The sequence below is a fragment of the Daphnia pulicaria genome, chromosome 1 (genome assembly GCF_021234035.1).
Source record: "Daphnia pulicaria isolate SC F1-1A chromosome 1, SC_F0-13Bv2, whole genome shotgun sequence".
Taxonomy (NCBI): Eukaryota; Metazoa; Arthropoda; class Branchiopoda; order Diplostraca; family Daphniidae; genus Daphnia; species Daphnia pulicaria.
Window position 1 is genome coordinate 1,871,846 of NC_060913.1, and position 70,355 is coordinate 1,942,200.

The window sequence follows — 70,355 nt, forward strand, 5'->3', positions numbered from 1 at the left end:
CAGTGATAATTTGTTTCTGGTACTCCTTTAACTTATAAATTATGTAGGTTTTTTTGAGTTCAAAAACTGTTTTGGCACGTCACAAAAAGAAGACTCAGTAAAAAAAACAGAAAACAAAATATGATAGCTACAAAGATTTGGCTCAGCGTTGTGACTCGGTTACTTATGTCCATAATATTCCATATAATATACATTGAAAACCAATAGAAATAAAAACGGGAAATAACAAATTTATAACAAAACATTTCTACATCATAATAAAAAAATTCTTATATGGTTGACTCATAGTTCCGCACGAGTTTAAGTCTGGTTACGAGGCAATATGTACTAAGTAGTACGTAATCACGGCGATCCTTTTCCCAGCATTCTGATTGGCTCTCACCATACAGTGTTGCCAAAAAGATGTAAATCAACGCGTAAAAAAATATATATTCTCACTTGGCAACGTTGCCAATGCAGCCCGGGCTCCGCTCTTTAGCCGCTCGGATCTCCAGCACTCCTCTCGCGGGCTCGAGTCATGCTGGAGGTATCCTCGTTGCATCCGCTACGCAGCGTATATTATCTATTGAATTATACATCAAGAATAATGCCTCTGGCTCGCATATTTCATCATTCAGCTTGTCTTCATGCAGTTGGCTAAACTGCTGAATCCTTTAAAAAAATAATAAAAGATACCGGAAAGCAAGAGTAGGGAATTTAACCAACAATTCACAAGCGTTGAAGTGTCTACATTATTTAAAGATTCACCAGCTCGAGCTTTTTACCAAATTTGAAGAAGCATCATTAATGCAGCATTGCACTGTGCATTCTTGATTGTATTCCCATGGCCTAGAACTGTTAGTTGTTACGGTTGCAAAGTTTTCCGAAGATTGCCCATCATCCCGGGCGTTGCAGAGATACTGGGTGTCGCCCACAGGTTGTGAGAGGAGTGCAGGCCAAGACAAGCCAACGTGGCCGGTGACGGTGATCTCTTCTGGCAAAAGTGGGTCTAAGTCTAACATTAAAGGAAACAATGAAATGGATTACTTCAGCCGTTGATTTGGCAGCTGAACAAAACAAACAAAAATTTAACAAACCTGTCTCGTCGGGTATTGGGTAACAAATTTGACCCACGTGCATTTTACCGTAAAGGAAACCCTCATCTTCGCCCTCTCTCCCAACTTTTCAAAGAAACGCAAAACATTTAAGAGAACACATTAATCTAGATTTATTTATTGACATGGACTGCAAAGTCAGCGATAGCGGCGTGCAAATATTGCGACAAAAATTTAGCGACCAAGTTGGATTTCAGTTACTTCAAACGCCATTACATTTTTCCATGCCACTCGAAATGTCCGCTTCCGACGCGGTTGGGAAGATTTTCTGTCTGCCAGATGGGAATTCAGATGTTACCTTTCCCAGTAAATTACGGAGCAAGGTTGTCCTTTGACGCAGGTGCAGATCGTTCGCGGTCAGCGTGATGACTTACCGGGCGCTGGCCGCCAGCAGCAGATTCAGAATCGGGGCGCATTTCGTCTTGCTGTTGGCGCGCAGCAGCCTTTTTTTTTTTTTTTTTTGCTTTCCGGTTGACACATTTCCATACTCAACAAGGTATCTGTGGAATTAAAAAAATTACAAAACGTAAAATTAAAAAAAAAACGTTAGCACAAACAAACAAGACTAGGCTATGTTGAAAGACGATTAAAATATTGTAAACATTACCGGGTGACAATTGCCCCTCCATTAATTGGCGACTCCAATTCATGTTATCGAAAAAACTAAGGTTTTCCGCGAGAGACTTGTAACGCCGCTTGTACTCTTCGCCACAGTTCTCGTTGTAGAGAGAATATAGTTATTTCTCTATTTTTTCCGCAACCCGGACACAGTCTACTTCCGTCACCGAAAATTTCCCGGCCACACAGCCATTCATCAGAGCTTTACCTAGTCTTTCTATCGCGTGCGACCTTTTTTTCTTCAACCTCGGGGGGGGGGGGGTTGGCTTTCGAAACTTTAGCGGGAGGGCTTTTAGTGACATTCCTCTCCGACACTCTCTTTCGACATGTCTTGTCGTCGTCCACCTTGGGCAATTTTGGTTCATAGGGAACACTCTTATCTTTTGTTCCATGTTTACGTTTTCCGCCGGGTATTTTGTGTTCTTTCCCTTCCCCAGTTAATGACCGAGTAAGGGTTTTCTCTGCTAATGTCGTCGATGGTGCCTTTTCGCTGGCAGAACCAGATTGCTGTAAAGCTGCTGCGAAGCTCACCGCACCCGGCGTTTGCTCCGCTTTGCTGGAAGACCTAGTGCTGACGGTAGAGGAATTCTTTTTCAGGACGCCAACACGTGATGTAGAGCCGCAGCCAGAGCCGGAAGGAGGTAGAGGTCTGACCTCCGGCATCACAATTTCTGATGACGGCACCGATAAACGCGAAGTTGCAACAAACTCACGTGTAGGTTTGTCGTTTTTCACTTTGGCGGATAAGGCTTAAGGCAGGACGGCCACTACCACTTTTGTGGGTTTTTCACCTGTTTTGGGCCGAGTTTTTGGGTGCACTGCATCAGTGGGAGATTGCCGAAGATCTTCTCCGAAGCTTTTCTCACCCAAAGTTCCCTTACTTGGCTGAAAGACGTACGGGTGACGGTAGAGGACTTCAGTTTGTGGTCGTTGACCGATGGAGTAGATCCCCCGACAGGGCCGGAAGGGGGTGGAGTTCCAACCTCCGGCACTGCAGTTTTAGCTTTCATTCCCCCTGCAGGCGGAGCCGCAACGTAACCCGGTGGAATACTTTCGTGATCTTCTACTTTTGTTATTTTAGAATTCTCAATTGCAGCCTTTTCTACATCGGCATTGGCAAAGTCTTCGTTGCTGTGGCAGGTGGTGGTTGTCGTTAACGCAGCCAGTCCTGGAAGTCGCTGGTTTCTGGTGCTCGAACGCGTTATTCACCCACTAGCTGTGACACTTTCCAATTCCTGTTTTTTTGGTATTTGCGTTGTAGACTTTATTTTCTTTTTTCTTTTGAACAGTCTGACTTCTTTTGGAAAAATCAGCGGAGCGCAAAGCTGTTGCACGACGAGGAACTTCTTCCGTAGGTACAATGTTTTCCCCTGCCGTTTGGCTAACATCGATCGCTTTCAATTGTCCCGCCGAATCGTCGAGCGACAAGTTTCGAAATTTGTCAAACAGCGGGTTGTGGACTACCGCAACAGCCATCAAGTAATCTGCATTCCGATCTTTGTGAAACGCTGTAAAGTGAGGCAAAATAAAAAACAAGTCGCATTTAATATTAAATCGAAATAAATAAGTATACCCGTTTCAATTTACTACTACCATTCGAAAACAAATTTAAAAATTAACTTACGCCGTTTCACGTAATTTTTCAGACAACACGGAATAAGCTTATTTATGCCCAGAGGAAAGACACATAAAGTATGGAATAGCGGCGGCAGGCACTGGTGTTGGTGGTTGTGAATAATGCCAAACGTGGATAATTCATTCAAAGAGTCGTATACCCGTTTATAGGCAGGTATGTCATTAGCAGTATCGGGCGTGATTTGAAACACGATGATGCGATGACCAATCGAGCTGGGGGCTGACTGCAAGTAAGCAGCATAAGTGTCCGGGTAAACTATATTCATGATTCGCAAAGATGTTGGCATATTTGATTTACAGAGAAATTGATTGATAGAGTCCTACAGACAATTGCAAGTATGGTTAATGCGTATCAAATATTTGCAGCATCTTAAAAAACTAACCGTCACACAGTTGAAGCCAACCTCAACGTCCGTAACTCCTAGACGCATTATTCCATTCCAAAAAGTTTTCTTCAAGTTGGAAAACGTTAGTATAGATTTTCGTTTCTTTAGTACACTGCCACACAACCTTTGGCAAGGAATTCCTGCTGACCCGACACTGTGTGAAGATTGTCGGGTAGTGTGCAACGAATTGCCTTTAGTCCCTTCCCGTTCAACTGCAATGCCAATATCAGGGTCGCGACCACCACCGCACCGTCCATCGGGTGGAATTGTCGGAATTTTACCACTCTGAGAAGACTGGCTGATGCTCTGTGAATTCAATGCAAGAAATTTCAAAATATAGTGCAAGAAAACAATGCGATGATGGTTACATTAACGGACAATCAAAGTGACCGTTTTTGGGGAAAATGCTGTGGTCTTTTTTTCTCATCATCTATAAATAAAAACAATGTAACTTACGTTTTAATTTACTAACGTGATTGAGAGTTACTTACCCGAGTTCCAATGCAGCAATAACTCGTCGACAAGATCATTCATTTTTTCTTTAGCCTTTGTGGCCAGAGCCTTTTTTTTCTTTAATTGCAATTTCCTCTTTTGTTAATTGCTGGGACCAGCAATTGCTACTTCCTCTTGTTCTTTTGCTTCTTCTTTTGATTCCTCCTCCTCCTTCAAAAACACCCTTGGAAATGAAAGAAAATGATAAATTAGTGAAGTAGCTGCAAAGTATGAAAGTAACACCCTTGAACTAAATGTACAAAGCTACACCCACCCAAAAGATTGGGTATATCTCCTAACAGACTTGAAGGACGGTAAAAAAAGGCAAAGGTAAAACATGACAGTCACAGTTAAGAATTTCTGCGACAAATCCCTTACAGCCCACGAGGGCAATCGCACTATGGGCGTGAAACAAACAAAAAAAAATTATGTTTGATACATCCATAGGTATTGTATCTCAGCGTTTCCTGACTGCAACAAACTAGCATGTAGGCCTAACCTCAACCCCTTATCAATCTTCTGTCGCTCATTCTTCAGACTCGGGTCAACCTATTTTATTTATAATATTTGTGTTTTTTTACATGGAATACTGTATCTTGATGATGGATTAGGTTGTGTGTTAAGTCCATTCTCGTAATTGTATAATTATTGTCTCCATCCATTGGTTATTTAGATAAAAGTGACAGCCAAGAGGCTCAAGCCCTTTTTAACGACGTGTGGCCAGTAGCTGAATTAATAAGTCATGAATATGTTCGCCTGAATACTGTGAAATTCAAACTACCTTCACGTTATGGTTTTGTAATTGACGAAAAGATCAAGTAGTCGAAAAATTTTGATAAAGAGGATCACGATGCCATATGTAGAACAAAAACCATCGCCATAGAATAATTCACGATTCATCCTATTTCAATTCGTTTTGTAGCTGTGCAATTAATCGCTAAATATCTTTTCATTTTTATTGACGAGGAGAAAAAACATCAACGATCGTAAGTGAATATTCATCGTAAAAAAGGTTTATGTTAATTTAAAAATTGGATGTACTTCTGGTTGCTGCTCAAAAACAACTGGCGGAAAATTGAGTTATTATCGGTTGCTATTTAATTTAAATTCACTTTTATTTTATTTTTTTCATTTGCAAAGTAGCACCATAATTTTTTGGCACTATTCGCTCTCTTGAACGTCTCTTCTCGCTACTAACTGGCTGATGTCGTTTCATTTGCTGCTGGATCACGTTTTCTGTTTGCCGTAGGAACGTTTCCTCAAATGGACAACGATCATTGTGAAGGTGTCTGATCGTGTGATGTTGCAGGAGAAAGTGGCCAGTAGCAGAGTCCCTGCGACAAACTGCAACTATCTACATCACTCCGCCTCTATCTCTCTCTTTTTCCTTCGACCTTTTTTTAAATGTTTACCGGACTAACTTCATCCCCCCCCCCATTTCCAAATGTGTTTAAGATGGCGTATTTTCCGATGTTGCAATCGACCGGCAGCAAACACCTGACACGAATTCTGGACCCGCTCATCCGTCAGATGTAAAGGTTCGCAAATATTTTAAGTAAAGTTTTGCTCGTAGTCTCTCTTGCAGCATGGTCTATTAACTGAAGGTCTACGAACTGTAGTCTGCTAGGCTTTTCGTCTGCTATTTCTGCGGGACGACTCCTTGACAGGAACTTATTTTGGGCCAATAATTGCAGCGCCAGATGACCGTTCCACATTTAAGCTAGGAGAAGAACCCGGCCTCTAAGGCCAAAAGGAAACTCCTGAGGAAACTCTTCCGCACAGCCCGTTTCCACCGTCAACATATCATAGATAGAGAAATCGGTTTTCCATGAAATCATGGAAATCGACGCCATGCTAAAAGCCTTTAGTAGTTACTGTATGAGGAGGTGTTGCGACAGCCCCAAAACCGGTTCACTGTTTCCCTTGACTTAAAAAAAAATTGGGAAGCTCATTGAAGATGAGTACCTTAAGAAAACTTCAGAAGATCAATAAAGCTATATGCCATAAAGTTCAATCGCAATATATTATGGGCAATACCATTCTAATGTAATGCATTGACACCCGTGTGAAATTTTCGAACATGTTCCAAGGAACAACGTTGAGTTGGTAAAGATTTTTTTACCCGTGAAATATTGTACTTGAGTTAATTTTTATTTTGTTTCTTTTCATGTGTTTGTTTCTGCTGTGTGCACGCGTAAAAATCTTACTACGAGAATTACAATTGCCTGTGCGGCAAGACTCCGGCAAGAACAACAACATTTTTCACAAACACACAGACAAAAAAGAAAAAGTCAAAATTGTTCGGCCGTCACGTGACCTCCGGCGGCCCATAACATGACGGGCAATATGCATCGTATAATAATCCCAGGCTACGTTAACCCCGTTCGAAAGAAACAAATAACAGTACCGAAAAAATTGGATTTTCTTTTCTTTGACCCCATTTGACACCCTTTGACCCCATTTGATCCCATTTACTCGAACACAGCCACTGTAACATACGAACAACGATTTTATTGGACCCTTTCTCCTTTCTTCTTTAGGATTCGTCATGTTATAATAGTCGTTGACTTCTTCACAAAGTAAGTAATCGCCAAGGGTTTCCCTAAGGCTGCAACGGTAAAAAAAATGGAGCACCCCTTGCTGTTATTTTTTATGACGCCATTTGTTTACGTTTGTTACTTTTACCAATCGACGTGGCTCTAGGAAATAACCCCAACCCTTCTGTACCAAACGATTCTTTCCTACTACATCAAGTTCCATATCTCCGTGAACAAGTCAAACGTAAGCTTCTAATGGTCCAACAGCGACAAAAACAACGATATGATTCCCATCGTAAAGAAAAGTCTTATAATGTCGGAAATTCAGAGACCAACGTTTTCACAGATGAATCTTCTTCTTGCATTTCCCGCATCTATAGTTTCTTATTAGTCTCTTCCCTTTATTGTTTTTACTTCTATTTCCTTTTTTGGAATAGGAAGAAACATCAACACCCACTGCCATCTCTTTATCTCTTTATCTCTTTCATCTCGCGCTTCTGCAAAAAAACTCCATCTTTATCTGCACTTCCATTTTTTCCTTCAAGATTTACATCGTTCCCATCTTCCTCAGCCTGACCTAATCCTTCCCTATCCAAATCTTCCTCTAATCCATAAACTGTCCCTTTCTCTACCACTAATGAACCTACATCTTCCACTAACATTTCTGCCCCTTTTTTTACTTCCCTATCATTATTATCTACCTGACCTAATCCTAATCCATCATCCAATCTTGCCACACCTAATCCTTCCCCATTCAAATCTACCTCTACTATATCAACTTCCTCTCTCTCTGCCATTGCAAAACCTGCCTCATTCACTACCATTTGTGCCACAATTTCTTCTCCTTCAACCATTACACTTGATCCCCTTTCTCTTCTGGATTCCTCTTTCTTAGCGTTCTTTGAAACTTTCTTTCCCACCGACAACTTCCTCTTCCTCTTTGTTGGTCTTTTCCCGTACTAATGGTTTCTAGCTTGATAATACAGAAATAAGTAAATAACAGTGAAACTAGAGTAAAAGAGTGAAACCTTTTGCAGTAATGAGCAATTAGTTTAACACAGTCAGTGTTGGAGCAATGCTCCCATGTTTTCTGATCTTCATTTAAATCTTTCCATTTTAGAAGAAAGTACATCCCATCTTCTCGTTCTCTGTTCCATACAAAATTGGAAAATATTAGAGAAATTGTTTCCCTAATTTAAAAGCATACATATATATTATTATTATTTGGATTTCATTTCTATTGTCTTATGTAAAGTAAGCACTACATATCTACACGCCAGATCGAGTGCCAGATTGAATTCCTATGTAATATGCACAGCTGCTGTGCATAACTATACGAAACTCTCTCGACTTTTTCGTTCGGTGTAGACTCGTTTGGTTCATACATTCATAAAAAGGTGAAAGAACTCTTTCAAATAAAAACGACGTCTTCAAACAGAAACAAATCAAACAATCGGTTGACATTTTCTCGCTCGATGGAACACAGAGTCCAAACCTGAAATAATAAGGAATTGTTTCAAACCGGATAAGACCACCCAATTACGCATTTAAATGACCATAAACTGTCCTATCCCGCAAACAAGAGCACAGGGCCATTTTTTATTCGGACTTGTGTTAAATTTGGTGGGTGATGTCACACCGACACACACACTACTAGTCGACGCTTATTCGAGCAGAAACATGTCGGACCCGCTTGATCCCCTTAACTGGCCAGCAATGCGATCCGTTCGTTTGTATAGAATGAGAAGGAGAAAAAGAAGAAGAAATAATCCGGGGATAGAAGTAAAATCAAACTAAAATGGAAAATAAAAGAGAATGCTAAAGGATTTTGACTCGATCTCGTCAAGTATATGAAAGGAGCTGGAATACGTACCCTCTTGTACCAATTCTCTTTTCCAACTACTGCCCTTTTTGCCTTGTGTTTTTCGCTCGTTTTTCCCCAAACGTCCGGGCACCGGAAGGACGGAAAAGGTTCATTGTTGTTTATTTTTTCCGGTGAATAAATATATATAAAGGTAAGTACTAAACTTCATTTTTTGTGTTAATTTTTGTAATGTTTTATAATGCAAATACTTCCAATTTAAATGTTTTCTTTAATTTTTATTCGTTTAGAGAAAAATCAACAGAGAATACCGAGAGAAGAAGAGGGAGAAGAGAAAAGTATGATCAACATGGAATCAGGCAACGCGTTGGACCCTTTTCCCGACTTTGACGCCAAGATCAGTTAAACTTGGTCTCCGTGGACTAGGCCAACGCTTTGGCTCTCCAGTTCGCAGAATATTCGTTCTTTTATTTTTTCGTTCGTAAAATACTCGTCCAGTTTCCGTAAAATATTCTTGACTTACTTACAACTAAAATAAAAAATTGAATTTGTTTTCATTTGACTTATGTACTTATCTGTATTGTGCAATAAATGCCATCAAGTTCATTCCAAAAATATTCTTATCAAACGTTTTTTCTGCGATTTGCCAAGTGCCAATTTTCGATCTGTAGTGGTTGCAAAGGTAACAAGAACCGTTTGTGGCAGATCCATTTATCTTTCACCTTGATGTTCGATCATGCCCCAGTCGTCATCCAACTACACGTTCTATCTATTATTATGAAGGAAATGCAGCAGTAGTCTAACCCTATAATGATAATTTGTTAGTTTACTTTTAATAAAAGCAAAACCAAATGAAATAAAATTTTGCTTACCAATATACACCAGTTGGGTTCATTCAAATTTCTGAATGCAGAACATTAATTATTTGTTTTATACGAAGGCACGTTCAATCATGCAACGAGTTGTTGTGCAACATAAACATAACCAGTATATTTCAGAAAGATGAAAGTTTAGGTACAATACAATTTATTTTACAATTTTATCACCGGCAATAATAATACCGTAATAATTAGTTTGAGATGGGGAAAAGGAACAAACATGTAAACGGCGTATGGGCATTGCCACTTTCTCGCAAAAAAACACTATTTCCAAATTCGATGGCTTCACATTTATCTCCTCTTGGTCTAAGTATAAGATGTAAAGCATGTAGCCAAATAATCTTAGTATTTTACCCCCAAGAGATTTTCTGGTAAGAAGGTATGTTTCTTTTATTTGACGCTCAACGCAGCAGACATAACTGACACCGATCTTGTCACTTTTGATTGGCTGACACGTAGAACATTGCAAACTAAGGTTTGGAAGCAACCCTTTGCATACAACTGTAAAGTAAGAAGCACCATGTCCAGTCGAGTGAGATTGCGCATAGCCTTATTCCGGTAACCTATTCCGGTACAAAAAAAAATTAAATCTAAATGAAAAAATCGCGAGATTACTTCACTTCTTGTATTCTTAATCACATTAAATAACCTATAGAATATCACCTGTCATGAAGTAGATTGACTCACGGTCAAATAAAAATTAAATGCGTAAGACCTTGTCATCGGGGAAATGAGTTAGAACGTCCTTTAGAAGTTAATAAAGTAAAACTTATTGCAGCTAATTTTCTTTATTTTCATTGAAATGCTCCTCGCCATCACTATCTGATGATAAATCATCGAAACTATCGTTTAACTACAACAAATCATCAAGAAACTCAATCCACCCGCCCCTATCATTCCCCATATTGGTAAACTAACTATTTTAGAATAAGTGCAGTCAAATAAAATTTTTAGCGATTAAGTGAAGAAAAAGACAATCCAGTACGTAATTTCAAGCGCAAGGTAGGTACAGTATTCTGTACACAGAAACTAAGACAGCGATATTTCTGGCCTAATTTACCTAGTGGCTGGTCAGATAAATTTAAGTCTTTGTTTCTAGAAACATTGTAGGCTGAAGAAACTGATGCATTTTCCAGACCAAGAAAATATGAAACTTGGTGAACATTGGAAAAAACGCCTTTTTCAGCAGTCCAGACTACATAGTTTCAAAGTTTGATTTAGCCAGCGTTCTTACGATGCGTAATATTCCATTTTTTCACCAAAATTACTTTTTTGCTCTCGTGCATTTTCTTTTTTTGTTCGTCTTCAATAAACCATAAGAAATCTTTAATACAAAATTACTATTCAAACCGATTACGATTTTCCACCTATTCTACAAAAAAAGATGGTCATAACAAATAAACAAAATCTTAATTGTAACTCTGTATCCGTCATTGATATTCGGTGCCACTTTCAAATGTTGAAGAACATGTTGATAGACTGTCAGGAACAATAAGACTTTTGTAAACTAAAAATTACTCGAAAGCTGTCAATCATAATTCCAAATTAATTAATTACAGTGTAGACAACGTACACGTAATTTTACATTGCCAAAAAGAATCTTTACGCATTCAAATCGAAGAATAGAAAAGATTACAATACAAGGAAACAACCTGAACATTCTCTCAAATGAAAACAATACGGTAAATTAAACAAAGATAATGGAGAGTGGAACAAGACAACAAATGCAACACCTGACAAACAAAACTATAATATAAAACATTGGTGAGTTGGAAATCCGTACTTATGGATATGGATATAATGGCAAAACGATAAAAAAACGCTCTGCAAGATTTTATCAGTGGTATTTCATCAGTCACGTTGAAAATAAATATGGCAACTCCAAGAAAACGTTGCGAGATAGATAAAATCTTAATTGTGAGAAAAAAAATTGGCTAAAAAATGAATGTGCGATTGATGCATTTCGTAGCGGGGAGATGCCATCAAAGCTGCTTTTGATAAAAATAAATTAGCAACAACGTTTCAAAGAGAGCTTTAAAAACATTTTTCCTGAGGAAATAAAAAATGATGACAATGAAATAAAGAAAGGGATAGTTTGGAAAATGGTGGAAGTATTAATTATTAAGATGGTTATTCAATGGATTTTGGAATACCACCAGCAACTTTGGCCCGAAATTACGAAGAATGCAAAGATAAAGAACACAAGCATATACATCACAAGAAGAAATATATATTTGAAAGAAGAGCAACTTTCTTTTATAATTCCGAAGCACAGTAAACTTATTGGATCTATATTGGATCACCCTAAAAATATGCCACGGGTATAGGGACAAGCCATGCGATAAATTTTTGGGTGATCCAATATTTATGAACGATGAATTTAAATACAGAACATTAACACTTTTTTAAAATTAAAAATCAGAAAGATGAAGAATATTTCTTTATCTTTCTGTAAAAAGTATTTTTAAAAAAATCTCGCGCGAGACACCGTTAGGCCTATCTCGCGCGGATTAAAACGCCTGTTTTTGACCGGATTGATCCAATACCTGTGGTGGGTACTGTATCTTTTGTGAATTTATAATTCACTCCAGTAACTTTTGGCTAGTGAACTTTAAAAAATTCCAAAATGTTTCTAACATTTAACGATTAAATTCAAAATACTACAATTTCTGCTTATGTACATTCAACAGATGGGATAGCATCGAAAACTTGAGTTTCGTGTCTGCCATCTTTAGCCACTTGTTTTCCTTCTTCAGTGAGATCCCAGAGCTCTGAAGAACAGCTACAATTACCTGAGAACCAAATGAATTTAGAAATTGTTGTTCTTTCTACGAAATTACACAAAAATAGTAATTGAAGAACGGAAAGTGACTCTAACCCAGTAATATTGCATCAACTCAGTAATCCATCCATTATGGCATTATGTGAAATATGGTAGTCGATATGAATTTGGAATATTAAATTCCTACTCTTGTTATCTTGAAGATGTCAACAAAATATTTGGTAGAAAATTTTTGAAACCTGATATTCAAAGGCATAATTTGACATGCTAAACTGGCATTGGCGAAAGAGAAATGATTGTATGTTTGGCTATTTTGTTATATAATACTTAATTATGAATGTTTGGGACAAATAAAACATTTTTGTTGTCATTTATCAGGAAGCATTTTAAACTTTTCACCATTAACAAGCTCACCATTACGTTTACACTAGAAGATGATAATAGAGGCAACTGTTCATCTTTCATGGTAAGTGACAGCTTAAGTTTTTCTACCTCACCTTTGTTTGTTTACTTCCTTTCTTATATCTGTAGTGCTAGACGCTACCGTTATAAGCTCGTGTTGTTTGTTAGCTGGAAAAAACGTGGAAAAGTTGTTGGGTTAAAAAATTTTCTAAGGTTTTTCTATAGATCACAAATTTATCATCTTGCAGTCTTAGTTAAAAATGTTCCGTTGCAAAAATTATGAAAAATGTGGGAAAGCATTCCAGAAAAACTACCAGTTCAATTATCATTATAAAAATTGCTTGATCGACAGAGTCTGTCCCATCTGCCTTACACGACCTGTATTCAAACCCGAATCGGGGTTTAAGAGCCATGCAAAAATTCATAAGGTATGATTTTTTATTGTTTACTTTTATTTTTAGTTCTAATTACTTTTGAGGAATTTGACAGTATTAATGTACATTTCTGTTAAATATGGGGGGTTAATAATGTAAGAAAATGTTTTTTCCTGAAATAATTCATTGCGGACAAGAAATTGAGTTGCCGGCGGAACAGATTCTATTCAATACGAATGATGTTGTTTCTGAAGTTGTTGCTCTTGTTGCCGGTGTTGCGGTTGCAGATGCGGCCATTGTTTGCCATGAAGAGGCAGTCAACGAAGTTGATTGCGAAGTTGGTGTTAGGGATCTTTGCGATAGATCTTTGCGATGTTTACTTACAAAAATGAACCTTATTGTATCTAATTTACCTTATTAATTTACGTTTCAATAAATTGCTTCATCAAGAGCAGCGAAGTTCAAGATGGGGAGGTGTATTTGGCAAAGGTGTCCGACGGAGAATGCGAAAGAAGACCAAATAGAAAAACACTACCGAAATATAGAGGATGGCTACGTTAATCTTGTAAGTAATTTATGGGTGGGTTATTTTTTTTGTGTTTTTGGGTTATTATATTCAATGTTGTGTTTTTATAGGTTTCGAATTACGAGAAATTTGTGGAGAGCACTACCAAGGTCAAGAACAAATTTTGTCAACAAGAAGAGCGTTTTGTGGAACTAAACCAACATCTTGGGGAAATTTTAATCTTTATCGAATTTTAATCTTGATCAACGTCAAGACCTAAGTGATCAGTATTTTATGATAAAACGTTTTTTATTAACCTTGGAGGGTTGTGATGCTTTACACAAATTTATGGTCGCAAATTATCATTGTCTACGAGCTGATGATTTGTCTGAAGACAATGAATATGTACTGGACTTGGACTTCAGTGTTTCGTCTATAAGTCAGTCTAATAGATAGAATTTGTATGAAGTGTTCAACGAAACTGGTATTCAAAAGTGAATGTGGCTTCGGTAAATGCACAATGTATATCATTTATGTTTTCTTTCATTTTATTATTTTTTACTTGAACAACGTTTCTTATTGTTAACAATTTAGGAATGTACATATCCTCAAATTTTTCACTACGGAATAGGTGATCCTGTTTATATTCCATATGAAAGAACTACTTTTGAACCTCCTGTACTTCTACCTGTATCTGCACTAGAAACTATGCCTGTTGGAAATTTCAAGGGAGCAGAGGAAGAAGTTTCTTGTATGGATGTTGAAGATGTGGACGATGGCATAGGGGAAGTAGCTGAAATTGAAGAAGAAGACGTCGTCACCAGTCAACAATTGGAGAATGGCATGGCCAAATTGGTATTTTTTTTATTGTTTTTTACTGTGTAATGTCATTATTTCTAATATTAAATTTTTTTAGGTCAACATGTACAATGCTTTTTTCGAACAATCGAGAAAAATGAGTAAGCAGTTCCGCTAAAAGAATGATGACATTCAAAAACTTAAACAGTCTCTTGAAGCGGAAAAGCAAAGGTAATCGTGATTAATTTTTTCGCAATTTTAATTTCCTAATAATTCCGTTTTTTCTTTAGATTCATGCAGTGAATGGATGACGAGGAGTGGGAGGTAAAGGCTGTCCTGGACGACGAACAACATGACGGAGTCGAGTATTTTAAAATATGTGTAAGGTGCAAAGCTAAATAGCAGTTGCCATTGAAAAATGGTAAACTTGGAAATCTAGCCGCTGCGCTTTCTTTTTGAGGTGTTGGTAAAGTGCAGGGTGCAGGTGCAGGTTAGACGGTGGGTAAAGTGCGGAACCCGGAGTGCAGGGTGCGGCGTGCAGGTAGGTGGGTAAAATGCAGGCCCAAATGCTGCTCACAGAAAGTGCAGGTTAGGTTGGTTGAGTGGAGGTTTAGATGTGGCATGAAGTTATTATTTTGACCACTAGGTGGCTGCCATTTTTATATTGAACTTTTTTGGAGTTTTGTATTGAACTTTTTTTGGGTTTTATATTGACTTTTTTTGGTTTTTATATTAACTTTTTGTTTTTTATATTACTCTTTTTGGTTTTTATGTAATACTTTTTACCAGTTTTTATATTGAATTTTTTTATTTTTATATTCTTTTCTGTTTTATGTATTGATATTTTGAAAAAAATTTTGTATTGAAAAAGTGGCGGTTTTGGGCCCTCATAATTCAGCGCGCAACAGAGTGTAGACAATAAATAAAAAGTACACGCAAATGGATAATAACTGACTAAAGGCAGTCAAACATAAAATTTCGCTGCACATTGCACTTTTCCTAACCTGCATTTTAGTGTAGAATTCTAAACCTGCATTTTACCAAGGGAGCCGCTCGGTTGGGGAAAGTGCAGGGCCCCTGCACTCCGGGTTCCGCACTTTACCCACCGTTCAACCTGCACATGCACTTTACCGACACCCTTCTTTTTTTACAGTTAAAGTAAAAGGGAAAAGATGTTGTTGTTTCTTTTTCCTTGAAAATAATATTATACAATTACGTCAGGTGTTGTGTGACCTAGAAATGGACATTTAACAAGCAATTTTACCACTCAAGCGCACAAAATCCATGGCCCCCCTTTTTTCCCATTCCGCTATGGGACCAAAAAATCTGAAATAATTCAGGCATATCCAGTTTTCTACTCCGGATTCACCTTCCGTATTTTATTTTAAACAGGTTACTAGTAATAATTTTAAAAAAGTTTCCGCATATCGTTGAAAATGTTATTTGCGTTTTGTTGTAAATAGACAAGCAAACATTTAAAGTTATAGTTGTTAACTTGACCGTTAGATGGCGTTGCGGCTTTTATTTTTTTTTTTTCGGTGACGCTGGTTGTGCTCCATACTTATTCTGAATTCCCAGAAAAAAATTACAACGTAAAATTCTTCCGTCCTGACTCTAGAGAATCATTTCATGTTCAATCCCTCTCAATATAGGCAACGTTGTCGAATAAGGATATATTAAATATCATTTTTTGATAATCACATTCAGTAACATCGGCGTTGCTGTATATTACGCCTGATACCTGTATCTTAGTTAATGAAGCGACAGCGTCGTCAGTAGATAGCTCTGTTAAAAGATAAAATTAAAGACATAAGAAAAAATTTCATTCTGTCGAATTTTCTCGTCATTAGGGGAGGTGAGGTGAACATAAACTGAAGTGTACTTTTTTTTACTGCGTATCAAATTTTTATTCTTCAATACATTTAAAAAGTGTTCAAAACTGAGATTGATTTTCACAATTTATATGGTGGGGTAGATATTCAAAAACTCGCGTTTATATATTGCAAAAACATCGCCCTGCAACAAGATTTATGACCCACATTTTATTAATATTTTTTACGAATTCGTTTAGTTATTATAAGTTTCTATAGGTTACCAATGGCGTCCCAGTCCCCCTCTTCCTGTGGTGGTTTTCCAACGTAACAAGAGTTTTAAATGTTTCCTCACAATGTTCACAGATGTATGAATTGGGGTGGAATGCTTGATTAGCATATTAAAGTCATGCTTGGTTTCGAATGTTGGGCGTTTAGGCGGCAATCCCACAGGGTCGCATGTTGTGCATATAAATTGCACGTCTTTTTGTGGTGTGTGCATACGATTGACATGGCGTGTCACATCACTTTTTTGCTCATTACAAAATGGGCAAACACCCCCTTTTCCCTTTGAGCTAGGTGTCACATTTTTCGGCACAGGTGTCGTCGGCCTAATTAGCGGTTTAAGTACATTTTCTTTGTCTTTCAAGATGGTTTTAGCCTTTAAGAGTTTTAGTTCTAATTCTGACGTGCGGTCAGAGTACTCTATACATTTTTTTTCCAGAAAAATAATTTGCCTTTGCAAGTGTTTCTTCGAAAATTCTTTCTCTAGGACTTCCTGAATACAAGAAGCCTCGTCAAACATAGTTGCCAGTTGCAACTTTTTTGTTTTGAGATCTACAGAAGCTTTTCCCATAAGAGCTTTAAGACTGTGAATTTCCATTGTTAAATAATCTTTATCCATTTCAAAATCAATCAAATCCTGTGGACTCCATTCCGGATCGTCATCTGAACTGCTCGATGACATGCTCGAGATATGTGCTGCTGCTGAATTGCAAGAAGGTCCTAGGAAATGGCGAAAATTCGGTAGAGACTCTCCTCTGCAGCTGGAACGTGGTTGAAGTTCAATTCACGGTTTGTGGCTCCATGTAGACACGGCACCAACTCACGGGCGTGGAATCAGCAAGACACGGCACCAACTCACGGGCGTGGAATCAGCAAGACACGACACCAACTCACGGGCGTGGAATCAGCAAGACACGGCACCAACTCACGGGCGTGGAATCAGCAAGACACGACACCAACTCACGGGCGTGGAATCAGCAAGACACGACACCAACTCACGGGCGTGTAATCAGCAAGACACGGCACCAACTCACGGGCGTGGAATCAGCAAGACACGGCACCAACTCACGGGCGTGGAATCAGCAAGACACGACACCAACTCACGGGCGTGGAATCAGCAAGACACGACACCAACTCACGGGCGTGGAATCAGCAAGACACGGCACCAACTCACGGGCGTGGAATCAGCAAGACACGACACCAACTCACGGGCGTGTAATCAGCAAGACACGGCACCAACTCACGGGCGTGGAATCAGAAAGACACGGCACCAACTCACGGGCGTGGAATCAGCAAGACACGGCATCAACTCAACGTGTCTTGCTGATTCCTGTGCAAAAACATCGCCCTGTAACTAGATTTATGACCCACATTTTATTAATTTTTTTTTCCGTATTCGTTTAGTTATTATAAGTTTCTATAGGTTTCCAATGGCGTACAAGAAATAATCCATAGTAGGAGTATTTACAGTGATATAAAAAAAATAAGAATTTAATAGCTCACCAGGTTTGGTAACAAAACAATTTATGAACAACAAATCTGGATTTACAAATTCAAGACAAATTTGTATGGTCTCGTCTAACTAAAATAGACTATGACTATTTTTAAACATAACGTAAATATAAATTTGATAAATAGCTCTAAAATATGAAATCCTTTTGTATGATGTAGTAATGATTGCATGATAAAGTATGATTGCAGCTTGTAATCAACCCCAAAAGATAGTTTGGAAATGACCGACATTTCGGACGGTGGCCAAGTATAAGCAGTAGCTATATATATCCGATGTCAATAACTTCCTAAAGTATTTGAGAAAATAAGCTGTTCCTGTTTGCTTGGAAGAAGATAATTTAACATCACAGGCATTTGAAACAGCATTGGGGAAGATAAAGCTCACCAAAAAGCAATTTGAAAGTTTTTAGTGATCATCAGACAGGAGCCATCTTCATTCAGCGTAGCTCTACCAAAGGCAAGTCCATTATGCCTAACATTTCTCATTGTTCATAGAGTTGACATATTTTTTTATTATTATTCTATATTTAAAACTTTTCTTGAAATATTAGTTGAGGATGCTGTTGCAGGAGACCAAAGTGGTGAGAGTTAGGATGATAAAGAGCTTACAAGTAACTTTTCACATCTCTACTAATGTACAATTCACTTGTTCGAAAATGACCAGGTACATTCAATTTATCATACTCTATGTAAATCATATTAATATAGTCTCATTTGATTTCTTTTGCAGTATTGTATGTATTAAACGCGAAGTAGTCCTTGAAGCAGACCAGCAAATTGTATCGCAGATTCAGTTAGTCGACTTTAATGAAGGCTATCCATATGAGAACCTACATTCATTTGTTAGTGGTGCTATGGCCACATACTTCAAATCTTACATCAAATAATCTGGATGAGCAGATACTCTTGATGGTGATAAGATGGCTCATCAGTTGAGAAGAAGATCTCTGGGCTAGAAATGGATTTGTTGTACACTCACTTCCATAAATAACGATACAGGGGAAAGCGCAAAACAACGCATCTATATAAAAATAATGGGCATTCCTTCTTTTTGTCGATATGTAAAGGCTGCAATAATTTTGTTATTAGATTACTACTTTTATTATTACTTTTTTACTTATTACTTATGTGGCTTCCACTAGTCGATAGTCGCCTTCGGGTTCTCTCCCATTGCCGCCAAGAGCACCTGAGCCCGCAAATCACGCCCCGTCTACAAAGGATCCCCTACCTTCTAAGAAGAATGGACGACACCCTGACGGGCACGACAACGCCCCGATCGTTGAACCCAGAACTGTCTCGGACGAAAATAACCCGGCCTGCCCCTTCTCTTCCCCTCTCCTCAACAAACCAGGTCGCTCCAACTTCCTTGGATCTATGTCTGGCACACAAACGCTGACGGATGCACTGAAGCAGTCTTCGGACGCGCCAAAAAATGCAACACCTGTAAAATCAAGAATAAAAAACCAAGCCACCCAGACCAAAAAGATGTCAACTCTAAACGGAAAGCATCTCCCTCTCTCAACAACTCTCAACCGAAAAAATCGAAATCTTTTCTTGAAAAAATCTTTCGTTTCGCTTGCTTCAGACATTGATAGCCAAGACTGGGAAGAACTTCGTGATCGCCTCCTCGAAGCCATAGATTTAATCAAAGTCGTCGACCAAGAGTGTAACTCGCTCAAAGGTGAGCTCGCCTCCACCAAATCCTCCTTCGACCAATACAGAATTGCCTTCGCAGATAAGATGTTCACCTCCATCTCGACTCATCCCATCATCCAACATGCTCCTGGTCAGGTCAGCCAGAATCAACCCAATCACGCCTCAACATTAATAATAAGCACTAGTGACAATGCGACAGATATGGAACTCAAAGAGCTCGACGCTATCCTCGGCTCGGCAGAAAAGGGACCAGTTACAGAAACTTTCTCAAAAAAAGGTAACATCGTCTATGCATCATATAAAAGTGCGCTTGAGAGCGGCAGAGCCAAAGCGATCCTTGAGGCAAAGCCTAATCTTGTGCGCACGATCCATACGAAGGATATATTTTACCCGGCTATCGCTCTCAATATTAATGTCTCCGATCTTCCCACTTTACACAAGGAACTTGTACTAAGGAATGACTTTATCGGCTCCAGTCTCAAAAAAATAATCCCCATTTTTAAATCAAAAGTAAACCCTGAGGTCGGACACGTCAAGCTTCTTTTCGATTCGGCTTCCACTAGGAAGAGAATCATCGAACGCCAAAATGTATCTGCTTTCGGAAGAAAATTCCACGCGGTCGAACTTGACTGGAACAGGGAGGTTCGTTGCTGTTTAAACTGCCAACATTACGGTCATGTCACCAAAACGTGCACCGCTTCAGCCGCAAGGTGTGGTTGGTGCGCTTCAGATCACGACACCAGATCCTGCATTAGTCAAGACCCACCTTCCTGCTGCCACTGCAAAGGGAAACATTGCGCCGGTGACCCACTCTGCGCCGAACAAATTAAGGCAGTAAAAAGGCTACGTTCTAGGACTGAACAATGATGCACAAGTATCCAGGTATCACGAGTCAATTAAAAATAATCCAAATAAATCTTCAACACAGAAAATTAGCCTCAGCATCGCTAGCCCAACTTCTGTTCGACAAAAAAATTGATGCTGCAATCATACAAGAACCTTACGTCTCCGTGCAGCGTATGGAAAAAAAATTCTCTACCCGATGTCCCACCTGCTTTCTCTTGTTTCCACAATATCACAAGCGACTACATGTTTGGCACAGCAATCATCGCTAAATCTTGTCTCAATGGCACGCTAATCACCTCACTCTCTCACAACTGCATAACAGCAATCACCCTTCCAACCCCCAAGGCCCTTTCCGTCTAATAGCCATGTATGCTCGCCCATCAGTCCCCTCGCCGTTCAGCGCGTTATCTCTTTTACTACTGAACCACCCGTACCTCTTTCCAAATATCATCATCGGCCTCGACAGCAATGCTAAGCACCCTTTATGGAACAGCAGATTCGAAGACAAGAAGGGACAAGAGCTGACCAACATTCTTTCTCGCCTTCCTCTGAGCGTCGCCAACAGACCAATCTCCGAGCTTTCATTCATCCCATCTAACATCACCTTTATCGACATCACTCTCACCGGCGACAATATATCCTGCTCTCAATGGTCCTTCCTGGGCTACCAAAGTCTATCAGACCACCCGTACATCACCTACACGATCTCACACAGCTCCTCCCCATTACCGAATTATCCCAAACTTAATCTCTCCTCTTGCAAGTCTCTCCCTAAACTAGCCAACATTAATCTCTAAACTCTCGCGTCTTATCTATCGGCCACGCCCACCATCAACTTCCCGCAGACAACTTGTGAAACGAATTTCGACACCACCACCTGTTCGCTCACAGATCACCTCCAATCTGCCGTATGCTCTGCTGCCATCAAACCACAAAAAAAAACTCTCGAAAGAAAGATGCCCTGGTGGTCACCGAAACTCTGGGCTCTTAGGCATCAGCTTAGAAGAAGCCAAAGCAACTTCTCCGATTCCCGCACCGCACTCAACAAAGCCATTTTTCGCGAAGCGAAAGCAACATATCAGAGAGAAATAAGAAAGGCAAAGAAAGAACACTAGATCCGCTTTCTTCAAATCATGAATAACGACCATCAAGCGGCATTAAAAGAAATCACCAAGAAAGACGCTACTGTGCACCTGCCAACGTCCGCAATAATAAACGGCATCACTGTAAATGATCAGATGGAGATTCTTAAACACTGCTCCTCGCTGTTTTTTTCCGGGAGACCCACCAACGTCTCCACCCCAGTTTTCATGTCTGGAACGATCGAACAAGTTTATCTCACAGCCCCTTCTTTCCTCACCGGAACCCATAACATCCAACGAACTAGCATTGGCAACGTCTTCTTTAAAAATCTCGTCTGCCGCAGGCCCTGATGGTCTTTACGCCGAACTCATAATCAAATGTCTCCCGTTCATCTCTACGGAGCTCCTAGCTCTACTAAATCTCTGTATCGAGTCCTGCTACTTCCCAGCTAGCTGGAGAAACGCAAAGGTTCATATAATTTCGAAGCAAAACAAAAGCGACTATTCCAACCTCAGCAATTTCCGCCCAATAAGTGTAGTAAACATTCTTGCTAAATTCTTTAAAAAAATCATCCTCAGCAGACTCAAATGGCACGCCAATCAGTGCAACTGGTTCCACGACAATCAGCATTGGTTTCACCCCTGGGAGATCGGAAACGGCAAATCCGGAAACCGCAGTTCATCAGCTGACAGATCACATCGAGTCAGGTTTTATGACAAAATCAGTCACGGCAGTTGCCTTTTTAGACATTAAATCTGCTTTTGATACCGCTTGGCACCCAGCGATAATAGACACTCTCGCGTCAAAAGACTGCCCCCCTATCTCGTTAAACTCATCCACAGTTTCCTATCAAATCGGAAAGCAACCCTCACCTCCAACTCCTCTGAAATCACAATCAACATCTCTACTGCCTGCCCGCAAGGATCCGTTCTCTCTGCTTTTCTCTGGATCGTTCTCATCGACGATCGCCCCAGACAGACCTTTCCATTTCCTGTCCTCATCAGCGCATATGCTGACGATATCAATACAGCTGTCTCTCACCCAGATCCAAAAATTGCCATCTCCCGTCTCCAATCTGTCTGCAATGCTATCCTAAAGTGGTGTGAATCAGTGAAACTCGTAATCAACGCATCGAAAACAAACTTTATGCTCTTCTCACGCAGAAAAACCCCACCCGCCGACATCCCTTTCATTCAGATAGGAGACACCAAAGTCCCAGCATCCAGCACCAGCCTCTTTTTATGCCTCACTCTAGACTCGAAATTGTCCTGGCATCAACATATCGAAAAGAAAAACCTTTCTATTCGCCGCCTATGCTTTCTTATTCACAGATTTGCCAGGAACAACTGGGGCCTCTCCCCTGCCAGAATGAAAGCAATCTATAAGGCCCTCATAATTCCGAAATGGCTCTACTGCTGCTCCGTTTGGGCTTCGTCAACCAACAGAAGCGTTATTTGCCGAAAACTACGTAGTCTCCAGCGCACCTTTGCCTCTTTCATGACCAGATGCCCCTGCTCCACCTCAACTGAAGCGCTTCTAGCAATCGCCGGACTCCAACCAATCGACTACACCATCCGCCAAATATGTGCTTTCAGATACAGTCTATCCATACCCCACCATATCTTCTCTCCTTCGTCCAAAAATATCGTCCAGCCCATTTTTCACAACCCTCTTATCTCTCTCCCGGCTGATACGACCACGCCTTACGTCTCGACCCCGTGGCCTTCTCCACCTTGCTTAACAATCCTGCCAAAGCAGTCCCCAGCTCTGCCGGGTTTCGCCCCTTCGCCACAAACCCTTTGTTCACCAACGGCTCCAAACTCAACGACAAAGTAGGCTATGGTGTCGCAATCTTTGACAAGCAAGCCCTTCTCAACACCTGCAAAGGGTGACTCCCCAACCATGCCTCCGTTTATCAAGCAGAATCCTCCGCCATCCTTATCGCTCTCCTTTTTATATTTAAAAACTACCCGGACATTAAAAAAATCGAACTCCTATCAGACTCGCTAGCTGCACTGTCATCCATCGTCTCAACCGGCAAGATCACTTCCACAACATTCAAAATAAAAAAAATTCTTGAGTTGCACTCCAACATCTCGGTGGAGTTCTTTTGGATTCCCAGCCACCAAGGACACAGCGGTAATGAATTTGCAGATGAGCTGGCCAAAGATGCCACAAACTTTCCTTTTATCACGGACTCAACACCCCCACCCCCCTCCTGCATCAAACAACTCATAGAGGCCCACACCACTGCAGCATGGAACAAAGAATGGTCCCTCTGTAAGAAAAGCGCTATCACTCACGACTTCCTTCCTTCCGTCACCCTCCAGAAACCTCTTGTGTCTCTGTACAAACCATTTCTAATATGAAAAATAATCTCCGGCCATGCACCACTCAACTACCATCTCCACCGCATCGGAAATACCCAATCTCCCATGTGCAGCTGCAATCTGGCAGAGGAATCAACTTGGCACTTCATTTTCGACTGCCCCAACCACAACGTCCCCAGATCAGCTTTTAAATCAACAGTTTTATTAATCACCGGGAAGTGGCCCTTCCATCTATAATACAAATCCCGCAGATCCTTGGCACCTTTCAAAATGTTCTAGAACTGTCGTTTCGTCTCCAGCGCCACACTCTCTAACTCTTTTTTGTTTTTCTTTTTGCATGTCAATATATGTAATTAATAATCCTAACTGTACATACTCTCCCTCCACTTCAATCACTCGTTTTTTTTCTATGTGCTTGTACAGCCACTACTCTGTTTATCTTGTATTGGGTAACGCTCGCCCGCGAGGATATGCCCTGAATAAAAAATAAAAAAAAAATAGTAAATAAGGTATGGTATACTTGACATTTTGACGTTTGGCGCACAAATTTGATCTGTCATGAAAGTTACGCGTGAAGTAAGCAGACGATAGAGGAAATGGGATTCCATACGTAATTGGAAATGTCTCTACCAGATGGCTCTGATAAACAAAAAAACTAAAACGAGAAATGTAAATTTTCGATTGTTGAGTTATATAACGTTTGAACATTGTGTAAACTACTCGAAAACTGGTTATCAAAACTTTTTCGATACAAAATAAGCAAATTTTATTTGATTCCTTATTTTTGCTTATTTGAAGTCAACACTCCGGCAACATAGAGCATACCTAGTTTATTTAGACGGATTTTTATAAAGCCCCTTGGGCGCCTTCGGAATTTAGAGTTAGTTAAATTTCAGTTGTAAGTTTGTAATTTAAGATGTGGGTGGGATTGACCTAACGTTAAAAAAGGCCACTCTATTTTAACCAATTCTTAATATGGCTTTTTGAGGGGTTTGATATTTACTTAAAGAAGCGCCATCTGTTATCTATGGCACGCCGAAACCGACAAAAAAAAATGTAAAAAAAAAAAAAAGTTTTGCCGCAACGCCATCTAGCGGTCAAATATGGAACTACGCGCAAAAATTCCCTTTTCTTGCCCCAAAACGCGCAAATTTTCTTCGCTTATTCGTCAGTACGTGAGAAGAGAACTCAGACCACTCAAACTGAAACAAAACCGCATGTAACCTGTTATAGTAATACGAAAACAACTTATTTCAGTACGTAGGCTACGCTTATAATTTTCAATTTTCAATTTTCGATCCGTCTCATTCCGGGCGAACACGCGTCTTCAACGGCCGGCGCACTATAAGTCTAAGGCCGACATGTTCGCATTTGTCGACGCTGAAGATCTGTGGGTGTATGTTTTCCTGCTGCTGAACCGGCTGGACGAGGCGGAATGAGACGGATTGGTCAAACCGTAAGGAGGCGGCCGCCGCCGACTCTCTAGAACAAATGCGTCCAGAATTTGGACATTTGACCGGCGTCGCCAGCTCCGCTCCGCTCGCCTGAATAATTGTCTGTGAAGTTCAGCATCTACATAGGTGGATCTTACCATAAACTGCGTCAACTGACACTCACGGACGGCGTGAACTGACACTCTCATGAACGGCGTGAACAGAGTCAACAGTCGTCTTTCCACAATCCATAATTCCACGGCATTTCCACCATTTCGCTTGTGGAAACGACTATCAATCGATATGAATGCGTACAATCGGGAAAAATCGATACAATTCGTCCGCCGATTGAAACCGCTAGATGGCGCCACGCAGTTGTATATTATTCAAGGGATTTCTAAAATAAATAGCCCTAGTCGAGTGCTATTATTTTGGGGGTAATTTGGCGTTCCATAGCCATCAACAAACAAATTGTTAAGAGTTTCAATTTTTCGAGACTTCGAGTTTCGCGCACTTTTTGGCCGGTCTATTTGTGTGTTGACCATGAATATGGAATACCTTAAATGCAATAGGTGTTTTAAATTAAAAGATTGGTATAAAAAAATTAATGGAACTTTTCGTTTTCATGTATCAATGAGATAACATTCTTAATTTTAAGGAAAGTTTTAGCTGATTAAATTTTAGCTTGATTTGGAACATGGGAGCTTTGATTTTTAGCTTAATTTAAGGCACTCATGCTGTAATGCCCGATTTTTCTTTGTGCACGTAGCCTACTAGTTGATTTAAATAATTTAATGTAATGTATAGTAATCTTTGTGCCATTATCTAATATATTATTATTTGCAAATATCACCATACCGTGCTGCTCTATGTCTTTCATTAGTTTAATCGTAAAATGCGCATTAAAACATAACAGGGGTAGTGGCCGAAGAAATCGAATTTGATTGCCCCCCTTCCTCCTTTAATGCCTCATCATAGCGGGAGACAATGAAAAATGGCGGCAATCTCCGTCAATTTGGACCTCCGTGGGAAAAAAGAAAAATTTTTGTTTCGCAAGATGTTTCGCTCTTTATGCCCACCGGCATTTGGTCCCGCGAAACGGTCCCAAAATTTTGGTCCGTTTCGCACAGCTTTTCCGCATTTTAGGCGTTTCGCGTTTCGCTTTCGCAGTTTAGGGACGCCCCATTTTTTTTTTTGTCGGTTTCGGCGTGCCATAAAACCAGGGCGTATCAAGTAAGTTATCCGAGCAATCGCGATTCCATAAGCATACACGGAAAAATCCCTCTACCGGGAATCAGTTCGAACTAAATTTTCCGTGTATGCTTATGGAATCGCGATTACTCGGATAACTTACTTGATACGCCCCCAGTCAAACATAAAATGTCACTGCACAAATTCCTAACCTGCATTTTAGTGTAGAATTCTAAACCTGCATTTTACCAAGGGAGCCGCTCGGTTGGGGAAAGTGCAGGGCCCCTGCACTCCGGGTTCCGCTTTTTACCCACCGTCCAACCTGCACGTGCACCCTGCACTTTACCGACACCCTTCTGTTTTTGACATTTAAAGTAAAAGGGAAAAGATGTTGTTGTTTCTGTTTCCTTGAAAATAATAATATACAATTACGTCAGGTGTTGTGTGATCATCTTTTCCTACTGTCAGTTGTGCGATCCGAATTGTTAATTGGTTAATTTATCCAACAAGAACTATTCTTAACTGTATTATCAATGTCGTGATGCTTTTCAGCGCTAGTCAAGACAGGGATTTACAAGCCCGAGTTCAACTCGTAACCCGGGTAAACAAGAACTTTAACCATTTTTTTTTTCATTAAGTAATTGTATTTCAACCCATTGTTCACAATTTTTGAAATTTAACTAGATTCGTTCACTACAAACAACTGATCATGTTTTACCAACACCATATTTTCAAATTGATCCATCCCATGGAACAATTGTGCTGGGAAACAATCGGTTATTTCATTTGGGCAATGTTCTCCCATTTGATTGTCCTCAACAGGCAATATTCAAAGGATATGTCGAGCCAATTGTCAATGCTTGTTTTGATGGTCTGTTAAATAATTTAAGAAAAGAACTGTTATGCAACTTCTTATACTTTTAACGTCATCTTATATGGTATTGGTATGTCAGGTTTCAACATAACTGTAATAGCGTATGGACAAACTGGATCTGGGAAAACATTTACAATATTTGGACCTGGATTGCTCTACACCATGAATGAATCTGATTTTGGTATGGTTCCACGGACTGTTCGTAACTTGTTTTACAAAGCTAAAGTAAATAGTTTGAAGTAATAAATATGTGAAGATTAAATAACTAAATTGGTTTTTGTTTGATTTTTTGGGAATTTTTTTTAATTAGGAATACCCCGGAAGACAGATCTCTATCCAAGCAAGCTATTTAGAAATCTATGATGAAGAAATTCATGATCTTCTGAGTATGGAACCCTTTCATGGTGAAATTACTGTACAAGAAGATCAAAATGTATTATTTAAAAAAAAAAATTTTTTTACAAAATGTGAAATTGCTGATAATAGCAATGCTATAATTATTACATATTGAATTTAGGGAGAAATCATCATCACTGGAGCAACACAAATGGAATGTCATACCATTGATGATGTATTTAGCTGTCTTGAAACTGGTCTGGCTTTAAGACATACTGGGCCCATGTTAAATCAACTCTCAAGTAGATCCCATGGAATTTTCACACTCTATATGCAACAGGCATGGACACAAGGTTGACTACTTTTCTTTATTCTTTTGTTGATAATTTTCTCAATGAAACTTGACATATTTTCTTTCAGATGGATGTTTGTATGAAGTGTGTTCTAAACTCCATTTTGTCGACTTGGCTGGATCGGAAAGACTTGGCCTCGGTGTTACCAGTAATCATGGAAACGACGATACACAACTAACAGGATTTCAGGAACCATTTTCCATTAATTCTGGCCTTCTTGCGTTAAGTAATGTCACGGCTGCATTGGGTGATCCTAGAAGAAAAGCTAGCCACGTGCCTTATTGGGATTCGAAATTAACCTACATTCTGAAAGTGTGTTTATTTTGTCAAAAACATTTCTTTTTCACTCTCTCTTTTGGTTACGATCTAACTGTGCATTTAAATTTATTCATGTAGGATTCACTGGGTGGTAATGCCTTCACCTTGATGATTGTGTGCCTTTCTCCTTCGGCTTCTGATTTGGAAGAGACGACGAATACGTTGAAGTTCGCATCAAGGGCAGCAAACATTTGTAATCGCCCAGTAGCGAATGTCCGCCTTACACCGATAGCCAATATTCCTTTGATGGCAATGGGCATAAACGCTCGCCCTTTTAATTTGGCTGGCGTGACGGAACTTGTGTCACCGCCTAACATTCCGCAATTTCAAATGAATGAAACTCCATTTACTTGTCAAGCTAATCCTATGAGGGACAATGAAGAAAATCGATCTGTATATCATGATCCTGAACAAACAGACGGAGATGAAGTTTTTAGGTCAGACTTTTAAATTTATAAATTGAAGCTTTCATTCAGCAATTGCATTTCTCTTTCCCATAGATTACGATTCGCAGCAAGTCAGTGGCAATTACTGGTGACCAACGCCGAAACACTTTTAAATGAGTTGGCTGCATCTGGGTTGCTTGGAAATGACACCAAAAACAAAATAGAATCTTGGCTTTGTTTGAAAGAGGAATACGCAAACTGTATTGATCCCGATTTGTTAACCATCAAACCGCGAAACAGAATTCAGAGTGATACCGATGGCAGTCACCTGACAGACTTGCCTATCACAACAAGCATATTTCACACCAGTGGTGAATCTAAAACACTCCATGTCATTGGTAACTAAATCTTTAGTGTGTGTGTGTGATAGTCGTTTTAACTTTTATATTAATTTTGTAGAAGAGGTATCCGAGCCCACTCCAACCCGTGAACTTTCTTCTGAACTGAGTAACAGGCATGATCGGTCGTCCATAGACTCGTCATCTGATGTAAGAACGGGAATAATGCAGCATTCTGTTTAACATAAAAAAACGTAAAATGAAAATATCGTATAATTTCTTTCATATTAGGGGTCTCACTTTACGGAGCAACTGGATATATTAAGGCAGCAATTTAGAGAAACAACTGACCGTTTAATCTCAAGCATCGAGTCAATGTATGATAACGCAACGTCTTTAGAATGGGGTGCAACAAATCCTATTGATTTATCTCAACACGCTGAATTTGACCGCGAACAATCAACTAGCAATTATAAAAGTGGGAATACCAGTCCGAAACCTCTAAGAACTGGTCGAAGAGTTAGTATATTCGGTCTTTCAAATGCAGTAGACCAACAGCCTCTAATAGGTGAAACTCGTGTATCAACTCCAGAATCTGTAAATAATGAATCATCATGTAATCATCCAAGTAAGTACTAAGTAGTTGAATCAGTTTTGAATTTTCAACCTATAGTCGATGATATCTTATATTTTTTTAAATACTAAACATCTTTGTTGCTTCTTGGCAGTTGAAGGGAGCCTGAAAGTCGGAGGCGATGCCGAAGACGATGCATGTCGAGAAATGCGACATTCTGCTGAGATTTCAGAAAAACGACAACTCCTTACATGGAAAACGAACAAACAACTTAAAAAAGCTCACCAAACCCTTGAGGAGCTCAAACGGACAGTTTCTTTGAAGGTTAGCTTGCCGATCTGACGTTGATCTCCCCAGTAATTTTTAATTATCTTTATTATTATTTTCTTTTTAAAGGAGGAATATGTGGATTTTACTCGTGACAGCAAAGAAAACGAACAGCCAAAAACTCACCAGGAGAAAATTCAGAAATCGCTTAAGCAGGATAGGGTCCCTCATCAATCCGATCTAAATATTCCACCCCGCCATAGGAAACAGTCAGAAGACAACAGTGATGAATGCAGCAGTCCCATCGAACAAGAAAGCGACAACGTCACTGACGGTGAACGAACAATCGGCCAACAGCGGGCAGAGATTATACGCTTTGAACACTGTTTAAAAAACATGGCAGAGTTGCTAGATCTAACTGCGCGGGCTCCTCGGAAGTAATTGCATTTTACATTTGTGAAATTCTATGGATCGTTTGACTCAACTAATGGTACTTGATTTATTCCCATTTTAGAGTTGGCGAACTGGAGCGAAGTCTGTCCATTATGAAGGACCAGCAATCGGTTCTGAAGGAGCAGCTTCGTCAAGAGAACGAAAAGAAAAAAGAGTTGAAACAAGAAATAGAAAAGGATCATGTGCGTATAGTTGAACTTGAACGTCAGCTACAGGAACAACGAGTTAGTTCCGAAATGCGTTTCCTTGAACTTTGCAGTGATAAAGGTAGATTTAAAAAAATAATAATAATCTAATATTCGCCCATATTATATAATAACACGGCAATTTTCTTTTGTTTGGACTCGCAGACGGCACACCTGGTGAATCTGAATTGGAGCACAAGTGGCGCTGGCTGGTAGCAGAGGAGGAACGTTTGGTCGAACTGCGTACAGCCATAACGTGGCGCTCCGAAGAACTAGAAGAGAAGCAGAGTATACTGGAAAAAAGGGAAATAGCCCTTGACAAATCGAAAAATCAAAGCGAAACCGAAAAGAGCCACACAAGTTCCATCGGCGATGTAGGAAGCAAGCGGAAAAAAGATATGGAGTCAAATGATAAAGTAATTTTTCTACTAATTACATATCTTGCGTAACAATTCTAACCCTTTTCTTCCATCAAATTTAGATCGTTCAAACATCAGGCAGTTCGTTTCTTAAATATAAGCTGTCCGACCTACAGTCGATATCCGGAAATGATAATCCCACTGACAAGGAGGTCATTCGCAAAGAGATTCGTAAAATGAGACACACGAGAGACTCTTTGGTTCAACAACGGCAAGAACTCGACGAAAGGCAGCACAGGGTAAAAGTCCAGTCCCGAATTGTAATATGTTGAATGCCAAATTCTCATCCTGTTTTAATTTTCACGAAAAATAGGGGCGCGACTTGGATGCCAGCGAGGAACGCCGCATGCTCGAGTTGGACGAAGCCATTGAAGCTGTTGACGCAGCGATCGAGTACAAGAATGAAGTTATTTGCAGTCGACATTACGAATTGAAAAGCTCGGTGAGTGTCGGAAGAAAAAAAAACACATTATCAAGTCACGAGCCACTTTACATGCTCATACATATTTATTTCCTTTGGCAGACGGAGGACGGATTGCTGTGTAGACTCATGAGTTTAACGCACACTGAAACACGCTCTCTCCTTTGTAAATATTTTCAAAAAGTGATTGATTTGCGGGAAGGCTCAAAGAAGATGGAACAGCAGTTTGCGGAATTGGAAGTACGACGGCTGATTTATTATATTTCATCTCTTTTTCCTTAAATTACATTTCTCTTCGTGATATTTTTATTTCTGCAGGCTCAATTCGAGGATCAAAGTCGTTACGTCCGCAAGTTATCGGCGGCGTTGAAGCACACGCAGCTGGAAATGGAGAGGCGGCAGCCGTCGCACCAGCGACATTACGAGCCCAAAGCCACCACGGTTCAAAGGCAACTCGACCAGGATTCGAGCGTCTGCGGCGGCGGCGGCTACGACGGCGACGGGAAGTTGAGTCATCTGGACGACGAGTCCGAGTACCAAAACAGCCGCGACTTGCGAAGGCAGCTGCGTGACCTCTTGAGCGTCACGCCCAAACATCGAACGGGAGGCAATAGCAACACCGTCTCAGGTGTGGTGCCCGTTACTTCTGAGCTGGCGCCAAGTGCTTGCAGCAGTCGCACTCCTAGTCTGTTGGGTCTTCAAGCTGTCCAGGCCTTGCATCAGAAGATTACAGGGCTGCACCGCATGCGGGGTCGACAGACGGCGCCGGAAACGACCACGACCGTAACGCGAGAGAAGAACAAACTCATTATCAAACAGCAGACGGTCCAACCCGAAACGAGAGATACCAAACGCCGCCATCGCTGATTTATTTCGGTTTGCTTTGCTTTTTCAGCCAAATGTAATAACCATTTACCCGATGGTCTTCCAAATTTGTTTTCATGAATTTTGACTGGAAAACAGGTGCGAGTTTTCGACGATTAAACGTGAATGAAAATGTTAAGAATAGACTCAATCTGATGGTTGACGAATCAATGGCGGGGGGAGGAAGCTTTGGTGCAGTTCATTGGCGTATCGGAATGTTTCGTCGGCGCACACACCTGCAACGGTTCCTCACGTTTGGATGTGGTAAACGGACAGTGACAGCTGACAAGGAGACCTGATGGGTTTCAAAGACAAGGTTCATCACTCACGGTGAGACTGTGCTGGCGGTTTGAGAAGAAGCTCGTCGGCACTGCCCAGGTGCTCTTCTGACACGGCGCAACACTCCCCTTTGCCGAGTCCCATACAAATCCCCCCACCTTCCGATAGACGTTTTTAAGCTGCACAGTTAGAAACCAATATCAAGCAGCCAACTTAGTTCGACATTGACCAATCACGCCGGACCCGTAGCCAATAAATCTGTACAGAGTTGTTTCGACTCAGTTCGTGACTGCGCGTTGTTGCACACCTGAGCTTTTTCTTCTTCGTCTATTCGCACATATCTCGCGAAGAGGTCCCCATCAATTTCACTCTACAATTGGCACGACATGTAAGTATATACACAACATGGGTGGGTTCCAAAAGTGAACAATCGTTGGGGTTAGCTTCTAAAAATCGACTCTGGCTTAAGCAGGAGAAGAAAAACGTTTTCCGAGACATCTTCTTCACATCTCCGAACGGCATCTTTATTTTTGGGTGGACAGTCAAGTGTGCCCAGAATCTTCAATGGATTCATTCCTTATATGGTTTTAACAAAAATCAGTTGGACGCGGAAGACAATTTTGGAGCACACGTGACTCATTCGTGGGTGTATTTCTCAAATGATTCTATGTGTTTTCATATCGAACTGAATCAAAATAGCAAAGTTACAAAAACCAAAATAAATAAATCAATCAAATGGGGACAATGCCAGCACAAGGAATTTTCGCAAATTGCAGCTTTTTGAAATTCTTTGAGGGGTATCAGTTGACTGATTTTTTGGTTTTTGGTTTTTTTTTTTTTTCAGGGATGGTGCCCACTACCTTATTAGAGTGGCAATGTGAAAAGGCGCAGTTTAGAAGGGGCCCCGTGATCGATGCCCAGAATGCAAGCAATGAAGATCCGCTTCACAGCCGTAGGACACAAGACCGATGGTCCAATCAAGCTGATGTATCGCAACGCAGCGGCAATAGAGCTATCTTATTCTCTTTTTGAAAGAAAAAAAAAATAAAGGAAAAAATAACCAAAATAACAAAAATAATGCAAAACTTGTGACTCTCCAGGAGGATCCTTTTACAGTTGAATCATGTGGCGCGTCGTCTATCTTTTTGTTTTATATTTCTCCTTTGAATGGCTGAAATGCTTTTGTTATCGTCGCTGGTGTATAGGTAGTACGTTTTTCTTTTCTTTCATAGAAGCAATTAAGCATTTGTGTATGAAACAGCAGAAAATCAAGCGACAATAAGAAATGGCTGCGACGAGAAATGTTTCCGCGCCAGCCGACGCTAACGGTTGTGTGTACGCCACTCAGCGTTCTCAGGGGGCAATGAGCACAAAAGGATGGTCCGGTAGATCCGGGTTATATTCAAATTTCATTCGCAGAAGAAGAATTCTTGTATTTTGAAAGCCTTGACGTCAATGAAATGAACACAGGGTTTCTCTACTGTACTTTATAGTTGAAGAATAAAACACAGCTTAGACTAGCGAATGAATTCCAATTCGTTACGCTGAAGAAAAACAAAAAAGATTAGCCCCTTGTTATATTCAGCATTTTAAAAAAAGGGGAAGTTCATTCAGACTGTGACATCACACCCAAACTCCCCAACTACTACCCGGGCGTTTGACGGGGTTTTTTCAGACTCTCGGACAAAGGTGATCGCTGCCGCTGCTGTTCATGGCCTATGGAAAAACGTTGAACGCTCAAACCCACTTAACTTTCCCGGTATCGCTTCGGCTATCTCTGATCTTGCGAAGCGGTTTCCTTTGACTTCCAAGTTTCCTCATTCTCATCTGTTTGTTCGTTTTCTGTTTTTTTTTTCTATTATATACTCTTAATTTTACGTTTTTTTTCTTTCCAAAAGTCTTTATACTTGTTTCTATCGGGTGAAGCTTTTTGGGGTTTATTTCGCTCGCTGTTTTTCTGGCACTTAGCACAACAGAAAAAAAAAGAGATGAGCGTCGAATAATCTGCGATAGCGCTATATACTTCCCTTTCGGAATATGTATAGGCTACCATCGATAAGCACGGGCCTGTGCACACACACACTCCAAGAGAAGGAGAAAAAAAAAGGTAAGAGTGCAGAGACAAATAAACTGCATTCTGGAGATAAAGAGTAGCCCTTTTTCCTTCGACATCCGGGTACAGCAGCAGCGCAGGGATGTCGGTGAGATTCAATGGAGAGAGACAGAAAGAATCGAAATATCACTCGTATTTTTTTTATTATTATTATTTATTTGTTTTCTTTTTTTTTATGTCACGTAAAAAAGAAAATATTCGTCGATCGTGCCAGTTTAAAAAAGCTATAAGCATTATATTGACAAATCGTGCTCATATTTTTATTTTTGTGAATGTGAGAGCAACATCACCGCCGTCGGAATGGAAGACTATAAGGGGGGAAATCAAACATGCTTTTCACATTACGCAAGTTTTATGCATTACAAAAGAAAAAGGGTAATACAACAAAAGTATTGTTGTTGTTGTTTTTTATCAACGGGTTTCGGTTGATCAAGAGGAATGGTATGAATTTGAAGAAATTTTTTTTGTTGTATTTTCCCGCATCCAAATGAGGAAATGAAAGAATCCGTGCGGGTATAAGTTATGTAACTGACTACATTTCAATTGTGCCGCAAAAGTCAAGAGTAATTTTAAGGAGAAAATAGAAGAAATAAATTAATAAATTGTGTGTTCAATTTAAAACTAAACTCGTTATATAGTGCTAATAAATTTGTAATAAATTTATAATGCTAAAAATAATACATTCAAAGCCGCATTAAATATTGTTTGCAACTGTATAAAGTTTCTATGAATATCTTATGTCCAGTTAATGGCGACTTCCTATTGGTCATTTATTCACCATCATTATTTGAATTGTTTCTTCTTCTTTTCCTCTCTGGGGCTATTTCAACGAATCAGTTAAAAATGGAAGAACAATTCAGTTGAACTAGTTGATTGCGTCAAAAACATTTCACAATTTCTGTCCTTGTATTCCACGTAGTGGCATTATGATGCAAATTGCCAACTGGGAAACTTTCTCGTAATTGAATTATGATGACGATGCCATCAGACCAACAATTGCCAACTGGGAAACTTCATGGCTCGCAACAATTTTTCCCTTTTTCTTCGAATAAAAAACAAAAAAAAATAAGTGTGCGGTGTCTTTTTCGAAACGAGCTTCTTTATTCTAATAAGGGAGGAGGAGATATCTTTCAACCGAAATGTTACGGTTGATTGATACGTCTGATAACACTTCCCGAAACCCCTGTAGCTGCCGACTCCCTCCTTTAGGAACTTTAGTCTTACAGCAGACTGAATTTCCTAGAGAAAATTCGTACATGATTAATCCACACCGTTTGTGATTTTCCGTCTCTCTCAAATTGATAACCGAAAATTGGTCCTGCAACATTGTTTTACGACGGCTTTTTTCTCATGATAAAGAGTCATGACTTCATCACTTTTCCAGTCATTAAATTACGAAAGGGGGTGATGATTCCGGCGATTGGGATGGCAGAGCTACTATATAGCTAAGCTATTCTTTTCAAAAAAGAACTCTAAGCCATGAAGCAACTCATAATAATGATGATGGTAGTTATTATGAAACAGCAATCATGTACCGTTTTCTGTGCTGCTCCGACATTTCTTTTCGGTTATTTTTCTCTCTTCTTGTCAGATATATCTGTAGGGCTCTATGGCCGTGCTGTCTTCCGGCCCTGAAGGGAAAGGGCGGTTTAATTTTCCTTTAAACAGTGATGCGCTGTGGTTGCCGGTTTCTTATTGGACATTTCTATACAAGCAACAAGCTTTCTTTTGAAAACAAAAATAAGGGTTTTTTCTTCCCCAAATGGTAAACTATACATTGCAACACTACGATAGTATCATCATAATAATATCTCGGATTTTCCTATTGTCATGTTTTGACTTCTTTTTTTGGGATTCACCCTCTATTTTCGACGAAAGCAGCTTTTTTTCTTGGTAATTAACGTTAGCTTCATGATTTCCGTAGTTGGCTGATAACATTTCAATCCGCCAGCAGGGGGAAACAAAAACAACAACCAAAAAAAAAAAAAAAGGTTGCTGTGGAATTGATGCTCGAAATTTCCCAGACGTGTGTTAACTGGAGCAAAAAGGACTTTGTCGGAGCCCACATTTCTCCGAGTCAGCGACATCACCCGAAAGGGAAAAAAAAATAAAAATAATAATAAAATAATAATAAAATAAAATAAAAAGCCAATTGGAAAATGTGAGAGACGGAAGACTCCTTTATTTAATTTTATTTTTTCCCCAAAAAAAGTCTACAACGAAAGGGTGAGTATATATATACGTGCATTTAGCAAGATTTGACTACTTGGGTGGTGGTGGTGGTGGTGATGGCCATGGGGCTCAGGTGACCCAGCCGAGAGGTGAAGTGCCTGGGGATGGAGGGAGATGCTTCGCTGAAGAAGAAGGTACTAAGCGACCGTGGTGGCACCACCACATGTAGGAGGTCCAACAGTGATTGGTGGTCACCGACCCACAACCTGGATGCGACTCGACGAAGAAGATGGTGCGGTGGGAAGAAGAGGAACGGGGAGGAAAAGAAAAAATAAGAAGAAGAAGAAGAAAAGAGAGAGAGAGAGAGAGAGTGCGTGCGGCCCCAGCAAAACAGTAAGTAGCTACCGAGCTGCCGGAGCTGCTGGACAGCATATAGCCTTAAAACTGTGCCAACGGCCATTGTACCTTACCTTTTTCTCGTCCGACTCCACTCTATGCACATCCTCACCACAATCGGTCGCGACCGATTCGGTTTTGTTGTTGTTGCCGCGCTCCCCGCTCCGCTCGCACCGACGATAAGTTCTGTCAATCAACTTGCCATCTTTTCCGGGCCCAACGAATTGGTTACCCCTATTTTTTTTTGTCACGCGGAGAAGCTTTCCCTTTCACGTTCGATGAAATTCGCGTAAGTTTTTCAGGAGCTTGACACTTCAAAAAAAGAAAAACGCGCGACGAACGGAAAAGTGGTTTTGTTTTTGAATGTTTTCAAGCTTTCCGGCCAGAGACAGCAGCGCAGCCATCTAGTGATTCCCGTCATTTTGTTATCCCTTTGAATGAATGTCAGTTAGAAGGAAATCGTAGCGATTTGTAGGTTATATTTACAGTGCCGCGCGTCGCCGTGTGGAATACACCTTTCAAAAGTTACAGTGCTGATTGCTCGCAAGTCACAATACATCACACCCCGTTCTGATGTGCCGGTGAGTTTGACTATATTAATTATTTTGAAACATTTTTCTTATTAAGCGCCCAGTATTATTAAAGAACTATATTGTCACTTTTCTTTGCAAATCTGCTATACTCTGCAAGAGTATATAATATCTTTCTTGTTATAGTCAATCGATCCAAGACAAATCTGATAGTTTCCATCTATGTTTTTTCTAACGGTTTCATGTTTCCTTTTGCGTAGCCGACATTATTGAATGGCCGCCATGACGTCTGAAAGATAGACAAGCTATTGTTTAGCAAAAGAAAAACGTCAAAATATAGTCGGGAAAAGGAAGTTGCGAGTAAGAAAAATGAAATAAAATAAAATAAAAATAAAAATAAGGGGTCTACAGCCAAAGTCAAGCAACTCATCGGACTGAAGCAAAAGCACACGAAACCTGAATGGTCTAGTGAGTTTCTGGCCTGAAGCTTTGAATGGAAAAGCGGCAAGTGATCCCCTTAGTCACTCTGTGTATAGTCCCGGCGAGTTGGCGCAGACGGCGTGGCACCGTCAGAGCGCCGTGCTGGCAGCAGCTAATAGTAAAAAGTCCATATATAGTCAAATCAAGAGCTTTTTTTTATTGTTATTTTTCTTCTTCTTGAGGTCAACCACACGACTGTCGATGGTTTCCATATACGCCTCACGAAGCTGGACCACTCCTTTCGCTTAACTAGGCAGACGAATGTAGAACTTTTATTGAAACACACAACAACGGCTATGAGTAATAAGAAATTCGATTCCTATTTGAAAGTGGATTTCGAACATTTTGAGCGGTCCAGTTGTGTACAGCCAAAAATAATTAAGTTGGCCGAAAAAATATTGGTTTTATTTTTGCGGTCGACAAACCGCGCTCCATCAACATCTTCATTTTCTCACTTTCCTAGGGAAAAAACGGGTTTTCCTACACGACGATAAAATTTCTAATCTTCGCATTTGTTTATGGTGGGGTCGTTTTTCAGCAGTCGTCAGTTCCCCGATGACAGTTACCGACCCTTGATTTACATTTACGAAAAGCCCATCGTAATGGCTCTGAAAAGAAATAAACGACCCGGGCTTTGCTACCTCGCTCTCGCAGTCGATATTTTCCCGCAAGTGTGTTGAAGCTGTGCCGAGCTGTATTGTTCTACCTCTAGTCCTTACACTATCGTGAAACTGATGTTACCTGTGGCCAGAAGGAGATATTCTGTTCCATTCATTTTTCCTGTTTCAAATACCCACATAAAAATTTAAATAGCCACCTACTAACTTCCCGTGAATCGTAGCCTGTGGCACCAGAAAAGGTTTGTCCCCGAAGGGTCTCAGCAGCAGCTCCCTATAATGTTTTTGTGAATACAAATGGTTGGAGAGGGACGGCGACTTCTTTGGTACTTTGGTAGTAAGGATTATTTGTAGCTTATTCTTTCCAATCAAAAATTTTGCGATATGGGGTTAAATTATTTACCATTGATAAAACCTCAAGCGTGAAATGTCATAGCCAAAAGGAACTTTATTTCACACTTAAATGCGCTTGACAGTCAATACCAGGGGCATGTGTCTTATTTAAAAAATAATAAGCCTTTAACCACGTTTCCGATACAAAAGATTGAGACATGACAGTTTAAAAAGTTCTCATCACGGACAAATGCGTAAACAAAAATTTTTTATTTGACATTTTTTATTTCCTAAGATGTGGCCATCACATTCAATTACATTTTTAAATGTCAGTTAAAGTTTTTCAGATCTTGAGATAACGATTTAAATTACCATTGGTAGCGTAAATCATTTAATTCAATCTTTAATGCAAATTACACCATCAACGAAAAGTTTTTATCGCAGACGAATTCAAAATTGTATTCCTCGATTTTAGTTACTAATTCACAATAACGCGTTTATTAGCGCACAATAATAATTTTTTTCCAAATAAAAATTTTGAATTTTGTAATAGTTATTAGAATAATGACAACAATAATGGCAACTTGTTCTCAATTGTTTCCGCCTTCAGATGCCAGTCATGGAAAACCTGATAGCGTGGAAGCCGTTGCGCATGCTGAAGCGACATTATTTGAAACCACACAATCGGCAATGGAATTTACCTTGGTCGTCCTGCTTCTTCCTCTTCGTTTGTGTCATCACTACGACACGCGCTAGCCCGTTGATGCATCAGGCCGTCAACTCAGTTACGGGCACCGGCGGAGGCAGCGGCGGCGGCGCAAGCGGAGTCGTGGACCTCCAACGCTTTTCGCGTTCGCATTTCGCCTTCTCCTTGGACCTGTACTCGGCCCTGGCCGGCCAAAGCCCGGCCAATAGCGAGGGCGAGGCGGGCAACTTGCTGTTCTCACCTTACAGCGTGTCGACAGCCCTTTCAATGATCTTTCTGGGCGCCGGGGCCGGATCAACGACTTCCCTCCAGCTTCGCTCGGCCCTGCATTTGAACAATTTCAGCTTCAGCGACGTTCACGACTCCTACAAGACTGTCATCAACAAATTGAGCGACCCCTACTACGCCGAAATACTCGTGACCATGAACGGCATCTTTCAACAGGAAGGTATTTTCGTCTCGGAGAAATACAAGCGAGCTCTGGAGGAATTCTACAACGTCCAAATACAGCCAATGGATTTTGTGCGGCATCCGCAGCTGGCCGTTGACAATATCAATTCGTGGGCCAGGAACTTCACCAAGCAGAAAATTCCGCATTCGCTCCGCAAGACGGCAGCGCCAGCGTCCGTTCACCCAGAGCTAGGGATCACCCTGGCCAACGGACTGGCATTCCGATCCCACTGGCTCTTTCGATTCGACCCTGCTTCCACTTTTGACAAGGGACTCTTTTATACTACATCGAAAAAAAGGTGTCTTTGTTCATCTAATGCTAAGAATATCGCCACCAAATTATTAACAGCCACAAAACTTAAATCTCAATTGCGCTAATATTTATTAATTAATTGCCGTTCAGGTTTGAAATTCCCATGATGGTTGGACGATTCAAAATTCCAGTGGGCTATAGTTCTGACTTGGAGTGCAGGATCGCAGAATTGCCCTTCTCATCTAGGAGGGTTTCTTTTTTCATCATTCTACCGGATGATGTCGATCGAGGAATAACCAAGCTTGAAGCCAACATGACTTCTGATAACATCAAAGCACTTTTCTCTACGCTCAAGGTAATAAATATTAACAGAAATTGACAGAAATTCGTATGTCCCGTAGTTGTCCCGTAGTCCTGTGGTACAAGTGATCTGCGATGTTTTATTTAGGATGAAACAGTGAACATCCGGCTTCCGAGGTTCCGCTTGGAGCAGCAGGAAATTGAGCTGACAAAGACTTTGGCAGCGCTAGGAATTCACGATGTCTTTGACAATGAAGAAGCAGATTTAAGCGGCATCTCAAGTGAAAAACTTCACTTAAACCATGTGATTCACAAGTAAGGCAACACAAAAAAAAATTGTGCCGTGTTTTAACTTTAAATTTTACTCGAAATTTTATTAGTAATTCACTTAAAAAAATGAATTTACTTACAGAAATTTTTCATAAAGGCTCATAAGGCCATAAGCTCAGCGAATTTTGAATATTCATTATAAAAAAAATGATAAAATTTTACTTTTGTAATTTGTGTGATGCAGAACATTTTTGGAAGTGGAAGAAGACGGAATGGCTGAGTCTACAACTTCAGGATTGAATCGATTGGGAGCTTTTGGTGAGAAGTACTTTGAAGTGGATCATCCCTTTATCTTCTTTTTATGGGACTACCACAGTGGTATCCTTCTATTTATCGGAAGAATCACAACTCCGGAGCCTTGGATTAATTAAACATGTGTCTAAATAAATTATGACACTGCAGAGACTTAATATTTTCACGCATCTTTTTCTTGCACATCTATCTCTTATTTTAGTTTGTAGACTGTATGTGCATGTTTCTGTATATACATTTGTTCCACTGTTTCATTTTGTTTAGTTTTTACTAACGGAAGCAGGGCTGTGCAGATCACCAATCAGTGTTGATTACGAATCAGAGCAACCCCAAAAACGAAATAATATTGCGATCGTAAATCAGGATCAAATATTTTCCAGATCAAGATCCGATCAGGAAACGCCATCTATTGTTCATTTATACAAGAACATTTTTGTTTTATTTGTTCACAAAAATCGCGATATTTGAAGCGGTCGACTAGAAAAGGTTTGAAAAAGTTTATCAAATATCATTTCGAAATAGCCGAGCAATTTCAGTGCTACTTCTGGTCTTGTGCAATGGATAGTAATAATGATTATGTGTTTTAATGACTATGACGGATAGATGGCGTATCACAGCGGATTTCTTGAGACAAATCCGATCGCTTATCGCAGCTAGACAATAAATAGGATTCAAAATTATCTATATTGGAGGACTATGGGGCAACGGGACAACGTAAAAATCTGATTGTGAAATAGTAGAGCGGTTTTTACAACGGGATGAAAATGTTCATAACCATTATTAAATACCCACTTGGGCATATCCTCATTACCGGATTTCAATAGGAATTACTCCAGAATAATATTAATTTGAACTGGTTACAATAATGTAAATGCCATTTAATAATTCAAATATAAATCAAGTCCATATGGAATTATCCTACCCAACCCTCTAGTAAACGCGCGTATTTTCACATCATTCACATTTTCATGCATTTAAATCTCCGATCATAATCATTTCAAATTTCAATGTCAATTTGGAATCATGGCTGGATGTTTTAGAAAATCTTACAGGACGATCTCGCATCGCATCGTTTGAACTACACGATTTGTTTCTCGAAAGATGGAAAAACTAAATTTTGTCTTCTTATTAAATCAACACAATTTCCTGGAAAATACTTCATACAGAAATTTCATAGCTGATGAATTTGTTTTTAATATGAATTCATTTTTCCTTTTTAGTTCAATTTTGATAAATCAAAAATTAGTGTACAACGTTTTCGTTTTCCTCAAGCACTTTCGAAATTATGACCTAAATTGCTAAACCAAATACAGAGACAATACAATACATGGTTTTGTTTTCCCAGCGCACAGTACAGCTTCCATCAGTTGAGTTATCCCAGAAACAAGAGCTGCTAGTGTGAACACCGGCTCCGTTCTTCTGTACGACCACGCACGTCACTAGAAAACAAATGGAAATATTCATGGTTAGGTTATGGTATTATTACATCTACCATAGCAATCAAATGAGTTTTCTCTTTAATTTAAAAATTTGATACAAATGTGCAGAGAAAATCTTGTTCCATTGTCGAATGGACAGATTATGAAATCTGACCATTAATTTTACCATGCAATAGATAACATGATTTAACCACATTTCTTTAATCTACCACCAATATGTTCTTAGTGTCAACCTATTGGATACAATCAATATAATGCATTTTTATATTGCAAAGAACTTACCAATGTATTTAAAGGGTTTCTGCAATTTGACCAAAGATTGTAAACAGCAATCCATTATAGAAGATGACCACTGATTGACTTTATTGTGCAAGTATGTATTTCCTCCAATGACAGATTCAATGGCTTCTTTGATTGCAGCACTGTGAAAAAATATATTATTTTTAACAATGTGTTAATCAATCAGCAAGTTTATCGGAGGGTTAGGAAATTTACTGTATGCAAACAAATCTGTTTTGTTATTTTAAAAGTAGCAACTTAAACACAAATCCTAAAAAGGATGACTCATCAATGGATACTGTGAAATGCATGGGCCTTATTAGGTTGGAATTTAAAATCAAAAATGATAAAAATTGTCTTCTTACCTAACTTCATCAACAACGAACTGACTCTGCAGGACAATGACCGACCAACATAAATGTAAAATAAACATGAGTTAATAAAACATAGAAAAAAATACTACTGTCATAGCCATGGTCATACCTCTTCAGGTTGAGAATTCGGATCTTCCATCATTGTTATTTTTTGTGTGTACTCAAAGAATCAAAGGTATCCTATAAATAGGTTATAACACAAATTTACACTATCATCAATAAATTAGAAAAAAAAAACAACTAAAGATAAAGACTTACGTCAAACGAACGTCAGACTGCTGCCCAGTCAGGCCTTGGTGCTGCAAATGGTCTGTTGCCATGACACCAAATTTAGCAGACAGCTTTTCGAAAACAGTGTGCGATAAGATTGTGTTAAAAGCGTTAAAAGTGTACACAGGTATTTTTACGCAATATTGAAAATTTGAGTTACTTTTTCTTTAATAATGGGTGGTAAGGATAAAAAAGGACCAAGAACTAAAGGCAATACAAAGGTATGAAACACAAACTCACTGTCATACATTAAACATCATTATTTTGTATTTTTTTTTTTAGCCTTCCAGTTCTGGAAGAAGTGCAGAACTCCTAGGTCACATCCCTGAATTTGTTGGATTTGGTGGTTTACCTGAAGGATCCTATGTACCCATTGTTGGGATAAATTCTCAAATTGAGGATGCATCATCAGATCTAAATGTTCCAGCAGATTTCCGCCTTAGTCTACGAAAAATGGGAAAGCGTGACTCTATAACAAAAATCAAAGCTCTGCAGGAATTTTCTGAACTCTGCAAACAAAATTCTGTGGACACACTGAAATGTGTTCTGCCGTTCTGGCCAAGAATTTTTTCTCGCCTTGCTGTTGATGGAGATAGAAGAGTGAGAGAATATCTCCATAAATCACATTCACAGTTAACTAGTCAACTTGGAAGAAACATAGCCCCACATTTAAAAGATATGATGGGTGCTTGGTTCACTTCCCAATGTGACACATATGCTCCAGCAGCTTCATTGGCTTCTCATTCACTTAAGACCTGCTTCCCTGGCAACAAACTATTAGATGCAATATCATTTTGTCACAACGAGATCATGGATTATATTAAAGATTCTATTTTCAAAGAAGAAAATCTTCCAGACGAACAACAAGAACGGATTACTATAGGAGGAATCGGTGGTTATTCTCTTTTACTCCAGCAAGTTAAATCCGATGTTATAGAAGCCGAAAAAAATCTGCCGCGTCATACTGAGGTGTGGGAAAATGCCAACCTCTACAAAGTTGTTGAAAAAAGTAAAAGCTTAATCATCAAACAAGCATGGTTTGGCCTAATATACAATTTGGTCCATTATTTACCCAAGGTTGCACAAGGTATGATTTTTCATTATATTTTAATTTTCTGAGTAAAAAATGCTAACTTTTTATTCCTTAACAGACAATTCAAAAAAAATTTTGCCATCTGTTTTCAAGGTAAATTAGAAGAAAAAATATAAATTGAAATTCAATATTTCTTAATAAAGCAGATATTAAATATTCCAGTTTTTGGATGACTCCGAGTCAACATCTCAGTTGGCGCTATGGGAAACTACGTTGAAAATATTGATGACCGTAGAGAATGCTTCAAGTTATGTCAACCTCCCTTCTCATGCGACCCCTAGATTCCTGAATCTTCTTCGAAGCGCTTGTTCGGGAAACGCTAGCAAAATTTGTCCTCTAGTGGTACCTTATGTGCGACTCCTGAGGGACAACAAAAAAACCTCCACCGAAAAAGAAGAACTCGACCGCCAAGTGATTGAGGCACTATTTCAAGGCCTCTTATGCCGCAACATTGCCAACAGTAGTGTAGAGGCTTCTGCTCTATCCTCAACTCTTTTCCAGTTACTGGACTACATAATCGAAGTGACGCAAGATTCTACTCACGTTACTGAACTACTCAAAAACACGGTATTTTGCTTAAAGTTTTCCTAAAACTTCTGTTAAACTTAAATGAATTTTTCATATTCGCAGTTTATACCTTCCCTTGATTTAATGATAAAATCGCAATGCAGCGAATCGGTCGTATCTGCTGTGATTCGTCAAATGACAACGACTCTAAATTCCTGGTTCAGGACGAAGGAAAAAATAGCAACGGAGTTCTGGGATTTACTAGAGGTTTTTATCAAGACATTGACTGCTCAACCTCCGCAGCCTGAATCCTCATCAGTGTTCAAAAACGTGGCGTTAATCATCTTGGTGTTGATGAATTCTCACTCCAAACTGGACCTCCGCGCAAAAATGACCAAGCGTGTCGTTCGTCTACGGTTTGCTGATGCAAACGCGGATTGCGATAGCAAAGTGCAGGAAGCGTCAGTTGTGCAGCTACCAGAAATGCCTATTCTTTTCAAAGAAAAAGTGGTGAACATGAGCGTAGTTATCTGCAAAGATGCTTTAAAGCGATGTGAAATAGGCGATTGCGACCCTTCTCTGCGTCTTTTCGCTTCTCTGATGGAATGTGAAGATATTTTGCGCGGATTATTGGCTGTTGAAAGCGCCAGTTCGATTGAAAGCATGTTGTGTCTTATCCAGCGGCTGCTTCAAAAATTACGAGATAACAATACCTCTACTTTGTTTCTCTCAATTTTGGATGGTGTGGATAGAGATCTTAGGTTGGTATTTCTAAGTTTTTAAAAATGTTATTTGACTGATTGGATATATAATACGTGTTTTATTTTACGGGTGCAGGCACAAGATCTTGGAGGAACTCAGTCTTGACAATTTGACATACATATCCTTGGCCACAACTGCACTTGAGAACTCAAATTTATCCCAGAAACAAGTGGTTTCAGAATGGCTTGAAAGTGCCAACATCGGAGAATTGCTCATTTCCACTACCAGGAGTTTTGGTAACTTCCATAACGAAGACGAAAATAGCGCCGTGTCTTGGAGATTGCTTCGCGCAGCATTTAATGCTAAGAAACTGTCAAGCCGAGGTGGGTAAAATCTCCGCGATAATTAGTTTCAAAACATCTTTCATTAATGCAGTTTATTTCGTTACAGTACATTTGCTTCCAAAAGAACACATAAGTGGTATCATGAATGCGTTCATTGAAATTCTCAGGGATGAGCACATAGAAGAAGATTCCATCGCTTTTGTTATTCAAAAGTTTTCAAACATGTTGAAGCCATCTGCTGCTGAATCAAACTTCCTGTTGGAGTCATCGGATGAATGGCTTGACTCTTTGGTCGACGTTCTGTGCTCTACCAAGCACATCCAACCAGAATCTTTCAGTATGCTATTAGAAATGTGGAAACATGGCGCTAGTTACTCCATCCATTGTCGATGCCAGTCGGCTGTCACTGTAATCAAGCGAAAACTACTTGCAATCCCGGAATGCGGTATGGCTGAACGCTTGGTCGAAGTCTTTCAACATATTTTAGAATTGGAATTACAACAGAATGATCCGGAAGCATTGTGCTTAATAGTACGTCAAGTTTTGCTCACTGATGCCGAATGGACGGGTTGGATGAAAGAAGCGACCTCCTGTGATCTAATGGCGAAAGAAATTATGAGTGGCAATTATTGCCACTTTGTTCCAATCACAAATAACTTTAAGCCTGTTCAGCTCAATAGTTGGGCTGGACTTCTGAACGCTGCATTTATGGTCTCATCGATTATGGTTCATAACCAGGACACATTTGAGAAAGATCGGACTGAAATAATTCCAAACATTTTCTTCGCATCTGCCGTCGCTGATCTTCTTCAAGAAACCAACAGAAATCGCACGAAGGTATCACTCACAATTTAACAGTCGCAAAATTTTATAGCGTTATTTATAATGTCCCATTACCATTATTTAGGACGCAATGTTAAAAGACATCGAGAAAATGAGTGGAGTGTTGGAAAGCAACGCCAACATTTTGTTATCCAGTTGTTCCACTTCAGAGAAGACGGAAGTAATTAAAAAGACCGTGTTTAACTCCCGCCAGTATCGTTGGATTTGGTGTTTAGTGGCCAGAAAGTTGCAGACCATTTTGCCTCAAAGCTTCGAGGAAAACGAAACAACAGAAGATGTTGTAATGATTTTATCAAGCCTCAGTGATGAAAAATTAAATAGGATCACCTTATCTCAAATCTCCAAGTTGTCCACCCTTTCAACGAACAGCTGGACGGAATCATATCAAATTTTAACCTCTATTCGCTTTCTTTTGGAAAAGTTGAAGGCCAATATCAACAACGACACTATGGATGCATTAATTGAATCGATGAAAATTCTACAATCATGGCAATTGGAACACGACGAAAGTTTTCTTTTTGGTCTTGATTTGAAGAATGTTTCGCGTTCGGGTTCAAGTGTTAAAGCGGTATGGACAGTTATCGAAATAATTCGGCTTTTGTCGACTGTCGTTGAACTTTACCCAGTCAAACTTGTGCATTCCTTGTGGGACTTCATCCTATGTTCGATGACATCATGGTGTACAACACTGGAAGAGAGCTGGGCGGAAGTGTCTTCTTCCAACCTAAATACCAATCCATTTTTGCTTTCGTTTACTGTAGCTCTCAGTCGTTTGATTCAGAGCTGTGGAACCCTTATGGCTGATGTCGAGCAGAAGAAAGAAGAATTAATCTCTGCTATTCCTCCCAACTTAGTTACAGAATGGAACGATGTGTTTTCTGACGCAACTTATAATGCTGTATTGCCAATCTTTCTTCGACTGTCCCGAAACAACCCTTCCCATCTTTCGGCCTTCTATTTGATGGAAACTTTGGCACTGTCTGTTCGCCATGCGCCTATGAAAGTTGTTCAACCTACTGCAGAAAAACTGTCATCTCTCCTTTTAGCTAAACATTCGGCTATTCAATTTGCAGCTCACGGATTAATTATTAAGTATTGTAACCATTTCACCATATTTTTTCAATAATTCAAGAATTCTGTTTTTTTTAAATTTTTTATTAAGATTACTCCCAGAAATCACGTCTACAGAATTGGCAAAGTCCAAAGAAGAGGTGGATGGCGATGAAGAAAAAACCGAACGACCCCCTCCTCAGGCACTCTTGCTTCCGTTAGAAAAAGTCGCTTTGGAGGATCTCGATGAACTTCGTTGCGGTGATTTGCACACCACTGAACCTTACAGCGAAGAATGTACTCAACTGATAGGCTACTTCTTGGGCTGGGATGTGATTCTTCGCTTATGCGGATGTTCGAGCTCTGAGTTGCGCTATCAATATGCTTCGTATTTGAGTAACTCCAATCACATTTCGCGGCTGATGAACATCTTATTCTGCATCATACCACACGCCAGCTTTCAGCAACAAGCAGATTTGGAAATAGAATTTTTGCCTAATGTTGTATTAACAGAGAAGGTCATCCAAAATATGGCTGTAATGGTATATTCTTCTGCTCTGAGGCATCTTCCTGCCGTTGTCAGGCGATGGTGCAACAATGCTGACAAGCGAACGGCAAGCTTAGTTGAGAAATTTACTTCGCGGTAAAATATTTTATATCCATCGTCAACTATCTAATTTGATTCTTGAACACTGATTTTCTTTTACATTGCAAAAGGTGTGTTAGTCCGGTTTTGTGTACATTAGACTTGCAGTTTTGCAGCAAAACCTGGGATAACATGACTGTCCGCGTACGACCCACAGCAAGAGAAGTCATCGCCACATACAAACTAAATGAAGAAGGTTCCATGGAACTGATTATGCAGTTACCTGCTAATTATCCTCTGGGTAACATTGTGGTGGAGACCGGAAGAAAAGTGGGAGTAACTGCAAGTCAATGGCGGAGCTGGATATTACAGTAAAGATTTCCTTAATTAAATTTTATTTTATTTTTTCTAAATGTTCTTTTGCTTTTTAGGTTGCAGACTTTCTTGATGCAACAGGTTTTTAAATATTTTTATTTACATCCATTGAATTTTGAGACTTATATACATTTTATCATATTGTAGAATGGATCGATTTTGGACGGCCTTTCCTTGTGGAAAAGAAATGTTGACAAGAGATTTGAAGGCATTGAAGAGTGTTGTATTTGCTATTATGTTTTGCACGGTTCGAATTATCAATTGCCAAAATTGAGTTGTCGAACATGTCGCAAAAAATTTCATGCCCATTGTCTCTACAAATGGTTCAGCACCAGCAACAATTCTACATGTCCTTTCTGTCGTAATTTGTTCTAGAAAACACACCGTGCACCGTTTCCTGGTGCACACATTTATAAAGGATCCAAACTCTAAAGCAAAGAAAATGTATTTCATGTAAAGTGGAAATACAAAAATGTAAGGTTAAGGTTATAAAAATAGGGCGGTAGTCTTCTTCAGACATTTATCTATGATTATTAATGAAATACAAACAATGGAAGCAACAGTATGCTGGAAGTTGTTCAGTCCAAGACTCAGTAATGGAAACATCAATTTTCAGTGAAATCGAGCCACGAAAAATACTTGGGAGTAATAAGGCACAGTATCACTTAAAAGAAAAAGGAATATGGCAATTAGCTTTGAACGTAATTCATGCATTATTACAAGACAGTTTTCAAGAAACCGAGCCAAGTTTGAAACATCAGTCATGATTGTACAAGATTGTTAATGTTACTCGTCCGTGTTCCTAAAAATCTAAATCTATCAGCTCGCATACATTTTTTCAAAATTGAGAAAAAGGGGCGGAATATAAAAAAGAGGACGGAAATTATGAAATGAATTGCGTTATTAATTGCTGCCAGGATAAGTCTACACGTGAACTTCTTGTTCTTCTGGTTTGCTAAGGATGTGGGTATACTGACCTCGATGAAAAACTTTCTCCCACAAAGCCACGGTTCTAGCGCGAACGTTGGTAAAGTTCATGTACCCGATTATTAAAATCAATGAAGTCATCAAAAATAAAAGAATTCCAAGCAGAACTGTGGTTCCTTGATATTCCTGAAAAAAAGTTTAAATAGTTAATACAGACAAGGACACAGCTATGAAAGGAACTATAATAAGAAAAGTATGGAATATATGGTTGCTGATTCAGTCAATTACTCACTTGTTTGGGGGCATAAGCACATTGAATCTGATGCACATTATACAACTGCTGATTGATGTTAGAAACTGGAAAACCATCATAGCAACTAAATCCATATGTTAAAAAAATATTATCATCAGGTAATATTCTTGCTATAAAATATCACAATTTATCACCTGTAGGACTCCTTTTCAAGTACATCAACCTTAGTAGTCCGAAGCCAATTTAAGAGATCAGCAATTTGGCAGTCACATATAAAAGGATTGCCCTGAAAAAAAAATAAAAAATTATTAATAGCTGAAATTAATTAGAAAAATATTTAATTCAAGTTACCATTAAATCTAATTTTACTCCTAGACCTTGTTCAGGTAACTCTTCAAATTTTGATAAAGTATTATTGGATAAGTTATGGATTTTGTTATTCCTCAGATCAATAAATCTAAGATTTTGAATGCAGCCAACATTAAAGTTCATTTCAGAAATGTTATTATCTCCAAGTTGAATATCCATCAGTGATGGTAAACTGCAGAAGATATTTGGATTTTTGATAGACCAAATTTCATTTTGTTCTAAATGAACTTTAGATAGTTTAGTCAAATTAGAACCAACAAAGATTTGTTCTAAAGCAACCAAATACTCTTTGGAGTCTACACTCTCTGAAAATGCATTTGTCAGATGAAGAGATTCTAGGTTGACAAAGTTTGAGAAGATTCTAGGATGTGTCTTGTCTCCTGTGATATTTAGCTGATTGTGATTTAAAATGAGTGTCTTAACATTTCTGACATGGTGATAGGTTTTTCCTTTAATTTCTTTTATATTGTTGTTAGTCATATCAATTACTTCTAAATCAGGGTAGTCATTCATTTTCCCAAATACATTCCATGGCATACTAGTGATGTTGTTTCCTAAAATGAAAATAAATGCTAAAGTTGGTGAATTTAAAATTACAGGTAAACAAATTACCTGTGAAAATTACAACTTCAGTTTGTATTGGCAATTTTTCAAGCATGGCAGCATCATTGAATTGTGTGTTGGTACAATTTACCAAAAACCTTGGCTTGCCATTGTAATTTGCTTTTCCACAAATACATCGATCTCCGAAATCAGGCGGACAAGTTACAGCGGAAGAGAATTTGATTATTGTCATAATCAAGAAAACATAAATAAAAGGTGCTGGTTTCTTGGAACACATTTTTGTTTTGGATGTGTGGGATGCTAACTTTGATTTGTGTTATGAACAAACTAAAAATTTGAATGTATCACACTTTCCTTTAGCTACATGTATGACAGTGAACTGTATAATACCACTAGAACTTACTTTAAGACCTTATATTGACAGAACAAGGAAACACGGAAACACCCACGTCTCAATCTCTATCATATGCATATACAGTATGTCAGTATACACATTCCTAACTTTACATATGAAAAGAACGATAGCAGGATACTTACTTAAATGTGAAAGCGGAATGGTGGAATGGAATATACTAAAAGGCGGATTCGAGGCGGATAAGTCATTTAATTTTCACTTCGATCGTTCCACCAAGTAGATTGCTTACTTACTGCCCTCCGCCCCTCCCGAATTCTGAAATTTAAATAAAGCGGAAAAATAAAGATAGATATAATAGAAGAAAATATAAGATAGTAAAAAAAAACTATTTCCGATACCAATAACGGTAATCGAACGAAGTATGAGGTACGATACACGAAAAAGTATCGGTACGATAATCGCCGATCCTTTTTACAGCATTGCCAAATTAGTTTTTGGTTTAAATTTTAAAAATTACAAACTTGCAACAGGCCAACAGCAGAGCTATAGACTTATATATTAGGGTAAAAGTAGTCCAATTTTCAGAGATTTTAGGGTGGGGCCTGTCAGAATTTGTGAAGTGCAAACGTTAAAAAGAGCCATCTAGGCTCTAAAAAGTAGCTGGGCATAGTAGCTGACACACTCACTGGAGGCGCTTTTTAAAGTTTCCAAATCGGACTACTTTTACCCTAAAACCGGGATAGGGAAGAAGAGCTTTACAAGCTGAACAACAGTCTTCATTTTCGGATTTTTCGCGTCATATTGAATTTCGCATTTGGGAATTGAAAACAGATTTTTTGTTTCGGCCCTTTCTAGTCCCTTTCTCCCCCCCCCATTTCCACCCACGCCGAGTTGTCGCCCTCTCATAAGCGCGCGTTTCCTCTGTTCGACAGAGAAAAAGGCGCGCGGGGTGGAAATGGGGAGGGGGAAGAAAGGGACTTTTTGTTTCGCCACGGGTACTCTGCAAATGTGGAGAAATTTTCACGGAACGTGGGGCACATGTATAGTATCCCTGCTTAGAAGCTGAGACAGCCGCTAGGTGGTTCTTACGAGTATTATTATTATTACGAGGTTATCCTGCGTAGAACCCCTAGCGGCTGTCCCAGTTTCTACGCAGGAACCTGTACCTGTAAACAGTGCTTCCACGGCAGAGGCTTGGACTATCCTCACAACATTGCCAAATTATCCGAAATTATCCTTTTGCTCAGTCGTAATTATCCTAAAATTATCCGGTCCTTTTTTTGGTTTTCTTATTTGTATTTAGTTACATTTTACCATTTTGTATCAATTAGCATACAAATAGGAACACACGGGGGGGGGGGGGGAAGAACACAAAAAAATCTGAATTGAATATAAAATGCTGCATTGTGCACGAAATGCCATTATTTCTTATTGCTTGTCTTTCTCATCGCTCGTCCGCACCGGTTGGTTGACTAGTTGTGTCCCCAAGCGTTTTGTTCGCACGCACTTGCAGTACTCGTTGAACGAGCTCATCTGGAAATTGGACTGAGTGTGATTTTGTATCAGTATTCTTCATGAAGTACTTCATACGCATCAATCCCAGGATTGTGTCTTCCTTCAAAGCGCCTCGATGATCAGTTTTGGTCAGCTTCAAAAAGCTAAACAATCGTTCCGCGATCGCGTTGCTGTAAGGGAGTGAAAACAAGTAGGACACTACCACCGACAGATTGGGAAATATGCATGCAGTTGAACATTTCAAGTTGAAGACCAAGAGCCAAAAGGTTTTCGCAGACAAAATTTTGAGATCATCTTCGGTTTGCAAACCAAGTTCATTGATGGGCATCACTGAAAGGGATCGCCATTCAGTCTCTCGCTTTCGATGAATCACAGCTGTTGTGTAGGGCTGGAAATCGGGCGAAAACTGCGGCAAGCGTTTGCGGGTTCCGGTCCCTCACATTTTGCGGGATGAGCATCTGCAGAATGGAATAAAAATCCGCGCTGAAATCAAACCTCTGCTGGAGTTGGAGGATGGCTTTGATGTAAAAACTCCTACAGATTTTCTGACAGGACTCCAAATCTGAAGGCGACAAGTGCTTGACTCCCTCCACGTTATCTGGACCTATATCAAAAGATTATTTTGGCAATGAAACTTTACAAAACTATTATTTAATAATAATACCTAAATAAATCTTGTTCAGTGGTTGATATTTACTAGCAAGCCAAGGGTCGATCTTGGCCGGGCTTGTAGCCCTTGTGTAGTCCAACAGCATGAAGTTGCTTGCAAAATCCTTGATGAGTGCACCGACCCTTTCTTCGAGCTCGTGAAGAAGAGGAGATTCAGATTGGAAGACCGTGTTGAACTCCGTGAGGCAACCAAGGGCATAGTTGAGGAAGTTAAAGAAAGGCTCTGTTTGCGGATGCTTCAAGTAAGTTAAGATGTCGATCGCCGACTTGCTTTTGTCGTCTGTAACCTCCGCCGTAAAGTACAAAATCAATGGTTGGAGCTGCCCAAGTAAGCGTTTCACACAATTATGAAGAGATAGGCATCTTGTCTGGCCAGGGCTAAGGATGACGTGCTTTTCCACTTGAGGAAACTCTTGAAACTCCTTAAAACTTCTTCTTTGGGCGCTGCTTCGGGAGAAATGAGCAAAAATTGCCTTCATAGTAGTCTCAAGTTCTTCCGGAAATGCCTTGACGGCGTAGTTTGCAACCAAATTGCAAGAATTTTTTTAGCGATGTATAGCAGTGTCGGCAATGTGAACTTGCAAGTGGCAAAGCAGCAGTGATGCACGTTGACGTCGTTGACGTCGGCTTACCAGAAGGTCGGAAACTAAGCCATCTTATCATTTAGATCCTTGTCTTTTTCACGAGTTGGCAAAGCTGGCAGGATTCCCGCGTACATTCAAGGTCCCAGAATTTTCGTAATAATGATGTTGTCGGATTTGTATATCTCGGTGTCCATGACCTTGTTCTCCATTGTCATGAGGAAACTATACGGCTCCTTTTCGTAGTCGGTCAGCTTCCGTGAAAGATGCCTGTCGCACATTAGTTTCAGCGTTCTTCAAAACATATGGTGTTTTTTTTGTATATTTTTTTAAAGTTTTATTGTCAGGTTTAAGGTTAGCAACGAAATACAAAATATTTATGGAGGATTTTATCATCGCCAGATAATGAAAAAAATAGTTTCCCCATCTGGCCCGCCGTACGAAAAGTCTAGCTAACAAATTACTAACTTTTGCTACCCCTTTAGGATGCTTTTAGCTGTTTGAAATCAAGCATAGAAACTTAAAATACGGAGCTCCGTTTTTATGATCTAACTGTAGCTAAGAAAAAGAAGCTAAAAAAGGCTACTGTAGGGGATAGGCTTCTACTAACTATTATTTATAAACCTATTTATGGGCATCCATGCAATTGCAATTTCCTAGCTATTCTTAGGTACTACCAGTAACTACTATAACTTAGCTAATTCTTTCAATTCAATTAAATGAAAGAAAATAAAGAACCAAACCAAATAAAACGGAATCCTGTTAGTCTGTTACTCGATCTGTTTTATTTTGTAAAGATAACTTGTACACAAGTGACAGGATATAAAAAACAAGATACAAAAATCAATCAGACACTAAGAATATATAAACAATTAGTTAGTTAGGATTTCAAAACATTTGGTTCAAAACAAAGTGTGACTCACTTCCACATTTTCTGTAGGAAATTGCCGATTCAAAATGCTTTTTCATATCATCGTGTCACAATCTTCGTCCAGCTTCGTTAACTGATTAGAAGAAGGGCTTTGAGAAATTGTGCTGACCCTGACTGTACGTGATGGCGAAGAAACCGCTGTTTCAATTATCGATTTGAGACAAATCAAACCATATTTTAGACCTAGAAAAAATTTTTTGTGTTATTAGACACCATAAAATTAAAATATCGATACTGACTTAATTTCACCTTTGACAATGACATCAGGCTTGGACTCCTTTAAGGCTAGAATCTCGTTGTCCCTTTCAGCAATAACATCATTTTTCTTCGACAATTCTTCAATGAAGAGATCTCTTTCATGATCAAAGTTTAGCTGCGAGTCACTCATTTCTTTTCTGAGTACACAAATAGTTCCCAAAAGATCCTTTTTAGTCTCGCATCAAATGTCTGTTTGCTGATGACATCCTTCCTCATCATCTGAAACAAGTCAAATTAAGTTAGCCCTTTTCATTAATGTTTGTACAGGTACATTACCACTAAAGTTAAGAATGATTGCTTTCGGAGTTGTCATGCTATCATTCTCTTTAGAAGTACTGGTGCTTCTGTTTGGTCGACTTGACAATTCACAACCTTCACTAGGCCAACTAAAGAAAAATTTTTCAAGTATACCATACAATTTTTTACAAGTATAAATATAAATCATACCTCACACCAATTTCAGTCTTTTCGTTTCTTGCTTTTTCGACAAACTTGAGTTTGTCTTTCTATGACTTAGCTTGGAAATTTCTGGGAATAGTTATTGATTCCAAATCCCAAATTTTTTGTATCACAAAATTCAAAAAGAAAAACAGCAGGGAATCCTTTTCCATTTTAAAACTAAAAATAAAAGTGCAATAAACTAAATATGAAATGATTTTGTGTTCAACTGGCATTTCTGTAATAAAGGTCAAACAACTAATTCACAGAAGAATAACAATTGAAAATTCAATATAGTACTTATACTCAATTCATTCTTGGTATACGTAGGGTTTCCTCCATAAAATTGCTTTTCACAAAAAAGCTCATAGTTGCTGTAGTTTTCTTGGTGGTCCAACATCCTTTTCAAGGAGGTCTAACTGTATTGGCATGTTCCACATGAGAGGGTACTTCACCACTACATTTCCGATTCATTCCCTTTTCCAGCTCATTCCTAGATTACATCAAATTTGATTTATATAAAGCATAAAAAGACTCAATATTAAAATATACCTGATGCGTGATTGATGCGCTCCTTTAAATTAGAAAATAAAACCTTTAAGTCAACCACAACAGCTCAGCCGAATGAGATGGGTAAGCTGAATCGCCATTTGAGATTAATTAACAGCAAAATTAGGGAATAAAAAAAAAACCTTGAAATAATAATACTAATAATTTCATTAATAATTACTTTAATTAGAGTTTTATTCTGAAATTAAGGGGGAGCATTTGGCATTGAATATGAAAAAGAATCGTAACAAAAAGAATACATGGCAGTGTTGCTAAGAAGACGAATATAGCAGACAAGGGCTGGTGATGACGAGAAAAGTGTCTGTATTTCGTTGCTACCAACGGCGCACCATATTAATGGGCGGTTTCCTAAAAGTAGCTTACCTTCCAAAGTGGCTTCAGAAGAGTAAACACGGTCGGTCGGAAAGTGTTCCGGATGTTTCTGAGCAATTGATTTATTAATAATTTAACCCCAAACAGGGGCTGAATGGGCAAGGGGGAAGATAGGTTAGCATTCAGATGACTTACACTGATTTATAAAAGGAACGTATCAAAGTTTTTTTAGTACAAGAAAATTGAGAATACAGTAATACGCCTGAGATAACTATGTGCCAATGTCTTAGGCGGAAAAACACATGATACAAAACTTTGCATCAAAATATAACAGGAAATCAATTCAATTGACATACCTGTAGATAATAGAAACACAAAAGTGTCTTCAAACCCCGATATCATCTATGGACAATCACGAACAGTTCAGATGAGAACGAGGAAGAAAGAATGAAAGCTAAGAATCTAGCGTGGTTGACAGACGATGTTGACTGACAGTTAAGTGGGAGGAAAACAGAGGGAGGGAAATTGTTCCAAGTTTCAGATGTTCTGCGTTTCATTGCAGCAAACTGAATCTACATTAAAAGGGGGTGGCTTTGGGTGTTGGTTGGTGTTGTTCACTTCATGTGCAATGCCAGTCTTTGACCGTGAGTACATTACTGAATTAAACAGTTGTTAATTTCGGTAGTTAAAAAGTAATGATTGGTAGGGAATGCTTGTAGTTACCATTGCTTTTTTATAATAGCAGTACTCTGATGATAGTGTCGATCAAAATTGGCAGCATGCAACGTCACCGATTTCCCCTCTCAGAAGACGCCTCACCTGTCGTTGTATCCAGTATTATCCAATGCAGGGGGAGCCGATGCAGTATGAGCCAATGCAGCATGAACGAATGCAGCGGGAGCCAATACAACATGAACAAATCCAGCGGTAGCCAATACAGACTCGAGTTGCCTACGAAGCTCTTTATTTTCATTTAAGATCTGCTGAAAACCGATTTGCGCAGAAGGAAAAAAGGCAATGAAGTGATTTATGACGAGCACATAAAAACATCTCCAATATTAGATTATTAGTTATAGATTAGAATTTAAGACTAGATATTAGATAGGGGGTGTATTATGAGAGGGTCAAAGCTTCAATCAAGAGGTAATGAGGCCCTGGGTTCAAATCCCTGCTGAACTCGTCATAAAAATGTTAGAAAGCTCTCAATAGTGGCAGCACGCAAAAAAAGTTTCTTGAATGCTTTCAAGAAACATGACGTTAAACATACTGTGATGTGTATCAATTACATCGTGATAAAGTTTTCGTTACGGTAATGGTTTTCGTAAATTGTTAAACTTAACGGCCCATCACTACAATTAATGGAGTGATATACCGGCAGCCCATTAGGTGACGTTGCAGTGTCTTATTTCAAGGGTAGTGTTTTGGCAGAAATTGTGATGGAAACACTGATTGTGAGTGCCAAAAAATAGCTTGTACTAGAAACAGCAAATATCTGAGAACAATATCCAGTACCTCAATAAGATAATTCAAATCAGACACAGCAAACACTATTTTCCCAATAAACAACCGAATTGTAAAACCCATGTGTTCCCTCAAGTATCTTTGTAAGTAATCGGAAAAGGAATTTCACAACACGAAAAAAAGGAGGAAAAGCGAAGCTTGACGATCACTACAAGACTTACCACTTAATGACAACTTATATTACAACGTATATTTCCATTTACATTTTTTACGTGACAAATGAATTGGAGAAAATTTACTGGACTACCTGAAGGATATTGAGAAGCATTGGAAATGCGAGGCAAAATACAACGTTTAAGATTGCGACTGTAAGCACCATCACATTTTTTGGAGTTGTAATTTGTTCTTTCTTCATTGCCTAAGTATGGATTATGTGGCGAATTTTGTTCTTTGGTGTCGCTGACCAGAGAGGAAAAGTTTAGACTTTTTCAATAAAAAAAAGAGAAAGAAAAAAATGTTTGACGAGATGCTAGGCATATTTGATTCGTCGATGAAATCTTCATTTTTTTGTCAGGAAACTCATTTGAAGAAAAAGTAAAACCACTTTGGTCAGTACTTGAATTCAGTTCACCTCTTCGTCACTAAATCCTCGGTGAATTGACTCAATTTAACGTCGCTGACCAGAGTAGAAAAATTTAGACTTTTAACCCCCCTCCCCCCAAAAAATTAGAAATACAAATAAAACGTTTGACTGGATACAAGACATATTTGATTCCTCGATGCACGTTTCAGATGTAACATTTCATATTTTAGACGTGAAATTCCGTATTGTATGCCATCTAGTTTGGGCCCGTGTTGCTTGAAAAAATTGGCCCGTTAGTCGGGGCTCGTATGGCAGGGCCTGTATGTCTGACATCCTCCAAGAGGGACCCAATAGACGCTGCTGCCCCCTAAAAACCCTTAACTGATGATGGCAACAGAAATTTCTGAACTAAAGGGTTCCGTTACGAGACTCAGTAAAGAGTTTTACTGATAGAAAATTAAATCATATTACTGTTTATGTTTTTAAAAATGAAATACTTTTTTAAGTTTTAATTTTAAAATAGAACCTCTATTTTGACATGTCGGAAAAAACGACGATGTGTGCGATTAACTTGTGTGGGGAAGAAAGAGAGGGGTATACGCAAATAAATAAACACGTACACCTTGTTAGAACCCTACGTTGTGCTTTTTTATTAAGAGATTGAGTCTGAGTGAATAGTCTCAGCGTTTATTGTTCCAAACGTTGAGACCCAAAAGAAGATTTGCAGGTCAGAGAAGGAGAACTGCGAGAGACAAGCAAGAAGATCAGACTGAAGAATGAAGAGAGGGGTGACAAACTTTTAGACAATAAAAAAAGGCAGTCGAATCTGGTATAGTGTAAGGATTGGCTGTCAGCGTTCTAGTTCTCGGCAAAAATAGTTCATTCCCCTCGTTTGTTTATTGCTCTCTCGCTGACCTCGATAACAGTCATTCCCTCTTCTTTTTTATGACCCACGCTAACTTTGACTCTTCTGTCGATGACCGCGTTTTACCCAGTTTTGACTGGTATAAAACTCGTCACAAAAAGTCAATCTGGAGCTCAGTCCTTCTGGCTCACCCGTTGTAGAATGTCACTGTGCAGTCCGGTCTTTCTCTACTTGCTCACTTGTCACACTCTGTCGGGTTATCGCTTCTTCTTTTCCCGTTGTAGTTATATTTTTGTATTTGCCTGCCTCATGCTAGAGAAGTCTCGCGTTTCGCATTTAGACCCGTAAAGCCATGTATGTTTCTGCAATAAATTCTGTACCCTGCCTATCAAAAGAAATCACGCGTCGAGTGGAGGTACAACAAAACCTTTCAATAGGTAGAAGGTGTTGAAGACAAAAGAAGGGGGTTGAGCAAGACGGAAGGGAACGAGTTGAAAGTAAAATGAATGAATTAAGTCTGGAGAATATTTTCAACATGACAATCTCGTTCAGGAAAATTACCGTCTAAATAAGTAAGACAAACATTTATTTCAATTTTATCAAAACAGTCATTTGTTTTTTTTAGGAAACCCATAAATGAAAGAAAATGACAGAAAGGGGAACCAGCAGTGAAAAGTGTAGAAGTTGGAAGGAAGTCAATCGGTGCAGCTCGCGCCATTCCAAACTATGTCCCGTGCACCATCTCTCTGGAAGTGGGCGATCAAGACTTGCTCGACATACCATCCGAGACACCAGACCAGTCGGCTATTGGGGCTTGACCTTCAAGGACTCTAAATTAAGATTGTTCTTTTCTGCAATTGCACTTTACCATCTCTTTCAATCCATCCCCAAGTTTGCTGTACGAGCTGCTCGAGTTGCAGGAATGCTGCTAACTCACGTTCAAGTTTTCTTGCGGTCGGACCTACTGCTCGCCACCGGATAGTGTTCCCAATGAAGCTGAAAGTGTTTCTAAGTTTAAGTGCTTCAAAGAATTTGAAATTGATTGTACTCTTCTGGACAGGGACGACTATTTGGAAATGTTGGAAGTAACGGAAACTGAACTGAAACTGATGTCTGAAATTAATTGTTCCCAAAAAAAATTCTGGAATTAAAAAAAAGGCGTAGAGTGTAGTTTTTTGCCAAGGCCCACACGCCTGTTTTGCGTGCATTTAGCTCCCACTTCTCGCACACGTTTTGTTTCGACAGCTCGTCTCCTCGTTTGCCAAGCGTTTACGAAATCAGCGATGCCCCATTCGACTTGCTTGTGACCATGATTCGCTCCTCGTACTCCTGGGTCATTCCCGACTAGTACTGCACGGACGTTGGCTCTGACTCGCCGATCGACCTCTGCAAGTTGGTCCATTGCTATGGCCAAAACTCTTTACAGTGCCATTTTCTCGATCAAATTGAAGCTCAATTTGACTTTAAAACGTCATGTCTCTCTACATGTGGGCGATAGAATCTGAACTCTCATGGCAAATAACGGAGCGGTAATCTTTCGCTTGCCAGTTCGGAAAAACACATGATACAAAACTTTGCATAAAAATATAACAGGAAATCTATTCAATTGACATAGCTGTAGAGGATAGTTAATGTTTCACGATCTGACTACTTGGAATTCTTTGTAGAGACACATGAGCTCTATAGACAATTTGCGGATGCTCTGTTGCGCTATGTCACAATTCAGACCAATCCAACGATGTGTATTCGTCCCCATCTTGAACTCTCGTTAAACCAGAATTTTATTCCTTTAATTATGGCGAATACAATTTCAGTCTTCCTTATAATTTTAAGACGTAGTTTTATTTTTTTGTGATTTAATACAATAATTTCAATCACCATATCTGCTTCGTTTGTTTTAAATTCATGATTAAAAAATGTCGTTCACACAAGAAACGGAAAAAACGGTTGCCCAGTTGATTGTTTGAGCCAATATGTCTTCCGTTCCTATTTTTGAAGAAATGCTGAAAATCAATCAAAATTGTTCATTGGTCTTCGTAAACCTCATAAAGAGGTTTCCGATTCAACGATTGGCCTTTGGGTCAAGGATTATCTTTCCTTAGCTGGAGTGAATTCACTTAATTTTTCCGCTCATTCTACGCGGGAGGCAGCATCTTCCAAGGCGGAATCTATGGGTGTCCCCATAGACTCCATTTTGGCGACGGCAAGTTGGTCCAGCCAGTCCACATTTGCAAGATTATATCATCGTTCTCTGGACACTCCCACCGTGGCTGGGGCCGTCTTTAATTTCTTGGAGCGCCCTGTGATTTAAAGTCACTGTTAAGGTTGACGTAATGGCTCTGTGCAATCTTGATTGCACACAATAAATGGAGGAGACCTCAACGGTCTCCTAATCCCACCCACATCCAGCCCTCGCTAATATTTTGTCTGTTTTACAGTTTCCGTGGTCGCCGTGGTGGTTTTCGTGGCCTGCGTTGATTCATCACTTCGGTGCTTCCTCTAACATTTTGATTTCGCCTTATTACGCGGCCCCTAAGTTTGGAGCTAAGCAGATCATCTATCTATTATTTTTACTTGTATTTGCCTTATTTCGCGGCTCCCATGTTTTGAGCTTGACAAACCATATATTTATTATTTTTTTTTTCATATTTTGATCTCTATTCCCTCGAGTTCCCGGTTGGTCCAAGACTTAAGGTCTGAGAATAGTCCGATGGGGAGAGGGGTAACGCTCAGTGTTTCCGCTAGAGGGACTGAGTTTTTTTTTTTTTTTTTAATGGGCTAAATACACTGTGTCAACACCGTTGAGGTATCCTCCATTTATTGTGTGCAATCAAGATTGCTCTTTGGAAGAGCTTCGCGCTTCCTTGGGCAATAAAAAATTCTGTTTACTCGAAGTCGTTGCTCCGAATGATTTCTACTCTGGATTTCAAATTATTGTTCCAATTAATTTTAACTCCATTACAGCGGAAAATATTTTGCACGTTTTCGGAACCTTCTTGAACAATAATTGAACAATCGATTTCTGTAACTACTAAATTATCCTTGATACCTCATAACAAAATGTTTTCAACGTCATATGCATGAACATTTAGAACAACATTTCGCCGAGACCATTAACTTATATCCATCTTATACATGGCTATACAACCCGAGTGCTATGCAAACTAGGCTATGGCTGATGTGAATAATCCGGTTTACATAAACTAAACCTGACGAAATAATTTAAACTTTGGACGGCAGTGAAGTGTCTAATATTTTTTCTGCAAGAAAGCAAACAAACCCAGTTGCAGTTTTCAAAATAATTCGAACTTAACTTGTGACAACAACTCCTTTCAATTTCTGACATTTTCCATCCCATTTTCTAACATCAACCATCGTGTCGTGATATAATAAGAGTATTGCGTTCCGCATTTCATTGTAAACAGGTTACTAGTAATAATTGTAAGTGAGTTCCACATTTCTTTGGAAATGTTGTTTGCGTTTTGTTGTAAATAAACAAGCAAACATTTTAAGGTATAGTTGTTAATTTGGCCATTAGATGGCTTTGCGGCTTTTTTTGTTTTTTTACGTTTTTCCCGTGACGCTTATGGTGCGCCAAACTTATTCTGATTTCCGAGAAAAAAATATTACATGGACGACATAAGAAACGTCAAATTGTTCTGTCCTTACTCTAGAATATCTTTCCATGTTTAATCCCGCTCAATATAGGCAACGTTGTCGAATAAGGATTTCTTAAATGTCATGTTTTGATAATCACATTCTGTAACATCGGCATTGCTGTATATTCCGTCTTATATCCTGTATCTCAGTTAATGAACCGACAGCGTCGTCAGTAGATAGCTCTGTTAAAAGATAAAATTGAAGACATAAGAAAACATTTCATTTTGTCGAATTTTTCCGTCATAAGGGGAAGGGAAGTGAACATAAACTCAAGTGTATTTTATTTTTACTGCATGCCAAATTCTTATTCTTAAATACATTTATAAAGTTTTAAAAACTGATTTTGATTTTCACAATTGATATGGTGGGGTAGATATTCAAAAACTCGCGTGAATATTTTGCAAAAACATCGCCCTGCAACTAGATTTATGACCCACTTTTTAGCAAATTTTCTTTCCGTATTCGTTTTTCGTAGTTATGATAAGTTTCTGTATGGTACGAATGACGTACAAGAAATCATCCATAGTAGGAGTATTTACAATGATGTAACAAAACCAAAATGAGAATTAAACAGCTCGCCAGGTTTGGTAACAAAACAATAAATGAACAACAAATCATGATTTACAAATTGAAAGGGGCTGTTGTTACAAGGGCTTCAAATTGTTTTGAAAACTGCGACTGGGTTTTACAAGTATCCTTAAAATTTTTCGCTTGCAGAAAAAATATGATACACTTCACTGCCGCCCAATGTTTAAATTATTTATATTTCGTCAGGTTTAGTTTATGTGAACCAGATTATTCACACCATCTTAAGTGGTGAGCGAGGTGCTGAGGATGAATGAGATTCAGATTTGTATGGTGAAGTATTTTTCTTGCTCAGACACGCTATGCATATTTCATCCCGGATGTGGTTCTTTAACGTGCATCTTTTACAGATCCATATATTTTTTTCCTCTTCAGTATCTCTCATTTTATGATGGTTTCAAAACGGTACAAGATATTTTCGGATGACAAATTGGACAGATTATTTCGTAGATAAAATTCTCCCTGTCGCTGATAAAATTTTCAATTCAAAATCGTCACCATAGTCCCCGACGCACTGCTTGATACACTTGAATGATAAATAATATTATAATATAATATATAATATTATATTTAAAAGACATTGCTTTTTTATGTCTTATTTATTGATTTCAAACTGGAAGAATAAGGGGCATTTCATCATTTGCAAATATCCCCCTACGTTTTATTAATTAGGGCAATTAGCCATATGATGAGTACGCTCACCGCATTTCCCACATTTGCGAAAATGTCTACGTCGTTTATATTTAGGTTTTACAGGCGGCGCTTGGTTGAGCATTGGAAGGGGGATAAAAATTGGATCAAGATCAAGGCGTTCTTCTTGGGGGATCAATATTTGAAGATTTTCTTCTTCGCTGTCCGTAGCATAGGCTGCAGCAATCGCCTGTAATGGAGGCATGGCTGCAGACTCTGCTACGGCAACGCGGGGAAGAATTGGTGAAGCAGTAGCCAGCTGGATCATAATTTGAAGATTTTCTTCCTCTTCTTCTCTGTCCGTAGGGGCTGCAGCAATTTCCTGTAATGCAGGCATGGCTGCAGGCTCTGCTACGGCAACGAGGGGAAGAATTGGTGAAGCAGGAGTAGCTGGAATTGCATGCTGTTGTTGTTGCTCTTAGTGATGGTCGTCGACTACCAATGAATCATCATCATGGTTATCGACTTCCAATCTGACATCCTCTTGATGTTCCGGCTCAATACGAATATCCTATTTAATATTTACAATCAATTAAATTAAAAATATTTTAAAACTTCATTAAAAAATCCTCAAGATTGCATTACCTCTACGGAAGTCACCAGATTTTCCATAATCAGGTCTTCGATCAAAGGATCTTTATAAAAATCGATTGACGGTTTGCTGAATATGTGGTTCACGGTGTACTTTGCATAAGGATGGACGAAGTTCGGAGGACGATCCTCATCGATCTCATCAATTCGATCAACATCCATTTGATCCACATCATTACCCATCACATCATCATCCTCATGCTCAGAGATCTGCCGAGCAAAACCACTTGCCTCCGCGTGGGCTCGTGGGATCTCTTTGCTTGTGGATGGGCCTGAGATCTGCCGTGCATAACCACTTGCCCCCGAGTGGGCTTGTGGGATCTCTTTGCATGTTGATGGCTCCGAGATCTGCCGTGCAAAACAACTTGCCCCCGAGTGGGCTTGTGGGATCTCTTTGGATTTTGGGACACTCCGAAGGCTATACCGTGTTTTCTTCGGAAGTGGCTGTGGAGTGTTGTCGGTGGATTGAGGATCTTCTGAACCGCTGGCTCTGGTGGAACGTCCCTTATCGTCGTATTGGTGCGCTACCATTTTGGCCGTTACCGTCTTGTTTGGGTCTCCACCTTTTTCTAAGAAACTAAAAAAAGGACATAAAAAAATTAAGCAATAAAACAATAAACAGTTAAAAATATTTTAAATTACTCTTTTTGGAATTTTGCCAATAATTTCTTTTCTTTCTTAAAAAAAGATTCTGGCTCCCAAGAGTTAAAACTGTTGTCATAGCCTTTCCATTTTGTAAGGTATACCGGTTGTTTCGGATCAGCTAACAGTAATCTAAAGTTCATATAAATAGAATGATTAAATTAGTTTTTGCGAAGCAATTTTAAAAATTTACCCTTGGTCCAAAAAGGATTCAAATTTAAAAGGCTTCGTGGCGGGATAAGGTTCAATATTATCGATGGAAACATTTTTCCGTATTTTCGGCACTTGATTATATCTAGGCATTTATCTAGAAAAGAGAATTTTTTTTTTTAAATAAATTAAATATTAAAAACTATAAAACCGACGATTTTAAATACGTTTGATGCAAGTAATAGCGAATAAACGAAAGACACCCTTTGATGCGGTGGATTGATGCGCATCTCTCCACTCCACCAGTTCCCAATCCTTTTTTACTTTTTGTTGGGTCCGTTCCCCACCCAACTGTAAGCGCATGTAATCCCAGACGGCCGTTTGCTCGACATACAACACACAACCGAGCGTGAAATTAACTGGGACCCATCTTTGGCCATCAAAGAGAGCTTTGTGCCGGTTGCAAGGAGGAGGGTTTCGATTGAATCTAATACACAACGTGATGCGCCCTTATAAGACGAAACGATGCGGAACGAAATTTCTGGCCGGTTCAATCCCCCACTTTTCACAGCTTTCTCTCTCTCCCTGACTGATGTGAAGACGGGAATAGATTCCGGGCTATTGTCGATACACACAGTCGTCACGTCCGCTACTGTTTATAGGTTGGCTGCCATATAGGAAAAAAAGACATTCTTCTACATTTCCACGTATCTGTATTGAAAACTTCTTGATACGGTCTTCCCTTTCTATGCACGTCCAGGCGCTTATACACACACAGATACATTGGGTGTGTGTGTGTGTGCTAATGTCATACTTTATGCTCTTTAAAAGGGAATGGACCATTTCTTGACGTAAAAAAAAGGTTTCCAATCGCGCTGGTTGGTCTATTTATCAGAGTTACGTGGGGTCGTCGACTCAAAGCGGAAGACAGTTTTTACTGCCCAGCAGCTCCGGATTACATTGGCTTGTCGGATGGGTTTTCACCCTAAGCCGGTTAAAAGAAAAAAATTGCTACCGCCGTGCGATCGGAAGGCATTATTCATTCACTCGCGAGTGTCTGTGCTGGTGAAATTGTTGGGGTGAGTATTTATAAGCGACTTGGGCCTATTTTGTGGGTATTACATATTGGAACACGGCGGAGCTATTAAACAGATGACAACAACCGGACAAAAGAAAAGAACGGGGGGAAGAAGTAAAAAGGATTTCAGAGTGTAAAAGATGTAAGTGAACTATTAGGGCAATCTCTGATATAAGTAAAAGGACTCTTTGAGTTGCATGATGGTGGAATAGAATAGTATATGGACAAAGTGGTACAAGTGGACAAGTGGTCGGCGATAAAAGTCGAGAAAAAGAGTCGCGCAAGACTCACCGGTCATTTGATTCGGTCGCCGTTTTCTTCCCGAGGATTTTGAATGGCCCCAGGAGGCGGGAAATACAAACGAGAGATTTCAAAACGATGTGATGGAACCATACGAAGAGAAGAAAGAGCATTTAAGCCCAAATATATATAAGGAGGGAATAAAACATGAAAGGATCTCTGATGCTGATGGCAAAAGATGAAAGAAGAAAATCAATTAAAAACTCTAGCGGTACCCCCTTTGCTTACTACTTCATATGAACTTTTGTGTCTGTCAGCCAAAGTTGCGGGGTATTGAACAAGTGCACATTCGACAATATGAGAGAACGAAAAAAAGATTCGCCTCATTTAGGATAAAATCGGGAATTGAAAAAAATTAATACAAGCGGGCCATTTCAATTGAAATTCAATTTAAATTTAAAAAACGAGACGAAGTCAAAAATCTAATTTTTCAAAAACATCCTGCCTATTTTACTAAGATGAAATCCGACAAGTTCACAGTGTACGACCAGAAAAGAAAAAAAAATCTTCAAGTAAGGTAACACAAAAGTGCCAGGACCTCCTGGAGTTTTCCAACAAAAATGTTCCACAAGTAATGGAACGATAAAAGCGTAACCAATCTCTAATAAGCTTCACTTGACGCGCAACTGGAACATATTGTAACGTCAAACACACACACACGCACGCCGCGGGTTCGCAGCTCTTAGAATTTGGAGGAAGAGGAGAATGTTCTTCTGCCTAACATGAACAATGAGAAATAATTGATAACATGAGTAATATAAGGAAAGGTTTAAGATGTGTCACTTACCTTTCGGCCGCTTCACATTTCTCATAAAAATCAGGAACTTCTTCCTTGAAAAGGTTTATCAATCTAGTTGCAAATACTGCAGGCACACTACGAAAGAGTAAAAAAATGATGGTGAAGAAAGAAAAAGTGAAGAAATGGATAGCTTACATAATCCAAAACTTAGGCGCTCCCTAGTGATGGTAGATCACACTGGGTAAATTCATGTCCTCCACGTGCCTAGAAAAAAACAACTATTTTAGGGATGCTGCTATAGAAGATCGCAAAACTGTTAGGGATGACCTACCAAGCTGTGTAGCTCATGATTTGGGCAATCATGATTACAGTTGTATTTATTCCAGGCAAAACCTTTTATAAGATTGGCTCTCCGCAATATTCCATTTCCGTTTTTTGGGGGGCTGGATGTTAAGTTTCTTCGGGACTGCTAGTTGACCTGGCTGGATCGTTACTTCTCCTTGGTTTTGGTCCCAGCGTTACCTGGTTTGTTGCTTGGTTATTATCTTCTATTGCTGCGGGTATGAGATAAGATCGGCTACTAAAGAACGGCTTCTGGCGGGAAAGTGTGGCAAAAAAGACATCCGCAGCAAGGCCAAATGTAGACCGGAGCTAGCAGTCAGCAATACTTCCAGGATTCCACACCCTAAACACATGTGAAAATCACTAAAATTTAGTTCTAAGCAAACGGTATCTCGTCCTGGCAGAGCTTTTCCACTTGAAACTGAAACTGACCTGGGTGTAGGTCTTGACTTTGGTTTAAATTTTACTCCCATGTCTTCAAGCTTCTTTGCCAAAGGAACTCGAACTAGTTCTTCATAGAAAGAATCGAAAGAATCTTCGGGAATCAATCAATATGTTTTCCCTGGAATCATTTGGGATTGAGCCAGTTGTTTTGCGCAGCATTGTTGAGAAATGGTGTAAAGGTATTCTTCAACGCTACGAGATGCCTGTTACAAGAGGGAAAATAGATGAGAAATGTTGTAAAATTTTAAAAATTCAAAAAATTTTAAAAAGATATGAACCAGTAATTTGGACTGTTCCAGGGGAATAAGGTGCCTTCCTTTTCGATAACGTCAATTTGCCATTTCTGCGTTGTAGCTATTTCATTCATCATTGGCAAGGCAGAATTCCAAAAGTTTTCGGTGGTAGAAATGTCAAAACTGCCAGCTTTTTCCAATTGGGCAACGCAGTTATTTGAGTGAAGAGGTCCACTCTGCTGGGTTAGGGTCTCTGATAATCCACCGTGTAGACTCCTGTGCGATGCTTTATGAATTTTTGTTTCTGCACATCCACATCGGAACGTGGCCAAGGACCCCCCAAGTTTGGAGGATCAATTTTCCATTTCGGGCGTATTAAGACTCCACCAGAGTATGGCGAACAATGCCTAAAGGCTTTCTCAATACAAGATATTAAATCTGTGAAATCCGATGGTGCTGCAATCCAGAAAGGTACTGTTGAATTTTGTATATCTGTAAAATAATATCGTTATATTAGAATTTAAAAAAGGGATCTAAAAATTTATTGGAAATGGGGAAATACTACCGAGCTTTAGCAGACGTCCATCTGTTGCTTGCCACCCGTTTGCAATTTCCACAGACTGAGTTCTTGTAAGGATCGGGCTAACTCACCGCTCTGGCAGAGAGTAGTACCCGAACCCAGCCACGGGAGGGCACCCGCAACCAGCAAACAAGCGGCGCATCTATAGCACAGACAGCCATAAGCGCGCAATTCAAAAGACGTCTGCGCAAACGAGTCCGTTGAGCAAATAGGATCCGCTCACGGACACCGTGATGCTGACTCACGGAAGGTATCTAGTGCCGACACCGTGAGGCTGACTCACGGAAGGTATCTAGTGCCGACACAGTGAGGCTGACTCACGGAAGGTATCCAGTGCCG

General features: G+C 39.4%; 5 protein-coding genes and 1 long non-coding RNA gene across 7 annotated transcripts; 3 read left to right on the top strand and 3 right to left on the bottom strand.

Annotated features, from left to right (window-relative positions):
- Positions 1-15,137: 15,137 nt before the first annotated feature.
- On the bottom strand, positions 15,138-26,759 carry LOC124321081. Its single transcript, XR_006914125.1, has 2 exons — positions 26,683-26,759; positions 15,138-15,327 (listed from the first exon to the last, which is right to left on the bottom strand). It is a non-coding gene; the product is annotated as an uncharacterized LOC124321081 (long non-coding RNA).
- Positions 26,760-26,848: 89 nt separating this feature from the next.
- LOC124321080 (kinesin-like protein KIF7) lies at positions 26,849-32,397 on the top strand. Its single transcript, XM_046783988.1, has 18 exons — positions 26,849-27,071; positions 27,155-27,341; positions 27,424-27,569; positions 27,655-27,777; positions 27,862-28,033; positions 28,101-28,345; positions 28,430-28,788; positions 28,852-29,135; positions 29,197-29,285; positions 29,367-29,703; positions 29,804-29,973; positions 30,046-30,353; positions 30,431-30,636; positions 30,720-30,970; positions 31,036-31,212; positions 31,287-31,415; positions 31,497-31,634; positions 31,713-32,397. The coding sequence occupies exons 1-18, from the start codon at positions 27,012-27,014 to the stop codon at positions 32,259-32,261; spliced, it is 3,930 nt and encodes a 1,309-aa protein (XP_046639944.1). The 5' UTR covers positions 26,849-27,011; the 3' UTR covers positions 32,262-32,397.
- A 4,765-nt stretch (positions 32,398-37,162) lies between these two features.
- Positions 37,163-41,721, top strand: LOC124351810 (leukocyte elastase inhibitor-like). Its single transcript, XM_046801969.1, has 5 exons — positions 37,163-37,799; positions 39,789-40,633; positions 40,738-40,942; positions 41,036-41,202; positions 41,402-41,721. The coding sequence occupies exons 2-5, from the start codon at positions 39,789-39,791 to the stop codon at positions 41,586-41,588; spliced, it is 1,404 nt and encodes a 467-aa protein (XP_046657925.1). The 5' UTR covers positions 37,163-37,799; the 3' UTR covers positions 41,589-41,721.
- Positions 41,722-42,643: 922 nt separating this feature from the next.
- On the bottom strand, positions 42,644-43,907 carry LOC124351852 (dynein light chain Tctex-type 1-like). The gene is made up of 5 exons (XM_046801972.1): positions 43,820-43,907; positions 43,671-43,741; positions 43,553-43,578; positions 43,191-43,330; positions 42,644-42,908 (listed from the first exon to the last, which is right to left on the bottom strand). Exons 2-5 carry the CDS (start codon positions 43,701-43,703, stop codon positions 42,760-42,762), a joined length of 348 nt encoding a protein of 115 aa, XP_046657928.1. The 5' UTR covers positions 43,704-43,741; positions 43,820-43,907; the 3' UTR covers positions 42,644-42,759.
- LOC124351794 (E3 ubiquitin-protein ligase listerin-like) lies at positions 43,899-49,815 on the top strand. The gene is made up of 12 exons (XM_046801968.1): positions 43,899-44,052; positions 44,114-44,918; positions 44,983-45,017; positions 45,087-45,491; positions 45,555-46,192; positions 46,269-46,516; positions 46,584-47,314; positions 47,385-48,412; positions 48,483-49,013; positions 49,088-49,327; positions 49,388-49,412; positions 49,479-49,815. Exons 1-12 carry the CDS (start codon positions 44,005-44,007, stop codon positions 49,704-49,706), a joined length of 4,962 nt encoding a protein of 1,653 aa, XP_046657924.1. The 5' UTR covers positions 43,899-44,004; the 3' UTR covers positions 49,707-49,815.
- On the bottom strand, positions 49,759-52,109 carry LOC124351826 (trophoblast glycoprotein-like). Of its 2 annotated transcripts, XM_046801971.1 has the most exons (7): positions 51,982-52,109; positions 51,848-51,903; positions 51,493-51,771; positions 50,863-51,434; positions 50,706-50,797; positions 50,551-50,635; positions 49,759-50,444 (listed from the first exon to the last, which is right to left on the bottom strand). In XM_046801971.1, exons 3-7 carry the CDS (start codon positions 51,719-51,721, stop codon positions 50,256-50,258), a joined length of 1,167 nt encoding a protein of 388 aa, XP_046657927.1. In that variant the 5' UTR covers positions 51,722-51,771; positions 51,848-51,903; positions 51,982-52,109; the 3' UTR covers positions 49,759-50,255. The 2 variants fall into 2 exon arrangements, with proteins under 2 accessions (XP_046657927.1, XP_046657926.1); XM_046801970.1 differs by having other exon boundaries at positions 51,493-51,903.
- Positions 52,110-70,355: the final 18,246 nt, after the last annotated feature.

What these genes read in the sequence shown, in the direction of transcription:
- LOC124321080 (XM_046783988.1), top strand. Translation starts at nt 27,012, where the DNA reads ATGCTTTTCAGCGCTAGTCAAGACAGGGATTTACAAGCCCGAGTTCAA. An exon ending in GCAACAGGCATGGACACAAG is followed by an intron (nt 28,034 to 28,100) that starts GTTGACTACTTT and finishes ATTTTCTTTCAG; the next exon opens with ATGGATGTTTGTATGAAGTG. An exon ending in TAAAACACTCCATGTCATTG is followed by an intron (nt 29,136 to 29,196) that starts GTAACTAAATCT and finishes TTAATTTTGTAG; the next exon opens with AAGAGGTATCCGAGCCCACT.
- LOC124351810 (XM_046801969.1), top strand. Translation starts at nt 39,789, where the DNA reads ATGCCAGTCATGGAAAACCTGATAGCGTGGAAGCCGTTGCGCATGCTG. An exon ending in TATACTACATCGAAAAAAAG is followed by an intron (nt 40,634 to 40,737) that starts GTGTCTTTGTTC and finishes ATTGCCGTTCAG; the next exon opens with GTTTGAAATTCCCATGATGG. An exon ending in CACTTTTCTCTACGCTCAAG is followed by an intron (nt 40,943 to 41,035) that starts GTAATAAATATT and finishes TGTTTTATTTAG; the next exon opens with GATGAAACAGTGAACATCCG.
- LOC124351852 (XM_046801972.1), bottom strand. Translation starts at nt 43,703, where the DNA reads ATGATGGAAGATCCGAATTCTCAACCTGAAGAG. An exon ending in TTCGTTGTTGATGAAGTTAG is followed by an intron (nt 43,331 to 43,552) that starts GTAAGAAGACAA and finishes ATTTTTTCACAG; the next exon opens with TGCTGCAATCAAAGAAGCCA. An exon ending in GAAACCCTTTAAATACATTG is followed by an intron (nt 42,909 to 43,190) that starts GTAAGTTCTTTG and finishes TTTGTTTTCTAG; the next exon opens with TGACGTGCGTGGTCGTACAG.
- LOC124351794 (XM_046801968.1), top strand. Translation starts at nt 44,005, where the DNA reads ATGGGTGGTAAGGATAAAAAAGGACCAAGAACTAAAGGCAATACAAAG. An exon ending in TTTTGCCATCTGTTTTCAAG is followed by an intron (nt 45,018 to 45,086) that starts GTAAATTAGAAG and finishes TAAATATTCCAG; the next exon opens with TTTTTGGATGACTCCGAGTC. An exon ending in TAAGAAACTGTCAAGCCGAG is followed by an intron (nt 46,517 to 46,583) that starts GTGGGTAAAATC and finishes ATTTCGTTACAG; the next exon opens with TACATTTGCTTCCAAAAGAA.
- LOC124351826 (XM_046801971.1), bottom strand. Translation starts at nt 51,721, where the DNA reads ATGTGTTCCAAGAAACCAGCACCTTTTATTTATGTTTTCTTGATTATG. An exon ending in GAGTAAAATTAGATTTAATG is followed by an intron (nt 50,798 to 50,862) that starts GTAACTTGAATT and finishes TTTTTTTTTCAG; the next exon opens with GGCAATCCTTTTATATGTGA. An exon ending in CTTGAAAAGGAGTCCTACAG is followed by an intron (nt 50,636 to 50,705) that starts GTGATAAATTGT and finishes ATATGGATTTAG; the next exon opens with TTGCTATGATGGTTTTCCAG.